Below are 71,490 nucleotides of genomic sequence, written 5' to 3' on the forward strand. Positions count from 1 at the left end.
TATCAGATCTTCATGAAATATATTTTTATAAATATTCCCATTGTAACTGTAGTTGCAAGGAAGAAGAGGACTCCAGCCTACCCTGCTGGCTGAAGTCTCAGTGTAAAACCTTGAAGTTCAGATAATTATCCAGGTTCCTTTCTTCAAATGGTTTTTCTCTTTGAAACCAAAGTACAGAACAGTAGCCTTCCTACAGGCATAAACTTTGGAAGCTCTCCCTTTCCCCAGACAAAATAAAGCAAGGCTAATGGCAAGCAAATACAGCTTTTTCCCCCTCAGAACAGTATAAAGTACAACCTAAGTACCCACACTAAAACAAATAGTCTCAATCCAGAGTAGGCTTGCTTGCAGGCAGGTCAGCAGTGTTACTTTGGTCAGACACAAACCTCTTGGGGATGAGGGGTTTGAGGTGCAGGAGGGGGCTCTGGGCTGAGGCCGAGGGGTTCGGAGTGTGGAAAGGGGTTCTGGGCTGAGGCAGGGGGTTGGGGTGTGGGAGGGGCTCTGGGCTGGGGGTGAGGGGTCTAGGCTGGGGCCAGAAATGAGGGATTCAGGGTGCTGGAGGGGGCTCCAAGCTGGGGCAGGAGGCTGGGGTGTGAGAGAGAGTAAGGATTTCAGCTGGGGGCGTGGGCTCTGGTGTGGGGCTGGGGCTGAGGGGTTCGGAGTGCAGGCTGGGGCTCTGGGCTGGGGAAGAGGGTTGGGGTGTGCAGAGGGGGTTCTGAGCTGGGGCAGGGGGTTGGGGTGTGGAGGGCTTTCAGGGTGTGGGTTCTGGGTGGTGCTGACCTCAGGCATGTTCCTCTGGCTCCTAGGCAGAGGAGCGGCCAGGAGGCTCCATGCATTGCCTCTGACCACAGGTGCCACCTCCACAGCTCCCATTGGCCATGGTTCCCAGCCAATGAGAGCTGCGGAGCTGGCACTTGGGGCAGGGGCAGCATGCGGAGCCCCTGTGGCTGCCTCTCCACCTAGGAGCTGGAGTGACATGTCGCCGCTTCCGAGGAGCCATGCAGAACCAGGCAGGGAGTTGGCCAGCTCTGCTGTGCCATCAACCAGACTTTTAACAGAGCCACCAGGGTCCCTTTTCGATCAGATGTTCTGATCGAAAACAGGACACGTGGCAACCCTACCGCCTTTCTCTTTAGACATCATCTAGTCCTAGTGCATCATGGCTGCTATCAGAAATAAACAATAATAATGTTGTTGCCGGCACCCAGTGCCAAGAGGCTAAACAACAGCTGAAGTTGGTTCGTTATCCGGTGTGCTACACCCAATAATCACAACGGGGTGGAGAAGCAGAAAAGTTTATTTGAAGCGTCAAAAAGGTACAGGGAGATTTGAATCTCAAATCCTGTACACAGAGCAGGAAGTTACACAGGCTATTATACATCCTTTTTCCCAGCATACTTATCCAATAGCAAGCTGCCCCAAGTATCCATATAGCCAGCCAATCCAGTTCCCAGCTAGTTCCCTGATTCTCTGTATCATTTGTTAAACTATACATAAAGCTGCTTTATTCAGCATTGTTCTTCCATATCTGCCCTGTTTGGCCTTGCTTAGTTTCAGGCAGTCTGACTCCGCAGCATATTGTTGCAGATCCTCAGCAAAACTGCTGTGTGTGCCTCCAGGCGGGGGGGCCAAGGACACTTGGGCCTAGTACGCAGAGCTGCTGCGAGTGCCTCCAGGTGGGAGGGGGGCCAAGGACACCTGGGCCTAGTGCGAGGGGGCTTCATCGCCACTCGTGGTCTTCCATCCCCTTGAGTTACCTAGTGGCCATGCCCCAGTGTCCCAACAACTCCCCCCTTTGAGAACACTCAACAACCTTGACTCTGAGTTTTCTCACTTGGGCTACTTATTTCTTTACAATAGGGCTTTGCATAAGCACTTTGTGATAGCCCTGAAAAGAATGACTTACTAACTTTTGCAAAAGGGCCCTAACACATGATACTGCACAGCACAATACCAGTAATACAAGCAATACAGGAAAGAGAAGTTTCAATAGCAGGCTAAATAAACCACCAAGCCAAGACGACAAACCCCAGCTTGAAAACAAGGTTTGCAACCAATCGTTCTCTGGGGCAGTATAGGCAACCTGTGCTCCGGCTCGGGCATGGGCCTCAGCCTGTACCACCTTTTCATAGATCTCATAACTGCTATCATTTACATATACACAACATCGGGGCCCAACGAGGGCACAAACCCCTCCTTGGGATGCCAAGAGATAGTCCAAAGCCAGCCTGTTTTGGAGGGAAAACGTCCTGAGCTGCTGTACCTCTTTATTTAATGTTTTTACTGCTAACCCTAAATCACTAACCGCGTCCTCTAACTCTAAGGCCACCTTCTTAAGTACCATCTGTAGCCTTATAGTATAGCGGCCTATGCATGCCATGGCTGGCCCGGTAAACAGTGGCGCTATTCCCAGTACAGAGCACCCTACAAGCTTCTCGGTTGTGAGGGGATTCTTCATATTGCCCTCCAATGTTGTAGTCAGTCGCCGCAGGGTCTTTTCTCGTGACTCAACAGAGGTGTTTTGGGCATTTCTAATCTTTCCTTTGGGCAGTGTGGCAGTTATTGACAGATGAGGAACTCCATGAGCTATATAACAGCTACCTGTCCAGTTGGCTGGCAGCACCTTGTAAGCCTTTCGGCCACATACAAAATAGTGACCCTGTAGGGCCCAGTAAGGACTGTTTCTTAAAGGGGATTCCTGGGATATTTACGGCTGCTTTGGCTGCTTTTTTAAACAATTTATATGCCCCTAAGGGGGCATCTTATTTTTTTGATTGGGTACAAGTGGGGGCATTTCTAATTGTGCCGTTCAAATTACCACTACCACTACCACAAATTACCATTACCATTATCGCCATAGGGACCACTACAAACCCACCATTGGCTTGCTACATTGGAGATATTAACTGGACGGCAAGTTATATTTCCAAACCTTTCTTTTGTGGTACGATTATTTGTAAGAGTTTCCCTAAAAGGGGAGGAACCATTACACCCACACTGCTGGCTTCCCCTTTTGGTCTTTATCCAATACCCATCAGCCCACTGTGTAATAACACAGGAGCTTTTTCCCACAGGACGCCCATAGTGATCAGATTGGTTTCAGGTAAAACATAACACTCCCTCAGTGAGTACTGCAACTGAATACTCCTGGTCCTGATAGGTGGCTTGCTGTAAAGAAGTCTTATTCCAGAATGGCGAGTCCGTTCTTTCCTGCTCTTTGGTGGTGGCTAATTCTGCTAGGGTCAAGGGCAGCATGTCAAGGGACATTCCCGTTTTGGGGGACAGTGGAGTTGGAGCACATACCCAGCAACCAGTCTGGTTTGTTAAATTAGCAACATGGTGCGCAAGCGAAACAAAGGAGTTATGCTCCCGATATGCACAGTTTGGAAATACCAATACAGAAAATAACAATGTTACCCAATTAATTATCACCAGAGTTTTCCCAACCCAGGGTCTCCAGTACCTGGGTGGGCCCATTTTAGCATTAAGGTGCCCGCTATTTGTGTCTTTTAAACAGTAGCTTTAGCCCGAGATCGTCACTAGATGAGGAGTCAGCAGGTTGGACGGTCCACTGTTCTGCTGACGAGGGGGCAGGTACTGCCTTCACACGAGAGTGATGGATCCAGTTCTTGTGTCCCTCGATCTTTGCCGCTGTATGGGAGATCAGCAGGACGGTATAGGGTCCTTTCCACTTTTCCTGGAGAGGCTCGTCTTTCCAGGTGCGAACAAGCACAGAGTCACCGGGCTGTAAGGAGTGGATGGGAGAGTCCAAGGGGAGAGGCTGGGAATCCTTGGTATACCTGTGAAAGAGACAAGAGAACAGCAGACAGGGAACACATATACTGTGACAAAAAACCATTACCCAACTCCCATTCCCCTGACAGAACCGGGGTGCCATTCATAGGCCATGGCCTTCCAAACATAATTTCAAAGGGACTGAGCCCTAATCTACCCTTTGGGAGAACACGGATACGGAGTAGGACGAGGGGCAAAGCATCAGGCCATCACAGTGAGGCTTCTTGGCACACTTTTGAGAGATGCTGTTTAAGGGTCTGATTGGTATGCTCCACTACACCACTGGCTTGCGGTCTCCAGGGCATATGGAGTTTCCAGGGGATCTGTAAGGCATGTGAGATGCTTTGAATGATATTTGATGTGAAGTGTGTCCCGTTGTCAGATTCCATCCACAGGGGGAGTCCAAAGCGAGGAATGATCTCCTTAACAAACTTGAGGGCCACTGTTCTGGCAGTGCAGTTATGGCATGGGAAGGCTTCTGGCCATCCACTGAACCGATCCACTATAACAAGGAGATATTTGAACCCTTGGCTCCGGGGAAACTCAGTAAAGTCTATTTGCCACACTTGTCCAGGGCCCAGAGTGGGATCTAGGGCAGCTGGTGGCACAGGATGTCCCGGTCGGGGGTTATTCTTTTGGCAGACTAAGCAGTCCGCTTGTACCTGGGCAGCCAGGGGTCGGAGTCCGGAAGTGATAAAATATTTTCCCATTAGTTGGATAAGTGCTTCCCTGCCAGCATGAGTGGTTTGATGTAGTTTCTGCAGCACTGGCCGGATTAGGTCTTTTGGTAAGAGGATCTTCCCTTCTGGGGAATGGAGCCATCCCTCCTTTTCCCGGAGACCGAGTTTGTCAATTAGCTGTCTCTCCTCCCCAGAGTACTGAGGGGTTGGAAACTCCTCTACTGATGGGATAAGGGCATGCATATGGGCGTTCTCAGTCTGAGGGGATGGCAGGGTGGCAGCATGCTTAGCCTCTCTATCTGCCTGGGCGTTACCTCTGGCCACATCTTGATCCTCCCTTTGATAGGCTTTACAGTGTACCACCGCCACTTCCGAGGGGAGTTGTACAGCTTCTAGGAGCCGGAGGATTTGGGGCCCATACTTGACTGGGGAGCCTTGGGCTGTCAGCATTCCCCTTTGCTTCCATAGGCCAGCATGAGCATGCAGCACACCAAAAGCATACTTTGAATCAGTAAAAATGTTGACCCGCTTTCCTTTTGACAGTTCAAGTGCACGGGTCAGGGCTATTAGTTCGGCAAGCTGGGCAGAGGTCCCAGCAGGCAAACCTTCAGCTTCCACAGTGTCATGGAGCGTCACAACAGCATAACCCGCCCTCCTTTGTCCATCTATTACAGTACTGCTACCATCAGTGTACCACTCATAATCTGCATTTGGGAGGGTACATCCTTTAAATCCAGACGGCCGGAGTACTGGACATCTATGATCTCTGAACAGTCATGTTTCTGTTCCTCTGTTTCTGGCAAGAGAGTGGCTGGGTTAAGGGAGGGGCAAGGCTGTAAGGTGACTTCAGAGTTCTCTAACAGCTTAGCCTGGTACCGAGCAATCCGAGCCTGGGTGAGCCAAAGCCCTCCCTTTGCATCCAATAAGGCTCGGACCATATGGGGAGTATAGATTTGCATAACCCCTCCCAATGTTAGCTTCTCCACTTCCTCAAGCACTAGGGCAGTAGCTGCGACCGCCCGTAAACATGCCGGCCAACCCTTTGCAACCTGATCCAATTGCTTAGAAAAATAAGCCACGGGATGTCTCCATGCTCCTAACAGCTGTGTGAGCACTCCTAGGGCCACCCCCCTTCGTTCATGTACATACAACTGAAACGGCTTAGAGAGATCCGGCAGGTCCAGAGCTGGGGCTTCCATCAATTTTCTTTTCAGGATTTTAAATGCCCTGTCAGCCTCTGGAGTCCAATAGAAGGGGTCATGGTCTGCTCCTTTTACACAGTCGTACAGGGGTTTAGCCCACAGTCCAAACTCTGGGATCCATATCCTGCAAAAGCCTGCCATACCCAGAAATGCCCTGAGCTGCTTACAATTACTTGGAGAGGAACTTGACAGATAGCTTCCTTTCTTTTTTTTTTTTTTCGCTTGAACGCTGACGCTCCCCTTGCCTTAGCTGTAACCTGATCCCTCTCCACCTCAGACAACAGGGTTCTCAGGAAGATATTACAGTCCTCTCAATCGGCTTTTGACTACTGAGGCACCCCTCAAAGACTGAAATAAACCTGCTTGGGTTCGTTGAGAATTCCCCAGCCTGTGTTTTAAAAGCTGCTAAGTCTATTGGATTGAATGGCACATGGGTGTAAACTTGCATAGTGGTAGCCTGACGTCCGTCTGCCCCTGGGCAAGCCACAACCGTCTCGGTAAGCAAAGGATAGAGTACCACCGAGTGGGCAATCTCTGTAACCCGAGACATCCTACCCTGATAAGGTGGGGATGTGGGGGCCGAAGGGGACACCGGCTCTGCCATTACAGTGGGGTGGGGGTCAGGGGACTAACATTAGCTACTACCGAACCAGTCGGAGTCAAATTACAACTTTGCAGAATTACAGCTCTGTTTTATTTCTTAAAGCCATAAATGCTTGTGCATACAAATATTCATTCCATTTACCCATTCACTGACAAAACAAAGCTAATTGGAGGATTGTGTTGTAATTAATTGACCCTCCTGGTGGCCACCACTCCTGGTCCTCTAGTTGATATTGAGGCCAGTCAACTGTACAGAATCGTTTTAATTGGCTCTTAGTCATTGGATCCGCACCAAATACCTTCCAGTTTGCTAGAATGCACTCTAGGGGCGTACACCGTGCCCTAACCCCTGAGCTCTGTCCCTGTCCCATACCTACAGGGTAACTCTGGGCGTCCCCAGGTTCCAACAGAGCATATAATTCGGATTTTAAAAGGTTCCTACCTTATCCAAGGGACCGGTTCTTCACCGTGGCCTGCAGCTGCTCCTCCCCCATGTCTAAGGGACCGGTTCTTCACCGCCGTCCACAACTGCTTCTCCACTATATGAGTGCGTTGCACCGTTGTGCCCTCCGGGGTCGATCAAATCGTATCTCCTCCGAGGCCCCCGATGAACTCACCGGTGCGCGCTGGGCGTCGGTTCTCGCCGCAATCCTCGACCTCCAGGAAGGGTCCGGGCAAGGCTAAATTGCAGCCTCGTTGCCCACCCAGGGACGCCAAAAGCTGTTGCTGGCACCCGGTGCCAAGAGGCTAACCAACAGCTGAAGTTGGTTCGTTACCCGGTGTGCTACACCCAATAATCACAACGGGGTGGAGAAGCAGAAAAGTTTATTTGAAGCTTCAAAAAGGTACAGGGAGATTTGAATCTCAATCCTGTACACAGAGCAGGAAGTTACATAGGCTTTTATACATCCTTTTCCCCAGCATACTTATCCAATAGCAAGCTGCCCCAAGTATCCATATAGCCAGCCAATCCAGTTCCCAGCTAGTTCCCTGATTCTCTGTATCATTTGTTAAACTATACATAAAGCTGCTTTATTCAGCATTGTTCTTCCATATCTGCCCTGTTTGGCCTTGCTTAGTTTCAGGCAGTCTGACTCCACAGCATATTGTTGCAGATCCTCAGCAAAACTGCTGTGTGTGCCTCCAGGCGGGGGGGCCAAGGACACTTGGGCCTAGTACGCAGAGCTGCTGCGAGTGCCTCCAGGTGGGAGGGGGGCCAAGGACACCTGGGCCTAGTGCAAGGGGGCTTCATCGCCACTCATGGTCTTCCATCCCCTTGAGTTACCTAGTGGCCATGCCCCAGTGTCCCCAACAATGTTATGGCAGGGAGTCAGTCATTAGATGGTGCTATTACATATTCTTTCAAGTTCCTTTTCCTAGCTTGCGAGTAAATATTTAGTCTTGGCAGAAATGCTGTGTTGTCAGTTTTGGGAGGAGCTGTGGCAAACCCCAAGGGAGTGTGGTCTCTGCTTTAGGCCTCTCTAAGTGGAGTTAATGCTTGAGGTAGTGTTGCTGGGAATTAGACACTGATATTTGGGCTGAGATCCTTGAAAATGGAGATTGCATGCATGCTGTTTTTGACTAACTCTGTTCAAAGACTGGTGTTTATAGTGCAAAATAAACAAGTTGCACAAAGAATATACCCAGACTCTGTGTCAGTAATTTTCCTCTAATTGGCAGCTGCCTTGGAAGGCTCTCACCTCTACTACCACTTTGCACCGGGGTGCCAGTAATAATAACAGGAGATGAAGAATTGGACCTTTGGAAGTAGTTTTTGTGAGATAATGGTATGGCTGTGCTTTCTGATCATCTTTAATTGTACCTACTCATGTGTATACTGGGAAAGGGCTTTGATAGTTGTATAATACCATAGGGCTCTGGCTAGAACATTTATTTCCTGAGTCGCTGCTTTCCTCACAACCGGAGACACCATTAGCGGACTACGCTCAGTGTATCTCAACCTAGCAAGGACATTTTTTGACACTACTGTTTTAATATTTGCATTATAGTCTGCAGCCGGGCTTTCCAATCCCAACCTCCCTCCCTCCCGCCCTGCTCTTATTTTAGCAGAGAACATGAGTATGTGTGTGTGGGGCCCTTGAGGAATTCCACCATGATTTCAACAACTTCCATCCCACCATCAACCTCAGCCTGGTCCAGTCCACACAAGAGATCCACTTCCTGGACACTACAGTGCTAATAAACAATGGTCACATAAACACCACCCTATACCGGAAACCTACTGACCGCTATTCCTACCTACATGCCTCCAGCTTTCACCCTGACCACACCACACGATCCATCGTCTACAGCCAAGCTCTGCAATACAACCGCATTTGCTCCAACCCCTCAGACAGAGACAAACACCTACAAGATCTCTGTCAAGGTTTCTTACAACTACAATACCCACCTGCGGAAGTAAAGAAACAGATTGATAGAGCCAGAAGAGTTCCCAGAAGTTACCTACTACAGGACAGGCCAAACAAAGAAAATAACAGAACGCCACTAGCCGTCACCTTCAGCCCCCAACTAAAACCCCTCCAACGCATTATTAAGGATCTACAACCTATCCTAAAGGATGACCCAACACTCTCACAAATCTTGGGAGACAGGCCAGTCCTTGCCTACAGACAGCCCCGCAACCTGAAGCAAATACTCACCAACAACCACATACCACACAACAGAACCACTAACCCAGGAACTTATCCTTGCAACAAAGCCCATTGCCAACTGTGCCCACATATCTATTCAGGGGCACCATCACAGGGCCTAATAACATCAGCCACATTATCAGAGGCTCATTCACCTGCACATCCACCAATGTGATATATGCCATCATGTGCCAGCAATGCCCCTCTGCCATTTACATTGGTCAAACTGGACAGTCTCTACGTAAAAGAATAAATGGACACAAATCAGATGTCAAGAATTATAACATTCATAAACCAGTCGGAGAACACTTCAATCTCTCTGGTCATGCAATCACAGACATGAAGGTCGCTATCTTAAAACAAAAAAACTTCAAATCCAGACTCCAGCGAGAAACTGCTGAATTGGAATTCATTTGCAAATTGGATACTATTAATTTAGGCTTAAATAGAGACTGGGAGTGGCTAAGTCATTATGCAAGGTAGCCTATTTCCCCTTGTTTTTTCCTACTCCCCCCCCCCCCCCGCAGATGTTCTGGTTTAACTTGGATTTAAACTTGGAGAGTGGTCAGTTTGGATGAGCTATTGCCAGCAGGAGAGTGAGTTTGTGTGTGTGTGTGTGTGTGTGTGTCCCTGGGGGAAAAAAAAAGGGGGGGGGGTGAGAAAGCCTGGATTTGTGCTGGACATGGCCCACCTTGATTACCATGCACATTGTAGGGAGAGTGGTCACTTTGGATGAGCTATTACCAGCAGGATAGTGAGTTTGTGTGTGTGTTTTTTGGAGGGGGGTGAGGGGGTGAGAGAACCTGGATTTGTGCAGGAAATGGCCCAACTTGATTATCATGCACATTGAGTAGAGAGGTGTCACTTTGGATGGGCTATTACCAGCAGGAGAGTGAATTTGTGTGGGGGGGGGGGGTGGAGGGTGAGAAAACCTGGATTTGTGCTGGAAATGGCCCAACTTGATGATCACTTTAGATAAGCTATTACCAGCAGGACAGTGGGGTGGGAGGAGGTATTGTTTCATATTCTCTGTGTGTATATAAAGTCTGCTGCAGTTTCCACGGTATGCATCTGATGCAGTGAGCTGTAGCTCACGAAAGCTCATGCTCAAATAAATTGGTTAGTCTCTAAGGTGCCACAAGTCCTCCTTTTCTTTTTGTGTGTGTGGGGGGGTGTCTCTCTTCTTTCTGGAGAACGTTCTTTGTGAACAGATGTACAGGGCTCCCCCGCCCGCCTCACAGGGAGGCAAAAGAAATGGCTGGCGGCAGGTTGCGGAGTTAAACATAAATCTAGGGTCGACGATGACCCACCATGTGTACAGGGGAGCGGGGCAGAGCGCTGCGCCCCTCTCCGCTTGGTGGTGAGAGTAGGGCAGAGCAGCGAAGGGCGGCGGCAGGGGGAGCCCCATGATGAAACCTCGCTCTGTGTTTCAGCAGCAGGAAGACGGGAAGGAGGAGCCAGGTTTCACGGGCGCCGCTCGGCAGGTGAGGAGGGGTCGGGGAGACGGTTGCCTCCGCCTGTCTGGTTCGCAGCAGTCTCTGGAGCGGGGCCTCCCTCAGCATCTCTGGCCGGCTGCTGAGCAAGCCTGGCCCGGCGCTGGAGGCGGAGCAGGGGTAACGGGGCAGGGAGGGCGGCGGCGGCGGTAGTTTGCTGTGCCCGGCAGCCGCTGGCTCTCCCCGGGCGGGGCCCGCACCGCGTGGCTGGCCGGCCGGCCGGGCGCGACGGGAGCGCTATCGCCGCGCCGCTGCTGTGGCTGGCGAGCTGCTGCCGCCCGCCGCCGTGCTGCTTCCGCCGGACCGAGCTCCTTCCCGGCTTGTGCCCGGCCGGGGTGTGCTCCGCTCCCCAGCTACCGGCTGGGGCCCTCCAGCTGGGGGGAATGGCGCGCGCGCCCAGGGGCAGCTGGTCACTCGCGGGAAGGATGTTGATGTTTTTCTTTTGCCAGCTTCTCCTGTAGGCTCCGATCCTCCAAACTCTTACCCGCCTGCTTAGGGACTGCTCGTGGCACAGGGCTGGAGGAACGGGGCCTTACTTTGTGTGTTGCATTAGTGCCTAGAAGACCCAAAGATTGAGGGCCCCATTCTGCTCGGTGATGACTACACAGAGGCAGATACTGGCCCCGCTGGGCTTCATGTGGGCTATGCAATCCTTAAGAGGAGAAAGAAAAGGAGTACTTGTGGCACCTTAGAGACTAACCAATTTATTTGAGCATGAGCTTTCGTGAGCCACAGCTCAAAGTGAGCTGTGGCTCACGAAAGCTCATGCTCAAATAAATTGGTTAGTCTCTAAGGTGCCACAAGTACTCCTTTTCTTTTTGCGAATACAGACTAACACGGCTGTTCCTCTGAAACCTGTCATTACTTAAGAGGAGAGGCTTACTGACTCATTGCTGTGCAAAGCTGTACGCCTAAGAATTGCATCAGACAGAGGATGTGAAGAAAGCAATACGTGTTACTTGGGCTATCAGCGTTGAGACTACTGGGGAAAGGAGGGTTTTTAGACGAAATTTTGCTGAATGAAATGGGCTTACCTCCCGTCCCCCCAGAAATTCACTCCATGGTCAAACCATTTGAAAAAGGTTGTCCTGCGGTGTTAAAGAGACACTGCCAATTTGAAATCGAGTCAATTACAAATACATTGAAAGTCCTTTTGAAGTACCTACACCTACCTCTGAGTCTGTGTGCCAATTTTTATAGCTTGGCAACTCCATTTCCCTGTTTTTTGTTTAAAATTTTTCCCCCCTACTCTGTTGCTGTGTGGAAGACCCATGCAAACAATAGAGGAAATACAAAATAGTGAAACAGCTACATTGACTATGCAGAAAGTACCATCAAGTACACAAAGTAAATAAGAGGAAAAACACGTTCCTCTGTTTTTCAGTTTCTCCCTTTTAAAATGGGCTATGTCTTCACTAGCAACCTTAAAGCGCTGCTGTGGCTCTATCCCAGCGCTGTAAAAAAAAAAAAAAACCCACTCCCACCGGGGGAGCATGGCTAGCAGCGCTGGGAGCACAGTCTACACTGCTGCTTTACAGCGCTGAAACTTGCAGCGCTTGGGGTGTTTTTTAACACCCCTGAGCGAGAAAGTTGCAGCACTGTAAAGTGGCAGTGTAGACGAGACCTATAGTCTTGGTAATTCTTTAAAAAACAAAGAAACCCCAAACACTCTCCCACCCAACTCAATGGACAGAAGAATGGTTTTTAAGTTAACAGGGTTGCTTGAACTGTTAGCACATTATGTACATGTGATTTAATAATTACCATTAACAAGGAAAACAGGAATAAAAATATTGCATATGTGGAAAATGTCTGTTTGCCAGATACAACTTGACATTTGGAATGTTTTGACTTGAGTGGTTCATTTCGTAAGTTAGATTCACTAGATATTTGCATTTGTCAGCAAGATCTTTCAAGAGCCTTTAGTCAAATTGTCTAAACTTAGGGTAACTAAAGCTCTTGCTTATCAGACTCAGAAAGTCAGGTCTGTCTGCTAAGTTAGGACCAAAACTAATTTTTACCCACTTCCTGACCACATCTGATCAACCTATGATTCTGTACTTGGAATATGAGTTTGCATTCTGTAAGCAAGAAACAACTAAAATAACCCACAAACATATTTACTGTATCTAAAACTGAACTTAAACCTAGTTTATTGGTCTGTGCAAGGTATGCTGAAGTTCTGAAGTTGTTTGTTTTAAATCAACCTTCTGTCAACAGGGCCTAAACAAGTTACTTTCTTCATAAGACAGTGTTTAATTATTCATATTCAAGAAATTAAAATATGCTTCATAGGTATCTGTTATAGCTAAAACACATTGGATGATGACATATCTTTCTGTTAACAGGTTCTTCATTTTAAGTAGCTGTGACACAGCCTGCAAGAGATTTCAAAATGTGTGGTATCTGGGCCCTTTTTGGAAGCGATGAATGCCTTTCTGTCCAGTGTCTAAGTGCCATGAAAATAGCTCACCGAGGTCCTGACGCATTTCGTTTTGAAAACGTCAATGGCTTCACCAACTGTTGTTTTGGTTTCCATCGTCTTGCGATTGTTGATCAATTATATGGCATGCAGCCTATTCGGGTGAAGAAGTTTCCGTATTTATGGCTGTGTTACAATGGAGAAATCTACAACTTCAGACAGGTAAACAAACAAACAAACAAAAAAATAAAAAAAAGACTGATCTGTAGTACCTCAGTGCCGGTGAAGATTTGGAACATCTCTAAAACACTGTGGACTAAAATGTCAGAGCAAATAATCAAATGATGCAACTTCAAAAACAAACTGGGTCAAAATCTGGAGCCAATTCATAAGTATATGAGAGAGACTCAGAATACAGTAGTCCTTCAAATAGTTACAGTAAATAGTGACTATGTATAAACAGAGGAAAAATAACTTAGTAAAGAAGTCTACCCCAATTTTAAGCTTCCAAGGGGTAAGTGCATAGTCAGTGCTTACTAATAAAGAATTTGGGAGTCAGAGGGGAAAATGTAAAATTACCCCCTCCACCCCCAAAAAAAAGTCCTCTTAAATTTGGTATTCTTCAGATTATTTTGGGGGAGCTCTTCTTCTGTCCTCCTCGTATATTATTTATGTTTCTGCTTAATCTCATCATATCAGATGAGATAGGACATGTCTTAAATATTCTCAGTATAGATCAATACAGTGTTCACTGTGGGCCAGATTTTCAAAAGTATTTAGGCACCTAAAGATACAGATGGGGTCTAGCGGAATTTTCAAAACCACCTAAGCAGTTTAGGGGTCTAAGGGTATACCTACACTTAAAGTGCTACAGTAACACAGCTGTACTGCTTCAGTGTAGACACGCACTGCTGCGACGGGAGGGGTTCTCCTATCGCTGTAATTAATCCATCTCCCTTAGAAGTGGTAACTAGGTTGATGGAAGAATTCTTCCTTTGAAATAACCCAGGCTGATCACCATACTTGGGGTTGGGAAGGAATTTTCCTCCAGGGCAGATTGGAAGAGGCCCTGGAGGTTTTTTGCCTTCCTCTGTAGCATGGGGACGGGTCACTTGCTGGAGGATTCTCTGCTCCTTGAAGTCTTTAAACTACGATTTGAGGACTTCAATAGCACAGATATAGGTGTGAGGTTTTTTGCAGGAGTGGTGGGTGAAATTCTGTGGCCTGCGTTGTGCAGGAGGTCAGACTAGATGATCATAATGGTCCCTTCTGACCTAAATATCTATGAATCTATGGTTAGGTCTGCAAAGTCGTGTCTCTCAGCGGTGAGGATGTAGCTATGCTGAGGGTAAGTTCCCAGTGTAGATGAGTCCTGAATCTCATTGAAATGATTGGGAGTTAGGTACTCAAGTTGGGCACTCTTGAGAATCCCATTAGATGCCTATCTGCATCTTTAGGTGCCTAAATACCTTTTGAAAACCTGGCACTGTAGTCCTAATTTATTGTCTGGTTCTACCTGTATCCTTAAAGTTATGCACGTTCATAGGTACCTTCCTGAATCCAGGCCTATATATAGTCAGTCACACCAGCATGTTAAATATGGAATGTATGGGTAAGTAGCAGCTGTGATTGATAGCAAAGGCCTGACTCTGTAATGCTTACTCAGTCACGCTCCCACTGATGTCACTGGCAGTTTGACGAACTACGTGCTGCAGAGTGTGGCTTTTTCAGTGTCTGATTGTTGCGGTAAGCTACTGAGAATCATCCTAACATACTGCAGAGCAAAGCAAATGCTGAGTCCCTTGTATCAGCAGTCTTCTATACTTGCTGTGTTCTGCAGGATGTAATGGTCATTTTCAGTAGCAATGCCCCTCTGCCATGTACATTGGTCAAACTGGACGGTCTCTACGTAAAAGAGTAAATGGACACAAATCAGACGTCAAGAATTATAACATTCATAAACCAGTCGGAGAACACTTCAATCTCTCTGGTCACGCGATTACAGACATGAAAGTCGCTATTTTACAACAAAAAAACTTCAAATCCAGACTCCAGCGAGAAACTGCTGAATTGGAATTCATTTGCAAATTGGATACAATTAATTTAGGCTTGAATAGAGACTGGGAGTGGCTTAGTCATTATGCAAGGTAGCCTATTTCCCCTTGTTTTTTTCCTACCCCTCCCACTCCCCCAGGCGTTCTTGTTAAACCCTGGATTTGTGCTGGAAATGGTCCACTTTGATTATCATACACATTGTAAGGAGAGTGATCACTTTAGATAAGCTATTACCAGCAGGAGAGTGGGGTGGGAGGAGGTATTTTTTTCATGCTTTGTGTGTATATAATAAGATCTTCTAAACTTTCCACAGTATGCATCCGATGAAGTGAGCTGTAGCTCACGAAAGCTTATGCTCAAATAAATTGGTTAGTCTCTAAGGTGCCACAAGTACTCCTTTTCTTTTTGCTTTCTAAAAGCAGACTCTGAACATGAGTCCAACCCTGCAGTTCTTAATCCGGCAAAACTTGCATTGCCATTAGTGGGAGTTATAAAATCATGTGTGCACTGATGTAGTTAAAAACAATTTGAGTAAAGAGAGTGATTTCCAGTTGGCAAGTATGTTTTTGGAGCTTATTTGTTAAAGAACCATAGGTGAGCACAATGGTGGCCAATGACAAAACTCCCTTTGACTTCAGTGAGGCCACGATTTCACCCCATGATTTAAAACATATTATCAAAAATATAGTGATAATATCCTTTTTACAGTTGCTGTCTTACAAGTTATTTTTGGCTGATTTTCTACCATCGGTCAGTAAGTACCATCAGTAGATGGTTGTGCTACTTTTTAAAATGATTACAACACGAGCATGAAGCATACTCATGGCTGCCAAAACTTCTGGCATCTGAAACTGCTTATTTTTGCTTATGGAAGAATCTTAAATTTCACTGAACAAACTTTTGTTTGTTTTGTTTTTTAATTCCTCCAGTTAAACTGGCAAAATGAAATTCTCAGGTCAAAGTATTATTACTGTATTATGCTGGTATTGTATAATTGAAGCAAATACAGTTCATTTCCAAAGTGCTTTAGAAATATTAATGAATTAAGCAATGCCACACCCCTGTAAGGTAGATAAGTAGTATTGTCCCCATTAAGAGATTTAATTTTAGATTAAGTGAGCTCAGTGTCTCTAAAAATCTGACAAGGGTGTCTCAAATTTTACACCCAGCAACTGAAGCCCACACCTTTTGAAAATTTGTCCCTGAAGTGAGTTGCAGAGGAAGTCAGTGGCAGAGCTGCAAATAGAACCTAAATCAGATCTGAAACACAGTGTATCCTTTCCTTTGCTTGTATGAAAACGTCTATAAAGTTTTCAGACTCTTATCCACCAAGTAATCAATATTCTTTTTTTTTATTAAAAGCAAGTAAATGTCCCCCTCCTCCCCTTTTTTTTTAAAGTAAAAATGAATGCAGTCAGTGTCTGTGAATGCTAATCTTTTTTTTCTTTCTAATAATTTTCCTTAGCTGCAAAAGCAGTTTGGATTTGAATATCAAACTTTAGTAGATGGCGAGGTAATCCTTCATCTTTACAACAGAGGAGGAATAGAGCAAACAGCCTCCATGCTAGATGGTGTGTTTGCATTCATCCTGCTGGACACGGCAAACAGGAAAGTGTTTCTGGGAAGAGATACATATGGAGTCAGACCATTGTTTAAGGTGCTGACTGAAGATGGATTCTTGGGTGTCTGCTCTGAGGCAAAAGGTAAAATCAATAAAGTTAATAAATTTAGTAATCAACTTCATCGTCACCGCTGTTGAGTCAAAATATAAAAAGTCTTGAAGGAACACAAATTTTATTCTCTTGGTGATCGTTAAGGAGATACAACAAAATTATTGGTAATTTAGTATAAAATCATGTGTGTTCCCATTTGTTTTTAAAAAAATATGTAAATAGAACTTGATAGACATTTTATAAAATAGGAAGACATTAGACTTGAATAAATGGCCTTTTAATATAGCTAAAAATCAGTTATCTACTTTTACATAGTTATGGCTGCCAAGTATCTTTATTATCTGATTTCAGATAATATTTGAAGTCTTGATTCTGATAGTTATACAGAAGTCAGGTGAAGTCAATGGATTTATGCCAGTGTAAGTGAGACCAGAGTTTGATCCTCGGAATTCTGACTGAATTCTGAAGTAACTGGTGGGAACCTGTCGAATCAGATCAAGAAGTTTACAGTCCTGCTAAAATTTTGTAGAGGAAGAGAAAATACAAATGCTTTTAGAATAATTGCTGTCTCTTATTTGAAAGTTCAGTATCCTTTTTTTTCCTCAGTTAGACCTCATACTTCCACCTAGGGTAACCAGTTAGCAAGTGTGAAAAATTGGGGACTCTTTCTCTCCCCACCCCTCCCCCCACTGGGCTAAAACCCATAGACACTCCCGCATCCCTTGCAGGGCAGAAGCCCCTAGTTCCACCACTCTGCCACAGGACAAAAGTGCCAAGCTCCCCCATGCCCAATCTTATAGGTGGAGAATGAGAGAGGGGTACGTGGGGTGCCCTGTGAGCCACACTTTAACTGTAAAGACCCGCATGTGACTCACAACCTACAGTTTGGCCACACCTTCTATATAAGACACCAGTCCTAATATCAGGATGGTCCTGATAACATTGGGATGTCTGGTCACCGTACTTCCACTGGTTCTTTATTTTTAGGAAAAACGATGAAATACTGGAACCATAGACACTAAGGTGTATAAACACTACCAAACTGGGATAGGAAGGGAGTTTATTTGAATAAGATCTAAATAAATCTCTTGTTTCCTCACATTTACCCTTGAACTGCTGTATATGTGTTTCGTTATTGGCATCCAGATTAGCTCGACCATTGTAATGATGCAATCTCAGAGACTCAATCCTACAGTCTTTTTTTTATTTGTGCTTAACTCCCTATGGTGGGTTTTTTTTTGTTTGTTTCGTTTTGTTTTTTCCCCTTTTCCCCAATAAGGACTGCTCACAGTTCCCTTCTGTATCACTACTAAAATAACTTAACTTTTTTTGAAATCCATCTGACTGCATCCAAATAACCATGTGGGCACATTCCCCTTTCAGTTTTTGCAAAATACTCCCTGTGACTTCACCAGAAGTTTGTGTAGAATGAAAGTAAAATATGGCCCTTGACCATTTTATTGCCAGTCTGATCCTGAGTCCTTTATTAGAAACAACACATTTAGGTTCTGAGTCTATAATTTAGTAATTATGGAATTGCTAAATTGATATAAATAATTACTTATTTTAATATCAACTCTGCAGTGACTTTGGCCGCTTAGTGATTTTTGTTAACCTCTTTTTGGTTTTATATGTAAACTTTTTTTTCAAAGTGGGTAATCTAAAGTCCAGAAGAAAGTTCAGTGTCTTAGTTTGACCAGTGCTGCTAATTCCTTTCATTGTTACTTTCTGTCTTTCAAGCTCGCACAGGCGCTTGACCCTGTCACTGTATTCAATAATGCCATATTTTCCCTAAAACATCTCAGTAGTAAAATACTACTTAGCAGTTAGAAGCTGAGTTATAGTAAAGTTTGCCCTGTGCTGCGCTGAGACCTGACCCTGTGCCATGCAAGTCAATGGGAGTTTTGACACTGACTTCAGTAAGTGCAGGACGAGACCCTTTGGTGCATTAGGGGATGGAGTGAGTGTCGAGAGCCTCTTTCCCCACACAGACAGCAAGATAGGTAGAGTTTCTCCATAGGGTTAAAAGATAATATGGTAGCCTATGAACCATGACCCCAATGAGGTTGTCTGTTGTTTTGGTGGCTTGATCATAGCTAGATGGGCGTATCATGAGCTGCATGCTGCTGTTAGTAGCAAGTGCTAGTTACAAGGAACACCCTGTCTATGTTTGCAGTTTACTTTGCTGCTGCTCTAAAACAATCTGTTGTTGGGAGGACTCCTGAATCAGAGGAGGTCTCAAGTAGCATATCCTACCCCCCACACCTCCCACCCCCGTCATTGTACCAGCCAGGGCAGAATTAGATTATAATAGATAATCTGGAGAAAAATATTTTGTATCTAATTTTAGGCAGCTCAGGGACCATGGTGAAAGGCATAGTAAATACTCCTCCACATTTTTTCATGTTTGCAGGTCTTATCAACTTAAAGCACTCCATGTCCTCTTGTCCTAAAGTGGAGCCATTTCTTCCGGGACACTATGAAGTGTTGGATTTAAAACCATCTGGCAAAGTTGCATCAGTGGAACTGGTAAAATTTCATAGTTGTAAAGATGAACCTCTGCATGCTGCTTATGATACAATGGAACATCTGCCTGCAGGTAACACAGCAAAGAAATAGATTTTTATAGCCTTGTTTTAAATTAATCAGAATAATTCATTACTTAATTTTTCATGAACATTTAACCTGTATTGTGTGGTATAAGTGGTAGAATCATTTGGCAAAGAGCTGAAAAGAAACCTTAGGCTGTAGGGGCGTGATATTTGGGGGCTCTCTTTTTATGTGCTTGTGAATATATTGGAGCTCCTTCCTCCTTTTCTGAAATTCATTTGATAGCAAACAATGTTGTATCCTTATTTAGTTTAGTCCAGCAAAGCCTTAATGAAACCCCCGAAACAAGGATATTTGCTTGTTTCCTTTCGTGGCAGGTTTGGATCTTGAAACGGTGAAAAGCAACATTCGGCTTCTGTTTGAAAATGCTGTTAGAAAACGTTTAATGAGTCACAGAAGAATTGGCTGTCTTTTGTCAGGTAAATATCGAAACCTAGAATGATTATTCTTTCCCTCCCTGCTCTCTTCTTCTTCTTCTTCCCCCCACCACCCCGTGCCAATAAATAAAGTGCTTACTTACTCTGGTATGTCTGTGATGCAACTAAAATAACACGACTTTTAATACACTTTTTCTACCTACCAAAAATTTTAACAGAAACTTGAAGGAATTTTTGAAGATTGTTGTGAGCCTCTTACTATAGTTTACTATAGTTTATTGAGCCTCTTACTATATTATTATTATTATTTATTATTATTATACCTAATGGAACCTGAGCTGGGACGTTGGATTGCAGAGTGCCTGGCCATCTTTCACTAAGAAGATACAAAAACAACACTTTAATCAGTGCTAATCCAATGTACTCATAACATTATAGGGCTTTTTAGTGAGGGTAAATATCTTATAAAAATGAGACATCACCTCACTATTGCAAGGTAAATCTGTAGAGAGGCCTCTGCGTATTCCAGAAAAGAGGGGGAGTTGGCTTCTTTTCTGCATTTCACCTCCCCTTGTGTGTGTTTGTGGGGGCAGGGAGAAGGCATATCTTGTGTGTACTGACTTAGGGGCATCTGGGCCAAAACTAATCACTAACTTTTTTTCAAAGGGGGTAATCTAAAGTCCAGAAGAAAGTTCAGTGTCTTGGCTGGGAGGCAGTGTGTTCTAGTGTTAAGGCATTTACTGTAGAATCCAGATATCTGCTGTCTAGTATTGGGTCTGACATTTGTTTCACTACAATTTTTTTTTTTAGGAGCTCTTATTGACAGAGTTAAGGTAGGTTGTGCATGTGTGTATGCATGGCATAATGACATACGTTCACTATGCATCTTATCAGGTATGTATTGGAATGAGGCAGGACTCAACAGAAGATTTTTAGTTTGACCAGTGCTGCTAACTCCTTTCATTTACCTACATAAAAGCTGGGATGGGTAGTGTGGTGCTGGGGATGGGACGGTCTCTCTCTTTCCCCCCCACCCCACAAAAACAAAACCCCAAGGCAAAACAGTTTCAAAATTTAAAGTTCTCAAGTTACAGCAGCGTAGTCAAATCTCCATAAATACAATCCAGGTACACACTAATTGTATACTATTTATACAACTATTGCCCTGTGCATGCAGTTTCAACAGTGTGCTTTAGCAAGGGATGTGGCAGTAAATGAGAGAGGCAAGAAGAATTGTACATTTTGCTTTTAAAATGGCAAGAAGGATAGTGAAGTTGAAGGAGGGTATGTCAGATGGCTGGAATGGTAGCTGCAAGCAGAAGAGAGAGTTGGGGACTGTGAGCAGGCCAGAATGGGCAAAGCTGATGGAGCAAGTGGAGTCTTAAGGAGAATGTTTGTTAGCGGTAGGTGGAAGCATAGTCATGAAGGAGACAAGTACAGTTTTGTATTGGAAGGAGGGTGGGGCGGGGAAAATCAGTCTAATCTTGGCAGGATGGGCAGAGAGAAGGTATGTTTGTTTAGAATCATTATACCACCATGGAAGATCTATTTGTGTATTTAAAAAAAGATTTCTGTTGTGGTTCTTGGACAGCACATACACTAGTAATTGCTACTACAGCTGTTCCACTGAAATTGTACAGTGCCATCTTTTTCTTCTAGGGCTCTGTTCCACCCTCATTTGTACATCATGTGTCTTGGATTCACACATAATTTAACAAGGAAGACCTATGTAAATCATGTTTCCATTGTACAGATGCTTGTGCCTTAAAAACATAACGAAATAAATTGTTTTGCTGATAGGGGGTTTGGATTCCAGTTTGGTTGCTGCCATGCTTGTGAAACTGATGAAAGAATCAAGCGTCAGTTACCCTTTACAAACATTTGCCATTGGAATGGAAGACAGTCCTGATTTATTGGCTGCCAGAAAGGTATGGTAATATTTTTGTCTTCAGTTACAGTTAGCGTGCTCAAGCTGAATAGAGAATACTGCTTTTACATTACCTGTATAAGGTCACAATGCGTCCTGGATGTAGTCTTAATCCTCTTTTGGGTGGAATCAGAATTTGTAGTAAAACCAAGTTTGCACAGCATTGGGTTTGCGTCTTAATTAAATTACAGAAATAGATTGGTTTCATTTGTTTGTTCTTATGTATTTGAAAAATCTTTTTGTGACCAAAACTGTCACTGCGTTATTACTACAAGGCAGAGCCCTGCAGACGGACTGGGATCCAGGGAGTCCTGCAGGACCCGCTGCCATAATACCAGCAGTGGGTAAAATGTACTTTGTTGCAGGCATGATTGGGTGGGCAAAAAAAAAACCAGACTGCAGAAATTTGTGGGACATCACTAAATGGTTTAAGCATGATTTGTTCTATTTTTTTTTTAATGGTAAAAATTGTTTTTATAATATATAAAAACATTAACTTTTTTTTGGTAGCATGGGGGGATCTGTCTTTCTTGCGGGATCTAAGGTTTTTGCGGGTGGGAGCAGGGAAAAAATATGTGAGCAGGTGGGAGTGGGTATTGCGAGGCGGTATGGGAGCAGGATTAAAAAAAAATAGTCTCACTCATGGCTCTGCCGCAAGGGCCATGCTTTCAAAGGTGCCGCAATTCTGCCTCCATTTGTGGCTGAGTCCAAGGATAAACCACTAAACTTTTAGATCTTGGAAGAACCACTGGAACTGTCTCATCTAGCATCTGTCTATGTGAATGAACTTGTAGTTTAGACAAATCTTTTGTGGGGCACTGTGCTGTCTTTTAGGCTGTGTGGTACTTTAAAAAAACAAATGTCACAACTATTTACAGCCATTACAGATTCCACTGTGGTTTGTGTAAACACTGGGGTTAGAATAAACTGTAATTTGGGAAATATTTTCCACCGCAGTTTATAGTGGATATCCGTTTTATTTTCTTCCTGTCTTAATCAGTTATGTAATTTTTGTTGCAAGATTTTTGTCTGGCATTTTAGTGATATGTTGTGGATGTTTGCAAAGCACTTTGAGTTAAAAGGCAGATTACTAATGTAAGCTGTAATAACAGGTAGCTGCTTATATTGGCAGTGAACATCATGAAGTAATATTTAATTCTGAAGAAGGAATTCAGGCATTAGAAGAAGTTATTTTTAGCTTGGAAACATATGATATTACAACAGTAAGAGCTTCAGTTGGTAAGCTATTTATTTTAAATATACTCTTTACTAAGTACTGATGTATAGTTTTACAGGAAAGGTATTATCCTCGTATACTGTCTAATGATCAGAGAGGACCTGGGAGCCAGGAACCCTGATTTCTATTTCCAACTTTGTCATTGTCTCAGGACTTTTCTGCACAAACACTTATTTCATGGAAGCTGGGGTGTAAATCTACTCAATCCTAGCCTGCCATGAACTAATTGTGTGGATCCTGCTGCCACGCACTAACGGTTCTAGTGCTTTTTGATCTACTCTGCTTTGAAACAGGAGTAAATCAGAGGTCACTAGGGAACTGTTAATGCATGGCAGCAGGGTCCGCGCAGACACTTATTTTGTGGTAGGCTAGCGCAGGCTAGAATTAGACTATAGTTTGTGATGAACTAAATGTTTTTGTAGACAAGCCCTCCATGTGGGACCATGACAAGTTATTGGTAAGACAGGTATAACAGCATTTACATTCCTTTGAGGTTTATTGAGGCTTTAAGATTCTTAAATGAAAGACAGAGATTCAGATTTTAGGGCCAGAAGGAAATATTAGTTCATCAAGTCTGATCTCCCATAAAACACAAGCCATAGAATCTCAACCATTTACTCCTGTTCTGAACCAAAAATTTCATGTTTGGCTAAAGCGTATCTTTCAGAAAGACAGGCAAAGTTTTGTGAATTCAAAATATATATGTACTATTTTGCCATAACAAATATGGAAACATAAATAATTTTTCTTCATATTTTTGTTTCCATTCAAATGTGATTTTACTATGACAGTGTAGTAGAACTCCTTGAAATAAACACCGGTTAATGAACTGAGTCTTTTTTTTAAAAAACAAACAAACAACCCGCAACAAAACCAAAACTATTTTATGACTAAACTAAATCATGTGGAAAGGCTCAATGAGGAGAATGCTGAATTCATTATATGTATATGAAGAGAATAGAGAGAATTTCTTAATACAGTGCTTTGGAAACGAAATGGACTATACAGTATAACTGTTAAGGTAAATTTCCAGCAGTAATAAATATTTGACTGACTGTTTTCATTCTTACAAATATAAGCCTTAATTCAGGAAAACATCCCTATTCATGATAGCCCTCAAGCATGTGCTTAAGTCCAACGGACTTCACTGGGACTTAGCTTATATATATCAAGGCCACTTATACGTATATTTTTCCCTTCAATTGTTTGAGTTTTAAGGACTAGTTCTAGGAAAGCATGCACCATGGGAACAATTAGACACAGAAAATATACCTAAAATGATATGGGTTAGTGATTATTTTAATGGGATTGAAAAGCAGAAAGAGTAGCTACTGTTGTGGCTTTCAATGGTTTCCCCCTCATTTCTAATATGTAAGAGAAGCACTGAAACACTAAATCAAAATAATTACTGTGCTTCTGAAGTTAGAATTTTGTTCAGTTATAACTGAATTTACAATAACTTTGTAAATCTGATTTTATTATTTTAGGTATGTATCTGGTTTCCAAACACATAAGTAAGAAAACAGACAGTGTGGTCATTTTCTCAGGGGAAGGCTCAGATGAGCTTACACAAGGCTATATCTATTTCCATAAGGTAAGAACAACATTTTGCTCTCAAAGGAAAAAGGATTCTTGTTTGTGCATGGCCATATTGGGCCACAATAATCAGGAAAGAGTCCTTGGAATACATTAATTCTTTCTGATGCTGGTACTTTATATCCACTTACAAATAAATACTGTATTAAAGTGGACAAATAAGTAAGTATTCAAAACCCCAATCTCGCAAACACTTCTGCACGCAAGCTGTTGTGCATGTGAGTAGTCCCACTGAAGTCGAATAGTAGAGTTTTAAGAGAACGTCACCAGCTGTGTCCAGGGTCCAGACATTTCCTTTTTCCTCCTGTTATAGGCTCTTCCTTTTAGAGATCATTATACATTTTTGTAATAATTTTTTAATTCAAACATTTTTTTCTCTTCTACATTTTTAAAAGCAAATTTAGAGTTGGTTAAGGTGCCAGCTGGAGATTGAAGGGCAGATCTTCAGCGGTGTAAATTGTCATAGCTAACTGAGTTCAATGAAGTTCTGACACTTTCTACCATTTGAGGATTTTCTCATTAATTCCTCTGTTTATTTATGGAATAAGGACAGTCCTGTCATAATGCAAGTTTTCCCATACTGTCCTGCTAATGTGTGTCAACACTGACCTGCGGAGACCACTTCTAAGGGTGAATAAACAGTTCAGTTGTCTTTCCCTGCAGTTTTTGGCCTCTGTACTGAGGCTGCCAAGTGTGAAGTCAAAGGAGCTATGCTGATTTACATTATTAGATGAGAATCTGGCCTAAACATCATCTTATACTTTTTGTGTAATAAATATCACTTACATCCTCTTGGCTTGTGGTGAGAACTGTCATAGTAACAGATGTACAATCTTAAACAATCATTATTATTATTTAATTCAGCATTTCCATGTAACTGCTTCCAAACAAATTTAATTGAGGAGGTTGATTATTTGAGTCCTTAGGGCCCTGTTCTGAGATCGCTTATGTCCTACTTGGATTCCTGAGAAATTTTTAATAGAAAGAAGACACTGGGGCGGTTTTGTCCAAATCACCTGAATTTGGCATTCTCCCCATAGAATGTGTTGTAGCTTTGGGGAAATACACAGGGCACATGCTATTTGTACAGTATTGGAATAAGCCCATGAGTATGAGCATGCATGTTGCGTGTTTCTATAAAAGTGAGGAAGGTTAGGGAAAGGAGTCCTAATCATCCAATTGTATGTAGTCTCCTCAAATGCTTAGAAATTGTGAAATAAGTTGGCATGCAGTGTAAATTTGTGTACAGATGCTTTAATGTTCATGCCCTAAGCGTGTATAGCGTATTACTGTACTATGGAATACGCTGCAGAGTACAACTTCTCCTTCTGTGCAAAGAAATCACTGGAAATCCATATATGTACAGAAAATTCTCAAAGTAGCAATACAACCATGCATTATGTGTGTGTACTCCGTTTGCATGTATGTTACAGGCCCCGTCTCCTGAAGAAGCTATGGAAGACAGTGAGAGGCTTCTGAGAGAACTCTACATGTTTGATGTACTTCGTGCAGACAGAACTACTGCAGCTCATGGGTAAGACCTGTTTTAGGCTCCAACAGACCACAGTTATAGGTGTAGTTTAAGAACCTAAGTAGACTAGAATCTTAAAGATTTTGCTGTCCTCTGTGAAATTACTAACATCTGAACATTGGCGCATTTGGTAACATGTAGAGGGAAATATTACCCTCAATTGTCTTCATCTATAATTCAGTATATTTTAAGGGACAAATTTGTTATCTGTTTATTGGTGGGACCAGGATCTGGCCCTAAAAGCTTGTGGGAGCAGGAAAGCAATATCCTTTTTTGTGGCTTCATGGGTTTAAAAAAAAAACAAAACAGAAAAAGATACCTGTTAAAAGTATCAGCTAGAAGGCTGGAGAACAGTATAAAATTACATACCAAGATTAAATTGGATTTGTATCCTGAAGGAATCCAGGTGGAGAATTCACAGGATTGTGCAGAGTTGATCATATCAAATGCACTAGGTTGCTATTCTGCTAATTGATGCAGGAAAGGCCTTTGTCTAGGAGGAATGATCTTTGTTATGAGCAGTACACAATATTTACTGTATTTAGAAATGTTAATATTTTGGGGGGGGGGGCGGGAAGTGGCCCTTCCTGACCAAGATAAAATCAGAAAGTTTTAAAAATAACTAAAGAGTTTAGGCAATATGTTTATAGGACCTCTGGCATAAACAACAGGGCTGCATCTGAACATTAAGGAATGGAAACTGGAAGGAAGAAAAAAGGAAATTTGACAAGACAAAGTTACAGAATATTAATAAAGAAGCTGGCTAGATATGAAGGGAAGGAGGGTCTTGTGACTAAAATACAAGACTTGGGCAGGCAGGAGATCCAGGTTCTGTTCTTGGCTCTGCCACAGATTTGTGTGACTATGAGCAAGTAAACCTTCTTGTGCCTCAGTTTCTCAATTTTAATAATGGGGAGAATGCATGTTGCGCAGATGAGACTGGCTGCTTATTCAGGTTTGTTTATTTTCACACTTTGAATTGCCTTGTGCTTGAAGAGCTGCAATTGCCTTTTCCTGTTAGTTATACAAAAGTTTGTGAAATGCTTTATAGAACAATTGGAAAGACAAGGTACCTGCTCTGAAAACTTATCATTAAATGTGATGTGAGAAATAGGGTAACAATCAGTATGAGGGGTTGGGGGCAAAGAAGGACAAAGTCAAAGATGCCGATCACCTGCGGAAAATATATAGCAACAGATTCTCGGTTATGCACATTGAACAATCTTTGGCTGAAACTGAAAAGCCCTAACCTCTTACTCGGTATACAAGGGTAGGAAGTTCAAGCCTCTTCACTGAAATATTACTGAACCGTAGTCGTTCTTCAAGGGCAGTGTGTACTGCACATTACCTGCAGTAGGTGTTTTGTGAGGAGGAAAACTAAGAATAATAAACTCAGTTTTGGAATGCACTAAGATACACTGCACCACTTCCACAGCTGACTTTAAGTGGAGCTACGCTGACTTGCACCGGCTGAGGTCCTGGCCCATTTCATTACACGCTTTAAACTAACGTGCCCTGCTGCAAGTACAGGAGTGCTTGATGCAGCTCCTCGCTACCAAAAGTAAAGTTCTTATCAACTCATTTGTCACCTCAAATATGAAGTCTTAGAAATGATACTAATTATCTGGCTCCACAACATACTGGGCCCAAACATAAGCAGTAAGGGCTCAGTGCTTCTGCACATGGAACTCTTGTTGAAGTTAATGGAAATTCTGCATGAGAGCATTGCAGAATCACTATGAAATGTCTTTGTGGTTCCCGCAGGTGCATCTTTATTGCTAACATGTTTGAAAGCCAAACTCTGGTATGCTTTTGGGTGAAACTTACCAGATTCTGCAACAGCTTAAAACATGCTGATGCGTCTCCTCACAGGCAGCTTGCTGGTTCTTGACAGATCTTTTAGGATTACAGGATTTTTTTCAGTGTTTATATGCAAAGTGCATTGTTTTATCGAGGTCTTTGTGGAACCTACCGGAGGAATTCCTACGTTTTTACATGATATCATAAACTTTCCAATAGATGGCAGCATACACTGTGACAAAATTCTTGGACTTTTTTGGTTGATAAATACTGTGCAGATAGTTTACTGGATTGTCCTAACTGATTAATTAGAAATTACATTTTGAGCATAAGTGAAATGTTCCTATATTAAAGTACTAAACCTTGTATTCCTTCTGCTGTTCAAAATAAATGGATGTTAACAGTTATGGAATTCTAAACTAATGTGTCATGGGGTTGATGTAGTATGTTTTCTATTTTAATTTTTTGTTTTTTGTTGTTGTTTTTTTAGTCTTGAACTGAGAGTCCCATTTTTGGATCACCGATTTACTTATTATTACCTGTCCCTGCCAGCAAAACTCAGAATTCCAAAGGTAAACAAACCTATTCAGCACCCAAAAGACATGTTGGAGATTAAGGTTGTGATCCGGCAGAGCATTAAGCAGGAGTAATCCTATAGAATTTAATGGTACTGTTCACATGCTTGATTGCTTTGCTGGATTGGTGCCAATGGCCTGATCTTTTTATTGAATGGGGACTTCCGAAGGGGAAGATATGTTCTTGTAAAATTTGTTACACTTAGGTTCCTAACATTCACAGCATTGTTATGCTTCTTGTCAATAGAATGGAATTGAAAAGCATCTCTTGAGAGAATCGTTTCAGGATTCCAACTTGCTTCCTAAAGAAATACTTTGGAGACCCAAAGAAGCCTTCAGTGATGGTATAACATCTCTCAAGAAGTCTTGGTTTTCAATTCTTCAAGAGTATGTTGATCTCCAGGTACAGCTATTTATGTTAAAATTTCTGCTTGTTATCTACAGTACCATATGCTTTCATTCTAAGGTTTAAAGGCACTGCAGATATATTAGAAATTGCATCAGCCAATGAAAGGTGGAATTTGCACATAGTCCAGAAAATAAATACTTGAGTTTTGAAGTTCTCATTGTCATTTGTTCAAGAATATTACAGGAGCAAGATTGCTTTTAAGAAATGAAAGTACTTCAGGATATGAAAACTGTTGTAGTGTGAGGTGAAATTTTAGATGGAAAGAAACGATAAAATCTCATGAAAAGGACTATGAAAGGAAGTTGATATGCTTAAGTGAAGGAAATAGCTGGATTACAAATATATGTGTGTGTTTAGTTTATGGATAAACCTGTTTGATTCTGGGTTTCATGTGAGAAATGAATGCTGGAGCTGCGGTACTGTGGGAAATCCTTCATCTTAGGGCAGCTGCTGTAGTTTATACGAGCCATTTATATCACCTCTGCCCGCTGTTACCCAGCTGCAGAGTTAGTGCAGTGTCAGTTTTTGGTAGCCACGCTTGTTTGTAGCATAGTAGGCCCTTTTTGGAGCTGAAATCTCTCCTTATCGAGCCAGGCAGTGTAACTGCAGCTACACTTGCTTTGCGCAGGGGATTGTGTGTAAATGATCACTAGTGGTAGGACATAATGCCCACCTTACCCCAGCCTGTGGGTGAAATTCACCTCTGCTGGTGCCAGTGCAGTTTATGCCCTTGTACAACAGGGAAAGATATGCCAGCAGAGGCATCTACCTCCAAAGGAGTGGCTGATAGGATCCCCGCTCTGTACCCACCCTGGGGGTTGGAAGGAGATTAACTTTATGGTTGTGCTCTGTTGGAGCCCTGCTGGTGGAAGCTGATCAGGAGATTACCTGAATCAACCTTCTTCATCCCTACCCTTAGTGGAATGGAGACTGCAGGAGACTTCACCTCTGCACTCCCACTCCTGAGGTACTTTCTGCCAGTGGAAGCCTGCAGACTGGATTGTGCTGATTGGAGTGAATTAGGATCCATTGTACGCAGGCAGAAGAGAACCTATCAAGAAGCAGATAACTGCATAGCCTGAGCTTGCTCAGAATCATTCAATAAAGAGAGGAAGGAAATGGGGAGATACTTTTGTAAGTTTACTGAAAAAGAGAATTTTAGATTTAAAAAGGTTGACACGTTCTGTGGAGCTGGAAACAATATTGCACTAATAGGGCCATTTATGAGACTAATTCTCAATAAAGTTGCGCAGATTGAGCTCAGTGGGAGCCATGCACACATCCTAGGGCAGAATTTCACCTTTTAGAAAGCTTTTAGTCTCTTCCTGGAATTTAAGAAACGGTGGAGTTAATGGTAAATCCTTCTACCCTGAGATGATGGTATTTTGACTGCAGCTCATGGTCTGGTGAATAATTTATAAAGCAACTTCACAGCTTAATTTTTATTTCACTCTTGTCCATAGGTTGATGACCTTCTGCTGGAAAAGGCAGCAGAGAAATTTCCTTTTAATCCTCCTAAGACTAAAGAAGGTTACTACTACCGCCAGATCTTTGAGAAGCACTACCCCGGGCGAGCTGATTGGCTCTCCCATTACTGGATGCCAAGATGGATTGAAGCTACTGATCCTTCTGCTCGCACATTGAAACATTACAAGTCAGCTACCAAAGAATAAGTATTCCAGTAATTTTGAAACACAAATTACTTGTCGCCAAATGGCTCTACTTGCGCTAAAGCTTATGCAACCCAGTAGTCTAAAAGAATATTCAGAATGGATTTGGACAATGGTATTTAAGATGAAAGAGCCCTTTATAGCTAGTATAATAGTGTGAAATTCACCCCACTGCAGAGGGCTTGCACAAGGACCTCTGCCTCACTTAAACTACAGTTCTGGTCTGAAAAACTACTCTGTGAAAAGGGTACCATCTTGCTTAGCAGCTCTGCCCTTGTTAATACTCAGTCAGATTGGCTGATTTCAGTTACAAACATACATGTATTTTTTAATATAAAACCTCCTTGGAAGACTTGAATGGCTCATATGATGTGTGTTCGCCCGAATTTCATCGTGGGGGGGGTGTATAAAATGAGCATTTTTGGTCTGGTCATTCTGTCTAGGTTCCTGTGTTTAAAAATTGTAGCATTCATACGGTTACTATAGACATTGGGCAAGATCTACAGAGATTTGCAAATTCCTGCAGGTACAGAGAGGCACCTAATAGAATTTACAGAAGTGCCTAAGCAAGTTAGGTGCCTAACTAAAGTCAGTTGGAGGTAGGTATTTAACCTGCTTAGGCACTTCTGAAAATCCCACTACATGCTCCTTAGGCACTGGTGGGTATGTCTACATAGGGATAAACCTGCAGCTGGCCTGCGTCCACTGACTCAGGCTCCAGGACTGAAAAATAGCTGTGTAGACATTCAGGCTGGAGCCCGAGCTCCTGGACCGTGCAAGGGTGGAAGATCCCAGAGCTCAGGCTGGAGCCTGAGCCAGAATGTCCACACATCAATTTTTAGTCCTGTGAGCCTGAGTCAGCGAACCGTGGCCAGCCATGGCCATGCTGTGGGACTTTTATCTTTTGAAATATCTTTGTAGATCTGGCCTGTCTATACATATAGTGGTAACGGTTTTGTTGTAAGAATTTGAATAGCATGGAATAAAATTGGCCAGTTATATCCTTTGTTTCTACCTCAAGGGCTTGATTTTGAAAGCTGTATGGGGTTTTAACTTCATGATTCCTATTGATTCTAATGTGAGTCAAGTGGCTACACACCTGCACAACATTTGGGGAAATTTAGGAGTGAGAATAAAAAGTGTCACAAGGGAACAATATCATCTTCCAAGTGCTCTTCAAGACTCAGCTGAAGCCAGAGGAGGGGGCAATGTCATGTGGAACATTCTCTGGCACAATCTGGTCAGGAGGCCTTGCAGGATCAGGATGATGAAGACCCAATGGTACCATGGATTCCAAGGTCCCAGGAGAAGGTGTGGGTCGCAGTCACAACGATGGCTAAGGTCACTCCTTCCAGTCCACACATTCCACCGCTCCCATTTAAATGTACAAAAAGGAGGTGAAAACCTCATCTTATGATTAATCAATGAGAGCACATTTTGGTGACTTCAACTTACAAACGTTTTCTCAGTTCTAGGTTCATTCAGATAATTGTTTTGCCAACTTGTGATTTTTACCAGGAGCCTTGAAGACCTCTTAGCTCTGCCTTTTAAAAAAAAAAAAAAATTAAGGAATTCAGTTTGTACCAGTCTGTTTTTAACCTTTGGTAATTTCATAAGTTTATGTATCGGGCTTTACCTTTCTGTGGACTTTTGTTACCTTGAACTACTTGAGTATAGGCCTCTGCACAACAAGGGTCTTGAAACTGTTTTGTGTTGTAACAGATTCATAGTATGGTTTAGCATCGCTTCGCTTTTTAATAAAGGTTTTTTAACTGAAATTGACAGTTTGAGCCTCCTGGTGCCTACCATTTTCCTTAAGCCTAGAAGTGAAGTTTCTGTAGGACCCACCCACAACGGCTTTTGAAACAGTTTTACACCAAACTATAGTGATGCTAAGCATCTTGACTTTACTGGGATGCAAAGGAAAGATGCGCTGCTCACTGAATTTTCTGGTAAGTTTTCCCTGTTACTATTGACCCTGAGGGGGCAGCATTCATTTTAGAAGAAGCTCTAGAGTAAAGAGAAGTTATTTGTCTATCATCACTCTAATGTGTTTGTCACTGTAATACCAAGTTGCTGATTTGCTGCTCTGGGGCTTCCTGTCAGAGGTGAGTGCTATATTCTGGGGAAAAAGTAACATAGTGGCAGAGTCAGTTTTAGAGGGAATGTAAGAGTAACTTAGGGGTGCCAGTCTTCAATTCTCCCTCCTACCTTTTAATGAGGGTCCTACCACTTCATCAGTTGTTTTTATTCTCATAGCCCCAGGAGCCAAGTCTTTCGGGACAAAGGGCACCATCTCTGTCTGCACAGTTCAAGCATCCCTAGGACTGGCTCTCTAGGGATGCTGCAGGATGCCAACAAACAAGCAGTGAGTATGGGGAACCCAACAGAGAGGCTGACAGACCTTCTGGCCCCCCATGTGTCGAGAATTGATGTGATATAAATTTAAAATTCTATGAAAATATAAATTATTTGAAGTAGGATCTTTTTAAAATTCACAGCAAAGGGAGAAACTGACTTGTCTTCCTTAAGTAAGGGCACACACAGACCACCTTCTGGGAGAGAGGACCATTTCTATGGGAAAGAACTTTAACCTGACTGGGCTATGTAAGGATATGTATGCTTAACTGACACTTCCACATTAAAAAAAACAAACAAAAAAACCCACCTCCTCTGAAAAGCCAGCTTACAGGAATCAAAATTGGATGCCGTATTGTAGCAGTGTCAGTCCCAAGATATTATAGTGACAAGGTGGATGAGGCGCGCACTCTCTCTCTCTCTATTTTTATTGGACCAACTTCTGTCGGTGAGAGGCGAAGCTTACACAGAGTTCTTCAGAATGTGCTGAATGGGAAATGTGCTCAGAGTGTCACAGTTCTGGACAGACGAGTTAAACTCTCCACAAATTTCCACCACAACTTCCACAACCATTGCCTGTCCATTAAACTCTCTCTGGAACACATCCACACTAGCATCAACTTCCTGGACACCATGAGCAGCTTCAAGAATGGAACTCAACACACAAGAAACCCACGGATCAGCACCCCTACCTTCATAGCTGAGCTGTAACTAAGCATTTTAGTACCCTGGGGCAAGCAAGCACATTTGTGTCCCCTAGAAGTGGTGTGTGTGTGTGTGGGGGGGGGGGTCATATCCTCCAGCTTTCTGCCTTCTATTTAGCAAGGGGGGGGGGCGACATGCCTCTGTTGGGGGATGTGCCCCACAGTTTGAAAACAGTCGCCACCTGCCAGGACCGAGTAGCTTGGGAGCTGCTTGGCCCATTTGGACTTCTGACTCTCTGTTCTGTGGGAGCCAGGGCATTGGCTGGCTGCCCGGCAGCCCTCCCTCTCTTGCTCCCTGAGCCAGGCCATCTCTGTGTGGCCAGGCATTCTCCAGGCAGGGTGAGCAACACAGCTCCGAGTTGCCCCCCTGACATGCTCTTCCCTCTGCTGTGAAGGAGCCCAGCACTGGCTTGCAACACCCCCTGCAGTCAGAGATGCTCCCTGCAGTATTCTTTGCCCTAGGGCACCTGCCTCTCAGCAGCCTGCTCATACCCCACTCGCTGTCTGGGGACCTGCTATTGCAGCAGGGTGACTCTCCCCACACTCCTTGGGCGCAGGGTGGAACTGCCCTGCCCCAGCTCCATGGCTGCTAGGCTTGCGGTTGCACAGCCTGAGCCTGGTATGCAGCCTGGGTGCTGGGGGCAGGCGGCGGGTGCTGGGGGCAGGGCAGACTCGCTCACATCAGCTCTGGAAACTGACGCTGGGAGAACGGAGCAACCCAGCTAGGGTTACCATATTCAAACAGAGGACACTGCTGGCGGGAGGGAGAGTTGGGGGGAGGGTCTGGTTGTGGGATACTGAAGGGTATATTTGGGGGAGTGTGGGAGGATGTGTGTGTGTGTATTGGTAGGGGGTGTTTGGGGGTGCTGGAGGGGGTACCTGTGACAGGGGTACCAACAGGAGGTGGGGGACGATGTCACACTCCCTGTCACGGTGGCAGGGCGGCTGGTATGAGCCTGGGACGCAGCACCAGCCTGTCAGTCAGCACCTCCCTCTGGGTCTTTTCCCTCCCCCCACCCGGTCCCGGGTGGAGAGCTGGCTGTACTCTGTGCTCTGCCTACCTACTGCCACATTACTAGCACTGTGGGGAGAGCCTGCTTCTGCCAGGGTCACTGGGCCCATGATCCTGTGGGGAGGGGGGGGGGGCAATGAGCACCCCAGGCTCCAGTTTATACTGATGAGCCTGTTACCGGGGGGAGCTGAGCACCCTCTGCTCCAGCTGACACCGCTAGGCCCGATACAATGTGTGTGGGGGTGACCACTGGGCTTGATCCTACGCCACTCCATTTTTCTGCACCCAATGGTTTTGCACCCTGGTCAGCTGCCCTGTTCACCCTGCACTAGTTATGGCCCTGCTTCATAGATCCAGTAACCACCCCAAACACACCAAGGAATCTGCTATCTTCAACTGGTCACTCAGGGCTTGTCTACACTGCAACGTTGTTGACAAAACTTTTGTCTTTCACGGGTGCTTAAAAAGCCCGCCAGCGAAAGACAAAAGTTTTGCCAACACAAGTGGCAGTGTGAACGCAGCTTTGTCGGCAGGAGCACTCTCCTGCTGACAAAGCTACCGCTGCTCACAGGGCTAGAAGTATTTTGTCAGCAAAAGTGCCGACAAAGTACTGACAGTGAGCATTCACACACGCTGACTTTTAGCAACAAGGCTTTGTCAACAGCCCTCATCAGATACCACAGAATATGCTCCAAGAAGAAAATCCGGGATATACACCTTAATACACTCAAAGCCACCTTCACCATACAAGGACACTGCACCAAAGAAGTAGATCACATCATGGAACAGGCTACCCAAATAGTCCGAGACAGCCAGCTCCAATACAGAACTAAAATCCCCTCTGACTGCACACTCCAAGCTGTCATCTACCACTGCACATTGGAACCCATATGGGCTATCATCAAACAATTAAAACTCATACTCAGTGGGCACCTCATCCTGAAAGAAACCTTTCGTGAATCCCCTCTTCTGGCCTTCAGACAACCCTCCAACCTCTCCAGGCTCATCAGCAGAAGCAAGCTCCACACAGACCAGGACATACGAACTCAAAGCGGCACCAGACCCTGCCAAAACAACAGATGCAAAACCAACAGACATATCTCCAATGCTACAGTGATCAGCACCCCCCACACCTTTCAAGATGCCATGAGTCCTACAACACATGGTGTACCTCATCCAGTGCACTAAATGTCCTAATAACAACCATGTGGGTGAAACCAATTGTGATGGGCTGCACCCCTTAGGATGCCACCTGATGTACTGGGATACCACTGAGCCCACCTGTTATGCCAGCCTGGGCATCCTTTTGACCTGTCTTGCAGAGCTAGGCTATTAAGCCTCCTCCAGCAAACACACAGGCAGGGCCTCACCCAACTTCAGAATGAAACAGACTCTCAAATCACTTCTGGGACGGCTCAACTTAAAGGACTCGCCCCAGCGCTCAGGTATCCACCTCCCTTGAAGTGCAGACTCAAAGGTGTATTATGAAATCCGCCTCCTCCCTCAATGTGGAGGAAGGTATGCACAGCCTCTTATTCACTCCCCCCCATTATGAATAGCATAAACTGGTTATATTATAAACAAGAAATAAGTTTATTAACTACAAAAGGTGGATTTTAAGTGGTTCAAGGGATAGTAAACAGAACAAAGCAGATTATCTTAGTAAATAAACAAAAGCTGCAGACTGATCTTAACACATTAGATAGGAAGGATGCAAATTAACAAATTCTCACCCTGAGTGATAAACAGGCTGGCAGAGTCTTAAGGCACAAGTTGCCTTGGCTTTCCCAGGTTTTCTTACACAGGCTGAAGATCTTAGCCTGGGACCATCACTTCTCACAGTTCAGTCTTTGTTCTTCAGGTGTTCTTCAGGTGTGGTGTTGTAGGGAGAGTGAGGACCCTTCACGTTGTCATTGTCCCTCTTTTATATCTTCTCCCCACTTGCTGGAAAGCTTTTTTTGCTGTGACCTGGGTCAAACAGTTCCCATTGTGTAGAGCTATCTCTGAGAGGTTTCTATTGTACACAGTTCCTGGGATAATCCTTATGCTTGTGTGCATTTCTTCAATAAGACACTGACCTCATCCAAGGTAGCACATTTGAAATACAGAGACATTGTCAATATTCCCAGCTTCAGATACAAAAATGATACATGCGTACAAATTGGATAAACACATTCAGTAAATCATAACCTTTCCAATGATATCTTACAAGACACATCTTGCATAAAGTATATCTTAGTTATACCATATTCATATCATACCTGAATTTTCATGAAGAATATGGGGTATAACGTAACACCAATCACTACGCTCTTGAATGAACTCACATAGGAAATGATAAAAGGCAAAAACACCCTGTCACCTGTGAATGGACACTTTTTACAAAGTGATCACTCTCTATCTGCTTTGTCAGTCCTCATCCTCAAAGGAAATCTGCACAACACTTTCAGAAGATGAGCCATGATGCATACATTCATAACTTTGCTAGACACTAAAAATCATGGACTGAATAGTGACACTGGATTTATGTATTATTACAACTGTCTATAATCCACTAACAATCTGCACGGCTGCCTTCCCTGCCTCCACTTTTTTTCCCTTCCTGTGACTGGAGAGGTGTTAACGGGCAAGTTCACCTTGAATGGACCTTGAAATATGTGTTAACTAGTTATGCTCAACAATCTGTTCCAACATGTATTTAGCTGTGACACTCTGATTATGTTTCCCAGCCCTGAAGAAGAGTTCAGTGTAAACTCAAAAGCTCATCCTTCTCACCAACAGAAGTTGGTCCAATAAAAGATATTCCCTCACCCACCCAGGAATCAGAATTATTTGCCCAGAAAAACAGCTACTAGTATGTTATAATTTCACTCCAGACTGGGTTGGGCCATACCAAATAGCCTGAAATCTTATGTACAACTATGAATATTTTATTGTGGCAATGCTAGTGTTGCAGATGCTTTCCTGGCTAGTGAGATAGTGATCAAAATTGCACCTTTGACTTTGGAGATCTGGAAAGGACACAGAGAGAGGAGGATCTATAGGGATGGGTCTCCAACATGCTGGATGGATTTACATTTGATAGAAAGACTATGGGAGATGCATGATCGTCTGGGCTACTGAAACAGATGCCGAGAGACTGCAGCATTTTCATTTCCTGTTTTCTTGTTATGCAATTGTAAGGTTATGGTTCATGTTGATTAGTTATTGCACAGTTATGGCTCTCCAGAAGTCTAGAGTTTTTATTTTTGATTTAATCTTCTAGAAAATATTTAGTTTCATTTAACATCCTTGTAATTTTACACTGTTTAGAGGATATGCATAAAGAGCCACACCATGGAGAGAAAAAACAAACCTTCCTCTTTTACGGGGAGGTAACAAAGGGTTTGTAGCTTAAGCATCACTCAAATTTCTAGTCAATTCTCAGAGCAGAGTCCTCTCCTATAATTGAGAGGAAGGATGTCTTATGGACAAGAAACTGGACTGGGACTTGGAGATCTGAATTCAGTTTCTGGTTTGGACACAGACTTCCAGACTAACACTCTCTGTTCCTCAGCTCAATCTCTTTAAAATGGAGATAAATACACCCTTTCTCCCAGCTCTGAACTGTCTTGTCTGGTTAGACTGCATGATCTACAGGAATGATTATTCCTTAGCACATATTATTTCAATGCCTGCACAGGAGGGGCTCTGATCTTGTTAGGACTTGGAGACACTCATGAAATCCAAATAATAGTAATTAATAAATTGTGATTCCCATCGGGGCTGTCATTGGGAAAAGTCTAGAGATTAGAATGAGCTAAATTTGAGGGGGATAGGTAATGGGGAGGCAACAGAAGTGAGAATGAAGAGTGCAATCATGACTGACACCATCTTGATATCTTACAACTGAGGGGAGATTTTATATAAACACATTTTTCCTGTTTATTTTTAAGATCCATTCACTCCATAATTTCTTTCTCTTTCTCCTTCACACACCCAGGGCCAGCCCTAGGCGTTTTTCCACCAAGGCCCCCGCCCTCCCCAAGCTGCCGAGGGTTGTGGTGCCTTCTTTCCACACAGAATTTAATTTGGGCACGCCCCATTGGGTTTTTAAGTGGTACCCAGTGCAACTTCCCTGATTATCTGCCCCTAAGGCTGGACCTGCACATTCTGTGCCCCCTTTCATTTACTAGCCTCAAGACTTTTCCATCAGGAGAATTTATAAACCACTGTAACTCATTTTTATTCCACTCGTGTCCTTAGGTTCATATATTTTTTGTTGCTGCTGGCAGGTGGCTTAGAAACATCAATTGCTTAATGCACCCTTATTTATTACGTATTAAGGGGCCTAGTGGGAACAGTTTCGGAGCTACCAAGGTTGGAACTGTGCTAAGAAATCAGAGCTGGTGAGTCCTGTATTTTTGTACATTGCTGCTCTGTGTACTGTACCATGTGCTAATAACATGATGATTTAAATTAATAAAATGTAACTAAGGGAAACTGAGTGTCATCAAATGTTTTCACTAGGTGTTTAGTGCACTGCTTCTGCGATATGTTAATATTTGAGTTCATATTTTGTGGATTTCTTTTGAAAAATATAGGTATGCCATCAATTGATTTTTGTGAGTGGCCTGCAGATGGCAGTAGCTAATAATTTGTCTGTTTAAAAGGAACATGGTTGGCATGGAAGGCATGTGATTTTTTTTTCTGAGTTTTTTTTTTTTCATGTTCTCTCAAGTACAGTCGTTATTAAGATTATTGCACTGGCTTTGGTGAAAGGAACATGATAGGTATTAGACTACTGTCATTTGCAAGATTAGATTAAAACAATAAAAGAGAAAAGGCTTGTTAAATTAATGTTGCTGGCAAGATTAGGAAATTAGGAAAATAATCTAAATAGGGTTATACTGAATGTCAGAAAATTTACATTTATATATGGTACTCTGTCCTGGCTCTAAACTGTTGACGAAGATAATACACAGTGGGATAAGATAAATGTTATTTTTAACTTTGAATTCCCTGGCTTCTTCCAGTTTGTTACAAATTAATATTTTTTCAGCAAAGGTTTTGGGCTATTGTTCTCCCCTTATGACTACAGTTGCTAGAAGTGGGTGTTACAGACATGAATCAAAGAGGCAATTAGAAACCGTTATCTATTAAAATGCCCTGAGGGTTTTCAAAAGAAAAGATATTTTTTTCTTGTATGTTTTAAAACACAATATTAGTTCACAATACTGAAATGGTTTCCTCTTTTTGTTAAGGGTACAATTCTGCAGTTATGCATGCAGAAGTCCATTGACAACTGCAGTATGGGTCTGAATATATTTTTGTAATTAGTTGATATTTTGTCAGGAATCTATGAACCCCAGAGCCATTCTGATGTATCAGTTCTATAAAAATCTTCAACCATTTTGAATAGGGTGTATTTTATGTACTCATTTTGACAGCCATAACAATCTAGGGTTCAGATTCTTACCTATTGTAAGTTGGCCTTGGAAACATATTTTTATATCCATGCTATTTATCTACGGTTGGATCCACTGAATAGCATGGCAAATCCATTTGCAAGTCCCAAAATTCACTTCACACTTGGCTCCAAAATGGTACTGAGGAAAACATAGCTGTAGTTCTTTAAAAATCACTGCAGTCCACCTCATGCTTCCCCTCCAAAAATGTTTTGAAAGATCCTCCAGGCCACATCATGGGAAGACAACACTTTCCTGCTGACATCACAGTGCAGTCTGGAATAAGGCCATTCTGCACCATTTTGGGAATATGTACTTATTGGTATTAATAGAATATGCACTGTATCATTTATATAGCACACCTAGGTATTTGTCTTTAGAGCCATTCTTGAGTCTTTGGAAATAACATATTAATGCAAGATACATTTTATTAAAATGAGCATTATTTTTGGGAAAAATAGAAAGGAGTTTTAAAAAATCAATTAAATATTTAAAGTCATATACCAAAGAGATGCAAATTACCAGATGAATGACAGTTGACTGATGAAAAAAAAAGCCCATAGAGTGGTCATCACAATTGACACTATTTGGAGATCTTTCTAGCAATCTCTGAGGACAGGCCTAGGAAAGAATGGGCATGAAAATGCAACTACTCTCTCCTGTTAGGAAAGGGTTGGAGAAGCTTGTATTGTGGCTGTGGGGAAACAGAGGACATCCATCTCCTGGGCTGACAATGGGGCACCTTCCAGGAGCACTACATTTCATTATAATATTTTAAACAGGCAAATTATATCCCCAGGGCTGTCTATGCAGAATCCAATTAAAATGCTTGGGGCATCCTACTGGCACAAGGGTGTGTGATGTGGTCCAGACTGCAACAGTGGGACCTAAACTTTAACCACTCAGAACTTTGCTTATTTACAAAATAACTGCATAGATTTTTAGTGACTATTTTAATAACGAGATAGTCTTTGATTGCCTGAAGAAAACAGAATTTCTGCTCTCACAGGATCTGATTCTGCAAGACACAAGATGCCAAACAGTTCAGAACCTCAAATGGCTCTAAACTAGTAAGGATCCAATAATGATAAAATTGAGCAAAAGCACCGCATAAGCATTTTCTGGACAAAACAATCACTGACCACCCACAGCAATTACACTGTATAAGAAACATCATTTCATTGTTTTCACAGGATCAGTGTCTCACACTTTGAGAATAATCTCATGGATTCACAGAGTTTAGGAGCAGAAGGAACCAGTAGATCATCTAGTCTGACCTCCTGTATAACACTGGCCATTAAATTTTACCCAGTTACCCCTTTTCATAAATATAAAGGGAAGGGTAACCACCTTTCTGTATACAGTGCTATAAAATCCCTCCTGGGCAGAGGCAAAATCCTTTCACCTGTAAAGGGTTAAGGAGCTAAGGTAACCCTGCTGGCACCTGACCTAAAATGGCCAATGAGGAGACAAGATTCTTTCAAATCTGGAGGGCAGGGAACAAAGGGTTTGCTCTGTCTGTGTGATGCTTTTGCTGGGAACAGATCAGGAATGCAGCCTTACAACTCCTGTAAAGTTAGTAAGTAATCTAGCTAGAAAATGCGTTAGATTTCCTTTTGTTTAATAGCTTGTAAAATAAGCTGTGCTGGAGGGAATTATATTCCTGTTTTTGAGTCTTTTTGTAACTTAAGGTTTTGCCTAGAGAGATTCTCTATATTTTGAATCTGATTACCTTGTAAGGTATTTACCATCCTGATTTTACAAAGGTGATTCTTTTACCTTTTCTTTAATTAAAATTCTTCTTTTAAGAACCTGATTGATTTTTCATTGTTCTTAAGATCCCAGGGTTTGGGTCCGTGTTCACCTGTACCAATTGGTGAGGATTATTATCAAGCCTTCCCCAGGAAAGGGGGTGTAGGGCTTGGGGGGATATTTTGGGGGAAGACGTCTCCAAGTGGTCTCTTTCCCTGTTCTTTGTTTAAAACGCTTGGTGGTGGCAGCATACTGTTCAAGGACAAGGCAAAGTTTGTACCTTGGAGAAGTTTTTAACCTAAGCTGGTAAGAATAAGCTTAGGGGGTCTTTCATGCGGGTCCCCACGTCTGTGCCCTAGAGTTCAGAGTGGGGAAGGAACCCTGACACCCCTGTATTGAGTTTGATAGTCTCATAGCATATACAGTCAGCTCCAACCAGGAGAGAGTATTATCCATAACTCTAATCTATTTACATTGGGTCCAGTCCTACTCCTACTGAAATCCATAGCAAAACTCCTATTTACTTCAGTGGGAACAGGCTTGATCTCATTAATTCTATTATTAAGTAGATTAGTTGATCTAAGGCGTAACAACTCAATACTGTAGTCAGTGCAGCCTCAAAATTCTGTATATTACCATAGTGCTCAGCCACGTGGATCATCATTATATATTTGTACACACACACACAAATATGTTGTACACAAATTTGCTGTGCAGCAGCCAACATTCTACAGTTGATATATTGCACATGGTATATTTACTATTTTTCTTAATGACTTTAAGGTTGGTGTAAACATTGTGAACTATTTAAGTACATAAAATAATTTTACAAAATATATTTTATTCCCTATTTTGTGAAGCAGTGAAAGCACCAACACTGGCATGTTGCTATTAACTTATATTCTTAAAAAAATAAAAATAAAAATAGTTTCAGCAAATTTGTCTTTCTGGAAATTTGTAAAAATAATATCATTGATTAACCAAATTAATGGACCCAGTTGTGTCTCCACCCATGGGCAGCACATGACTTCTGCATTTGGGGAGGCTGGGCCTGAGTGCCGGAAGCTCCACAGAAGTGAGGGGGGACCACCAATGCCTGGACCATGGCCCCTGCCCTCTGTTCCACCCTGAGGCTCATCCCCCCTCAGACTCCTCCCCGCAAGGCCCCATCCAGGCTCCATCCCCACTCTGCCCCAGGCTCCAGTCCCACTCAGCCCACCGAGAGGTCCCCCCACCATGTATCTCTTCCCCCTCCCCCGGGGGGCCCCCTTGCCACTTGTGCCTCTCTGCCGCTCAGGGGGTGAAGAGGCACAAGCAGCAGATGCGGGGGGAGAGTTGTGGGTGGTGGTGGGGGAGCTCAGGGGAAGAGGCAGACTGGGGGCAGGAAGAGAAGCAGCATGGGTGGGGTCACAGGGAAGAGCGAGATGCAAGAGCGGGACCTTGGGATGGAAAATAGTTGGGGGGCCACAGCTCGGATGCCCTTTCAGCAGTGGTGCTTCACAGGTGGCTGGCCGACAGCATGCCTTCAAAGGGAGGTGTGCCACATCTTATTCGGGGAGCTTAGCCTCCCCTGGCCTATTATACCCACCACCCATGTCTCCATAGTCCTGGTGCAGATAAGGGCATCCATGTATGCTCCTGCTGTGTAGAACAGGAGAGTCAGATGCAACTATGGCAGTGGCTCTCTCCCATATCCAGCTTGCGGCCCTCAGGGAGTATGGGGCTGGAGTCTGGGACTAGGAAGGGGAAAGGAATAGGTAAAAGTCAACGATAGGGTTTGGGGGAGATACATCCTTCCTCCCTGCCTCCAGCTGAATTCCCCACACAAAGTTAATACAACTTAAGAATGTAGAAAAGCCTGTAATTAGGGAGGGGAGGATGGTCTAGTGGATTGGGAACTGGCTTGTGGCTTGGGAAATCTGAGTTCAATTCCTGCCTCAAGCACAGGCTTCATATGTGACTATGGGGAAATCAGTTAATCTATTCCATGTCCCTCCACAAAACAGGGACAATGCTTCCCTTGCTCACAGGGATGTTGTGAGCATAAACTCAGGTGTTCAAATGTTACAGGGATGAAGACTATATAAGTACCTAGACAGCATTTTCAACTGTCCACTCCCCAGTAGTGTGGATTCTGCCTCTGGTCAGAGAGGAAGAATTCTAACAGTTAAGATCCACGCACAAAACTCAATTGCTTAATCTTTGTCTAGGCAGGTGAATGTCACCCCAAATGCATTTATATTTAAATAAAACTATTAAATCGAATCAGTCCTTAAATACCAGGGTGATAAGTGCTATAAAAGTGCATTGAAGAGACAGATGGAAATTTTTATTTCTTAATTATTCTCCATCATCATTGTTCAATGGAATGGGTTTAAATTCTAAATGCTCATCAAATCCAGCATTTGTTTTAAAAGTCTGGATGATAATGACTAGGGAAATATTAATAAATTCAGTTTCTATTTAAATACATAGTATTTTATCCCAAAATGGAGAATTATATAATTGAAAACGAAGTGCAATTTCAAATAAGCAAACTTCCCTGTTGCTTTTTATCTACATACGTACAAACAATGACATCATGTTTAACAAACGATGAATAATGGAAAAGATTTTGCAAAGTTCATATGTTGTAGAGATATGTGCTTAAAGTGTAGCATCTGTTACAAATAGATGGCAAGGCACAGGATTAGGAGATGCTGATATGTTTTTTTTTCAGGGATCAAAAGTCTCGACACTGGAGACAAATTGAAGAGAAGAAAGCCTCTGAGGATGCTAGACACTCTGTGCTTTGAGTGGCTTAGTTACATGTCACAGCACTTGTTAAGTCTGGCAAAGCCAATAATAACTATTTTGTTTGGGGGATTTGAAAGTACCATGGCCTGAACATGTGCCTTGAGTAAGCTTGCAGCATTGCTTGTTTTCTAAGCTCAGGGCTCAATCATTCCATAGAAATATACCGAGAGAATGAATCCTGTCAAATACAGACCCAAAGTGCCTAAGAAGCACAGAAAACTCCCACTACCCTGAAATTCATGGAGGCTGATCTAGGGCTCTCCATTTCCCACAGGACATGCCCAGTGAAAATCCACTTTCTGTTGTATCATCTCTCATCACTGCCAGCAGTAGTTTGCCTGGAGTCCCCTCCATGATGTGAAGCCCTCCTGAGGGTGGGGTTTGAGCTAACAAAGGAGAGGTTCTCATGACAGCATGGGTCATTAGTGATGATCAGCAGGGATGGCGGGAGGGCTAGGCCCTGAACTTGCAAACACACACCATGAACAGTCCTGTTTCAATAAGCCTACTCATAATAGTAAAGTTAAGCATGCACACAAGTGTTTACAAGATTGGGACACTAAGGAGTCTCATTGCTTTTTTCCCTCCTCGCCAGATGCTCAGCTTTCAGAGAAGCTGAGAGTTAAGTAGCTAAGCAAACCCTCACTTCAAACTCCAGCTATCTCTACAATTAATTTTTGATGCCCACTGCTTACGCTGCAGGGGAGGATGAGTAGGAAATGCTCTGTGTTGACTCTTCCAGCATTTACTGTCCCCATTGTGCTCTCTAGGCATGATTTAGGCCAAAGCCTTCAAGAGCTGTAGAGCTGTGTGAAACTTTCAGCAGAGGAGGGAGGGGGATATTTCTATTCTCCTTCTTGATAAACAGGGAAGCCATTACCAACTCTCTCTTCCCTTGCTGGAAGTAGACCAAAGTACGAAGGCAGGAGGTAACCATCAGTTTCATGTTGGCCATAGAGGAAAAGACAAAACAAAAAGAAGAGAATGTGAGCAGGCATGGGAGAAATAAGAATTGCAGAGAGGAAGGCTTAGATCCTCAATGTAATTAGAAGCTTAACTTGTTGGTTTCTTGGGCATTAGGCAACTAAATATCTTTGAGGATCTGGGCTGAAGAGTCTTCTCTTCAGTTTGCCACCCATTCTCTCTCTTTTCATTTGTGCTTCTCTCTCCAGCATCAGGTTTTAAAGCAATTCAGAGCTCTGCCTTCTTTTTCACTTTGTTCTTTCTATGTCATCTTTATAACCTACCATAGTGCACATCCTCACCTCATGGGTGCCTCCTCACCTCTGGGCACAGCTGTGATGCCAGTAGACCAGGTGCCAGCTCATTCCAAATGCCCCAGGCCTCACTGAACATTGACAAATGCATAGCTGGAAACCAGTCTGACTCACCTGTGTGGCAGTATTGTTAAAGTAGGTGTTAGAGTTACAAGAATGTGTTTAGTGTTCAGACTTTATGGCATGCTAGTAGGATGCTGCATTATTAATTGTATAGTATCTGTATCCCATATTATAAGGTATTCCTTAAGTGTTTGCTCTGTAACTATAAAAATGTTTGCTAAGGGCAGATCTACATTTAACACTGCAGCAGCACCAGAGCAGCTACGCCGCTTGGCGCTTCCGGGAAGATGCTGCCTACGCTGATGGGAGGGGTTCTCCCATTGGGATAGGTACTCCACTTCCCCAAGAGGCAGTAGCTATGTTGATGGGAGAAGCTGCAGTGTGTCTGGTGAAGACGCTCTATGTTGACGGGAGAGAGCTCTTCCATTGGCATAAAAAAACCACCTCCATGAGTGGCATAAGCTATGTTGGCGGGAGATGCTCTCCCGGTGACATAGTGCTGTGCACACAAATGCTTATGTTGTTGTAACTAATTCAAACCCCTGCGAGACGTAAGTTTTGCTGACTTAGGCTGCAGTGTAGACATAGTCTGAGACTGGAAATCCCCAAAGTCAAAGGAGAAGCATTGGCCCTCTGGCCATGTCACATCAAAGTTGAAACCCCTTCCAGGGTAGCACAAACAAGGCCAATACAAGTCCAAACAAATCTGAAAACTAACAGCCATTCCACCCCCAACCCTCCAGGCTTCAAAGCAGTTCCCTTGTTAGCTCCACTTCAGGAGCTAGTCTACTCCTGTAGTGTTCTTCCTCCACTGTTTCCTGTCTGGATAAAACCTAGCCCAAGGCATCTCTCCATCAGAGAGCACTGTCTCCTTTTCAGTCAGTCCCCCCACCATCTAGTTATAAGGCCTAGCTCCGCCTCCTCTGGCTATGTGGCAATTACCCTGAAGGTGAAGAACATGACCAAGTGGGTTCTTTCCCTTGCCTTGCAGGTGATGGCGGTTAAGTCCCAACACACCCTCTCATTTACTAAAAAATAAAATCAGCCTCCCTCCTGACACTTTTCTCTTTCCCCCTTCTCTTCTGTTGATTTCAGTGGGCATTAGGGGCCTAAGTACCTTTTTGAATCCCACGTATACATCCTGCAAATATATATAGGAATGTTACTCATTGAACTCACTGAGATTATCCACATGACTAATGTTATTCATGTGCATACGTGTTTGCAGAATCAGGGTCTAGGGACTCAATCGTGTTAGGTGCTAAACTCCTCCTTCAAGCTGGAGAGCACTCTCAAATCTCATTGAGCTCAATTAGATCTGAAGGTGCTCAACAACTTCCAGAATTTAGTACCTTGAATGGCTAATATATACATGCAGGAGGGTGGGAGGAAACGGATGTGGCATAAAAGCAAAGTGATTAAGCAATTAAGTTTGACCCACATCTTGGAAGGTCTAAGGTCTTCTTTAGTTTAATTTTTAATGATCATTCTGTAGCGTGACCAAGATGCAAGGGTTATCTCAGAGACTGGGGTGAGTGGTTATTGTGCGAAGGACAGCTAAAAGGAGCAAAGCAGGTTTAGAAGGAGGAGAACAAGACTTCCTGTTGTATAGTAAGAGGCAGGTTGTTCACATGCCTATATGTATTTGACCAAACTTGTATGTCTGCATGTAAGCCGTGATCCAAAGTTCACCTAAATTTACTAAAGGACTGCCATTGACTTCACTGTGCTTTGGATTACGCCCATACTACATGATTAACTCTTCTTGAGTTTAGTGTGTTGTTTTAAGCAATGTATTTTGTCAGCCACCACGTTCTGTTTAAACGGAAGTCATAATGAGCATTGAACAGTAAAGTCATTCTGAGTGTTTTACACTCTTCATTCATTGTGTTGAGTTTCTATACAAGGTAAATCACACTCAAAATAAAGTAATGCTGATATGTACATGTAAGCAGAGTCTGGATGAGCTGTCCGCTGACATGTAATGGTGAGCTGTGGAAAAAGACTTCAGAAGCTGATCTCATTTGCATGGACATACCCACCCTGCCTGGGTGCTCAGCATGATGGGATTGCTGGCCCAAATGATCACTTGTGGCTGGTGTTGGATCCCTAGTCTCCTTGTTATTGAGGCAAGAGTAATAAAGGGTTGTTATCCTTGTTGTGTGAAATGAGGGCAGCAGAACTGTACCTGGCATACCCCAATGGAGGGACTCATCCTCAACTGAACAGCACTCGCTAGGCAGTGGACATGGGTTCCAAAGCACAATGAGTTGAGAGAGAGAGAGAGGGATAGGGTGGGTCCATCCGAGGCATCATTTGACGTTTCCTATCTCCATGGTATACTAAAAGAGCTAATTTAGGCTCAATTGAGAGTCTTGTTACATGCTGTAGAGCTGAAATCCCTGGTACTTGGGGGTGGGTCTTTTGCTCATGGTTTGTATTTGTGAATCCTGGTTGCGGTGTTTTCCCAAATTAATGCTGAGTTACTTCCCTCCTTTTAATAAAAGTTTTTGCTACACTCAAACTCTGTGCTTGCGAGAGGGGAAGTACTGACTCTCAGAGGTGCGCAGGGGTGGTGTGTAATTGTCCCCGGTCACTGAGTGGGAGCTCGAGCCAGTTTTGTGTTGTATTGTTGAAAAGGAATCCCTAGATTCTGAACCCGGCCCTTGTTGCTGCTGGCTCCACCTGGCAGAAGGGTTACATACATATAAAAGCAATGTAAATGCTCATGATGATCTATACATTTTTTTGGCCTTGTTCTCAGTTTGTCTACCCTTATGCCCTAAGTAACACTTGGGAGGAGTGGCTGGTTAGATTATAGGAATCTTGCTCAAACTTTTACAGAATGATATGTGATATCACAGCTCCTTTTCATGGTTAAGGAATTAAATTATTTCAATAACTTGGCATGATTTTTGCATCTTGAATTTGATAGGCTCAACACTGAGCAGCTGGTCATTCAGAAAATTATCCTGTCATATAAAAAAAATTAATAATGGTTTACTGCTTCTTCTTGAAAGAGATCAGAAGACAAATACTAGTTCCCTGTAGAAAATCACCTCGGTGTTAATGTTTTATTCACATAGCCTATTACTGAAATTTACCCCGATGTAATTTTTACCATTACAGCTAAAACAGGGCTTGTGTGTGTTTGATTTTTCAAATTCCCTTTCAGAAATACTAAATAGTTTAAAAAACAACAACACACATTTCACTTGTGAGGTACAAAAGATATTTCCAGTGAATCCTTATGACTCAATTTGCCCCCTCTAGGATAATTCTTCTTGATCCTTGTTTGGATGCTCCTTCTTCCAGAGACATTTTAGCATCTAAAATGAGTTATTAGAGACATTCCTGCAGCACTGGAGGTCAATCTAGATGATCAGAGTGGTCCCTTCTGACCTTGGAATCTATAAATGTAAACACTTTTATGAAATCTAACTTCTTTCTGTCAAGAGTTGGATGTGACTAAAGTTCCATGGTAGGAATGGAAAATGCACATGTGACTTTTGTAAGTTAAAAATACTCTTGAACAGCAATATATGTAGCACCATTGACTCTCCCCTCCCATTTTTAACGGTGAAGAACACGTCGCATAGACATGTCGTATCTATACTTGCCCTTGATTGGAAAAATGTCATGCATATTTATTTCCATGCATTCCAGCTGTTGTGTACACTTGCACACACCATGTCTCTGTTTTCTACACATACAGGTCGTGTGCAGTGCTTTGAAAAACTTGTCATTTAAGTTTTCTGCCGCCCCGCCATCAGGTTGCAGGTGCCTAGCTGTGTGCGTCAGCACAGTTGGAGACGCTGCTTTCTGTCAGTAGCTAATGGAGGCGCTGCTGCTTCTTTAGAGGACAATTTGCACAGCAGAAGGTCTAGTGTCAGCATGGTACACAACTTTTAAAATGCAGCTGTTGGCAAACCTGTTTCTTTATATATATAAAAAATGAAATCACGGAATTGACGTTAACAGGAGGACGGAGCTCTGAACGAAGAGAGCGACAACATATGGAAGATGAGAAATCAAGAGCTTGAAAAACAATCCAGAGTGACGAACAATCCAGAGCAGCTGTATAGTACACTCCAAAATGAACGAGAACTATTTTTTGTGAAAGTTAAATATTTTAAAGACAGAGCATCATTGAAGAAATTGTTTAAATAATGATTTATTTCTCTGAGGCTCTGAGAGTCACAAGCTCATTTTCCAAGAGCAAAAAGGTTCTCCGCAGCTATCAAGGTTCAATAAAAGACTCACCAGGTGTGATGTAAGATTTTGCAGTAGGCAATTCCCAAACCTACAGGATAGAAATATTGCAGTGTACAGTGATCACTATTTCCAGTCATACTATATATTAACCAAGGTAGGTGGCCATATATACAATACAAAACTTAGGAAAATATGGTGGGCTATAAGCTTTTATGCTTCAAACTCCAGAAGAGGGAATAAAGGGATCAACAATAACTAACCATGCTCAGAGTAATTCTCTGTTGTGATCAATTATTTTAACAGACAGAAATGGAGGGCTTATAGCACTCAGAAAATTCAGGAGACGTGCTATACAAAGGGTGCTCTTTTATTAAAGTCCTACTGCTACTCATAAGGTATGTCTACCCTTATGGTTGTGTGTAGAGGACAGACACTGCATGCTCCCTAGCATAGGTATTAATAGCACTGAGGCATGGCTTAGGCGAGTAGAATGTCGTACACACCTGGACCCCCAAGGCATATACCCTACACGGATTCTGTACGTGCCCAGGCAGTGCTTCCCATGTCTACACTTGCTATTTTTAGCAGTGTAATGTCCTGCTGGAGGAGCCTTTCCCCGCTGCCTCCCTAAGGCTGGAGCCTTTCATTGCCCCATATAGCTTACAGACCACAATGACCGGTGTGGATGCAGCCTGCCTTTCACTGCGATGAGTAGCTACACAAAGTGCCTGTACTCTGGCCTAAGTGAAGACATAGCCATAGTCTCAGAAATGCTTTTATATTTGATTTCTCCAGGCCTAGATAGAATGAAACCAAAATTAAAAAACACAAAGTGCAGGAGGCTCCAGAGAGTGAGTATAAAACCACATGGATCAGAAACAAAGGGGTTTTAATTCAAACGTTTGGGTTTCTGTGCCATATAAAGAAAAGGAGTACTTGTGGCACCTTAGAGACTAACCAATTTATTTGAGCATGAGCTTTCGTGAGCTACAGCTCACTTCATCAGTATAAATTAACAAGAACAATGTTACAGACCTTTCCAGCGGCCTCCTTTGTTTTGTCTCTTTCCTTTTCCTTCTGTGGAGTCCTGCTGGGACAATATAAAAAGCATCTATATGACCACCAGCATGGTTGGGCTTTGATAACATATTAAGCCTTAGAAAAGTGCAGGAAATTTCCTTAAATTCTACAATGGTTGGAAGCTGCTTCAACTGGATTAAAGGTATGTGTTTATAGTGCTGACATGAATGATCCTCTGAGATGTCTTTACAGGATACGATGTTATAAAATACAGTGCTGTAAAATACATTGCTATTTTGATCTCTGAATTATGACATGCTTTGAATGCTTTGTGCTCTTCTTGGCTGGTGAAGTCCAGTTGACAAGAGCTGGGGCCTATTACTAGTGGGTATTGTCAATTGCCCCCCTTGCAGAGGGCAGGCTGCTGCTTCCCTTAAGACAGTGCTCACGCAGCCTCTGTTCAAGAAAACATCTCAATACTGAAGTTCTGGCCAACTAGTGTTCTTTAAATATTCTTCCATTTTTGGTTAAGATTCTTCAGCAGCTTATGGCAAGGCAGTTCTGAATATCTAGATGCTTCAGATCTCTGAAAGTTCAAATTTCAGTGGAAAGAAGAGTCCGTTCCCCCCCACCCCCCAAAACTATCCCATTTTTTCTGCCGGTTCTACTACTTATTGTACTAACCCAAATAGATAAAGAAATGACATATATCAAATCATAACATTTACAGTGTGCTATATCATGTTACATGTACTAGCACATATCTACATGATGGAAAAATCATACTCCTTTTGAGGCACAATTTAGATAAGGTAAAGCAGTACAAGAGTGATTTATACAGACAAAACCCTCCTTCTGAACATACAATGAAATCCAATTATTTCTTGCATGTACCTGGGTCTACAACCAATAGCAAGTGTCTGGACTTGTCCTGAACTGTTACAACTACTGAAGAAGCAGCATAGACAATGGGAAAATGTGGAATGACAATGTACAATAAAATTGTACTGGTCCATTCTTTTTGAGAAGACACAACTAGAAGACCTTCTCATAAACGAACTAGGGAAATACAACCTAGATGGAGCTACTATAAGATGGGTGCATAACTGGTTGGAAAATCATTCCCAGAGAGTAGTTATCAGTGGTTCACAGTCATGCTGGAAGGGCATAATGAGTGGTGTCCCGCAGAGATCGGTTCTGGGTCTGGTTCTGTTCAATATCTTCATCAATGATTTAGATAATGGCATAGAGAGTACACTTATGAAGTTTGTGGACAAGCTGGGAGGGGTTGCAAGTGCTTTGGAGAATAGGATTAAAATTCAAAATGATCTGGACAAACTGGAGAAATGGTCTTAAGTAAATAGGATGAAATTCAATAAGGAAAAATGCAAAGTACTCCACTTAGGAAGGAACAATCAACTGCACACATACAAAATGGGAAATGACTGCCTAGGAAGGAGTACTGGGGAAAGGGATCTGGGGGTCATAGTGGATCACAAGCTAAATATGGGTCAACAGTATAACACTGTTGCAAAAAAAAGCAAACATCATTCTGGGATGTATTAGCAGGAGTATTGTAAGCAAGACAGTAGAAGTAATTCTTCTGCTCTACTCCACGCTGATTAGGCCTCAACTTGAGTATTGTGTCCAGTTCTAGGCACCACATTTCAGGAAAGATGTGGACAAATTGAAGAAAGTCCATAGGAGAGGAACAAAAATGATTAAAGAACTAGAAAACATGACCTATGAGGGACGATTGAAAAAAATGGGTTTATTTAGTCTGGAGAAGAGAAGACTGAGAGGGAACCTAACAGTTTTCAAGTACATAAAAGGTTGTTACAAGGAGGAGGGAGAAAAATTATTTGTCTTAACCTCTGAGGCTAGGACAAGAAGCAATGGGCTTAAATTGCAGCAAGGGCAGTTTAGATTGGACATTAAGAAAAACTTCCTAGCTGTCAGAGTGGTTAAGCACTGGAATAAATTGCCTAGGGAGGTGGTGGAATCTCCATCATTGGGGATTTTTAAGAGTAGGTTAGACAAATACCTGTCAGGGATGGTCTAGATCAGTGGTTCTCAAAGCCGGTCCACTGCTTGTTCAGGGAAAGCCCCTGGCGGGCCGGACTGGTTTGTTTACCTGCCGCGTCCGCGGGTTCGGCCGATTGTGGCTCCCACTGGCCGCGGTTCGCCGATCGAAGCTAATGGGGGTTGCGGGAAGGGCGGCCAGCACGTCCCTTGGCCCGCGCCGCTTCCTGCAGCCCCCATTGGCCTGGAGCGGCGAACCGTGGCCAGTGGGAGCCGCAATTGGCCAAGCCTGTGGACGCAGCAGGTAAACAAACTGGTCCCGCCCACCAGGGGCTTTCCCTGAAAAAACAGCGGACCGGCTTTGAGAACCACTGGTCTTGATAATACTTAGTCCTGCCTTGAGTGCAGGGGACTGTACTAGATGACCTCTCGAGGTCCCCTCCAGTTCTATGATTCTATGAACTGATCATCTAGAGAAAAAGAAACCTTGCTGCTCTATGCTACATTCTAACACACAGGGAATTTTACTTCCTTGGAGAAAAAAAAAGCAGCTGAAATACAAGTTAAGAAAGTCTACAGCAGCAAGTATAATTATTGAGGGTTCAGAAATAAGTTATACTTCTGTACTGGCTGGATAGGAATACTCTTTCTTTAAATTTGTAGCAGAGGGCCCGGCATGAGGAAAGGCTGTGGAAAGTTCAAGGCATGAATGCTGCAGTGAAGCAGAGGGGTAGAACTTTTAGGGATTCTAATAAAGTTCATTGTTAAAAGAAAGTGATTCTTTCTGTGGGTCTTTAACATTGTCACAGGACTTATTTATGCCCTGAATTTCTGTGATGGATCTCTAATGAGAACAGACATTTAACAGTGATGCCAATCCCAAGCATGAGTCAGGTGTCAAAAATCATGAGACTGATTTAAATATGTGATTTTAAAAATACTCTATTTTGAGGGAAGTGTCTCCTGGTTTTTGAGCCTTTAGGGTTCACATTTTCAACCTTTTCTTCATAATCATTTAGATTAGAAGTGTACTTTAAAAAAAATAAAAGCAGAGAATCTTACATAATCACATGACTCTGGGAGCTGGGGCTTTAAGAAAAAACATCCGATATAGTGGAAATTGGCAATATTGCATCAATGCTGATTGTCATTGTCCAAGTAATTCCTTAGGTAAGTACTTTGAACCCTTAGGAATATAAAAACAATATAACAAATTGGTTTTGCTTGGCAGGGGACTGGAAGGAGGTAAAGAATAAGAGGCATTTCTTTATTACATATTGTAGCTATTATATCCTCTTTCTAAAGAAGGCAAACACCAAACAAAGCTTTTCTACCTATATTGTAATTTGAAATGACCAGATGTGGTTGGCAGAGATCCAGTACAGAGGCTTCCACAATGTTAGCCAAAGGGTAGTTTAATGTCTTTTGTGAGAATTCCAGAAATCCAGTATTTTTATGTTTTAAGAAAACTCCATTTACCAAATAAAGTTCTCTTTCCAGCTGCTCTGCCAATAATTGAGAGTTTGAGATAAAAGGTGCTTCAGCCCACACTCATCCTGCTATCACAAATGAAGAACCATTTGTGTAAAGCTTAAAAGTCTTCCCTCTCCATTTTCATCAGAGTAATTTGCCTCCTCTCTAGCTGAAGCAGTTTTGTGCCTTGGGTATAGATACACAAATTAATAATGAACTTTTCTACTGAAAACATTTGAAATGACAGGTAAATGAGACACTGCTTGCATCTTCCCCAGTTTCTCAAGTTCAAGTGGAGACACTAAGAATAGACACTTTAAATCAAACGTATGGTACTTAATGAGTAGCAAACATGAAATACAGCCTAGATTGAGCTACTATAAGGTGGGTGCATAATTGGTTGGAAAAGTGTTCCCAGAGAGTAGTTAGTGGTTCACAGTCAAGCTGGAAGGGCATACGGAGTGGGGTCCTTCAGGGATCAGTCCTGAGTCTGGTTTTCTTCAAAAAGAAAAGGAGGACTCGTGGCTCCTTAGAGACTAACAAATTTATTTGAGCATAAGCTTTCGTGAGCTACAGCTCACTTCATCGGATGCATGCAGTGGAAAATACAGTGGGGAGATTTATATACACAGAGAACATGAAACAATGGGTGTTACCATACAGACTGTAACGAGAGTGATCAGGAAAGGTGAGCTATTACCAGCAGGAGAGAAAAAAAAACAGGCTTTGTTGCAAGGATAGGTTCCTGGGTTAGTGCTTTTGTTGTGTGGTGTGTGGTTGCTGGTTAGTATTTGCTTCAGGTTGGGGGGCTGTCTGTAAGCAAGGCTTACACCATCATAGGGCCTTTTTGAGGATACAGACTAACAAGAATTATAACATTCAAAAAAAGAGCAAGGCTTACAGACAGCCCCCCAACCTGAAGCAAATATTCACCAGCAACCACACAACAAAACCACTAACCCAGGAACCTATCCTTGCAATAAAGCCTGTTGCCAACGGTGTCCACATATCTATTCAGGGGACACCATCATAGGGCCTAATCACATCAGCCACACTATCAGAGGCTCGTTCACCTGCACATCCACCAATGTGATATATGCCATCATGTGCCAGCAATGCCCCTCTGCCATGCACATTGCCCAAACCGGACAGTCTCTACATAAAAGAATAAATGGACACAAATCAGACGTCAAGAATTATAACATTCAAAAACCAGTTGGAGAACACTTCAATCTCTTTGGTCACTCGATTACAGACCTAAAAGTGGCAATTCTTCTACAAAAAAACTTAAAAAACAGATTCCAACAAGAGACTGCTGAATTGGAATTAATTTGCAAACTGGACACCATTAACTTAGGCTTGAATAAAGACTGGGAGTGGATGTGTCATTACACAAAGTAGAACTATTTCCCCATGTTTATTTCCCCCCCCCACCGTTCCTCCCACTTTCTTGTCAACTGCTGGAAATGGCCCACCTTGATTATCACTACAAAAGGTTTTTTTTCTCTCCTGCTGGTAATAGCTCACCTTACCTGATCACTCTCGTTACAGTGTGTATGGTAACACCCATTGTTTCTTGTGTATATAAAATCTCCCCACTGTATTTTCCACTGCATGCATCCGATGAAGTGAGCTGTAGCTCACGAAAGCTTGTGCTCAAATAAATTTGTTAGTCTCTAAGGTGCCACAAGTACTCCTTTTCTTTTTGCGGATACAGACTCACGCGGCTGCTACTCTGAAACCTGGTTCTCTTCAATATCTTAATAAATGATTTAGATAATGGCATAGCGAGTACACCTATAACGTTTGCGGATGATGCCAAACTGGGAGGAGTTGCAAATGCTTTGGAGGATAGGATTAAAATTCAAAATGATCTGGACACACTGGAGAAATGGTCTGAAGTAAATAGGATGAATTCAATAAGGACAAAATGCAAAGTACTGCACTTGGAAAGGAACAATCAGTTGCACATGTGCGAAGTGGAAAATGACTGCCTAGGAAGAAGTACTGCAGAAAGGGATCTGGGGGTTATAGTGGATCACAGGCTAAATATGAGTCAACAGTGTAACACTTGCAAAAAAAAAAAAAGCAAATATTCTGGGATGTATTAGCAGGAGTATTGTAAGCAAGACACAAAAAGTAATTCTTATGCTCTACTCCACACTGATAAGGCCTCAGCTGAAGTATTGTGCCCAGTTCTAGGCCCCACATTTCAGGAAGGATGCGGACAAATTGGCGAAAGTCCATAGATTAAAGGTCTAGAAAACATGACCTATGAGGAAAGATTGGAAAAAAATGGGTTTTAATCTGAAGAAGAGAAGACTGAGGGGGGACATGATAACAGTTTTCAGGTACATAAAAGGTTCTTACAAGGAAGAGGGTGAAAAATTATTCTCCTTAACTTCAGAAGCTAGGACAAGAAGCAATGGGCTTAAATTGCAGCAAGGGAGGCTTACGTTGGACAATGGGAAAAACTTCCTAACTGTTAGGGTAGTTAAGCACTGGAACAAATTGCTCGGGAATTTTTGTCTTTGGAAGTTTTTAAGAACATGTTAGACAAACGCCTGTCAGGGATGGTCTAATTATTACATGGTCCTGCCTTGAGTGCAGGAGACTGGTCTAGATGACCTCTTGAAGTCCTTTCCAGTCCTACAATTCTATGAAGTGGTCAAAATATTAAAGGTGGCCAAAAAGGAAATACATGGGGCTTGTAACCTTTTCTAGTTTCTCTGTGGTGTACAACGAGGGAATGGATGGAGTATTTTTTAAAGTTTTTATTCTGCTTGTTTTTAATTTTAGAAGTTCAGGTCTTGTCTAAGCTGGAAGACTAAATAGTGACTTGCAAACAAGTGAAACTGTTCTATCACCAGAGTATGAAAGTTGAGCACTTGAGCGGGGAAGGGCTTTTTAGTCAGACTTTTTCCAGGTGCCAGATTTTCAGAAACGCTCTGCACCTCTGGTTGGAGATGATTTTTGATAGAAGAGCTTAGCTCCCATTAAGGCACCTAAATGAAGCTACCAGCTTTTCAAAAGTGATAAGTACCCACCAGCTCCCATTGTTCCCAATGGTCACTTATTCAGTAGTCTAAAGGGGAATCACTGGTCACCAAAGTAAAATCTGGTCCCCTTAAATCTTATTTAATTGTGTGACCATGTTATACTTTAGGGTTCAGGAAAGAAATCAGTGCCTGGACTTTAGTAGGGAGCAAACCAATAAAGGTTTACTGAGGGCAGTTGTTTCTTTTCAGGACCCAGCACAATTGACTGCTGTAGTTCCATTCAGATAACGCGTAAGTCTCAAGTAGAACAGTAAACACAATACCTCAGGTCAAAAAGGGAACACACTTGCAGGCAACAAAGCGAATGCAACAGGCCCACACCAGGCCTACATTCCTTCTGGGAGGCTCTAGCATCTAACAGTCTCTAGTTGGGGTTTGGTCTGGGTCTGGGTTTGGGTCTGTCCATCCCACCTTCCTTCCCTCCCTCCCTCTAACCCAGCCTGCCTGCCCTTCAGGGAAGCCGCACAAGAAATCAGCTCACCTTTCCAGCCTCCCCTCAATTGAACTGGCTCTCTCCTTTTGAATACCCCCTTGAAAAATGACTGCTTTTGCAGGGCAAGGGCAGGAGGACAGCTTGAGCCCACAAGAGCTCATTAACCCTTCACTGAGTTTGTGCACCTTATTTTAATTAAGATTATGCCCTTTTTTCAGAGCTTTATGATTTATAAAGAATGTCTGATAGTTATGTTTATTTTTTATTTTTTCTGCTTTTTTTTTTAACTTGGAGGATTGTGCTTTTGTCGCCTTCACAGGGCCCTGGGCTGGAGCCTGGTGGAGTGGTTGGGCCCAGGCTTCCCTACCAAAACCCCCTCTGCAGGTCGAATGGCATAAGCCCTGACCACTAGGTAACAAAGGCAGGAACTATCTTGTTGTATGTAGATGTACGGTACAGTGACCCAAAGACCTTTGGAGGGCATAGGGTTAGACGGAGGTACAGGGATCCCCTGGGTTCACCCCACGAATGTCATGTAAGGTCTCTAATGAATGCCCATGTCACACTGATCAACATAATCACTGCAAAATGTATGGTCAGATATTGTGTAAGAAGTTATGTATATACAATGAAAATTATGTTCCTAAGGTCTTGTGAGGCAAACCCGCAGCCAAACCAGGGCTACTCACTCAGCTGCCTCTCTAACAGAATGGGGCTGTGAGCATGGGCATGTACCTGGAGTAGTTCAACACCTCTCCTGACACCTGCTTCTTCTGCTGGGAGAGGGAGACCTTGGCACACATTTAATATTGAGTGCACGAGGTTGCAGCCCCTCTTCCAGCTCCTCCAAAACTCCTCCTCCAGTTCTGACTACATTTTTCCCCTCACCTCTTGATTTATGCACACCTCATCTGTGGCCCTACAAAGTCATGAAGCCTCCTCATAAACTTCTTCCTGGCAATGGCCCAAGGGGTCTTCTAGCATACCAGGAGGAGGAAGCTGGACGGGGAGTGCTCTTGTGATTGCAGGGCCTATTTCCAATCCCTTCTGCAGTCACGTCTCTGGGCACAGTTCCTCTGGGCCATGTCCACTGGCTCCCTGGATGCCTTTGAGGAGCAGTGGGCACTGTCCAGCGTTCCCTGCTAGGTGTCCCGCTCTAGATTCCTGATTTTGAACCTGTAACCTAATATCTGGTTAAAAAAAGTTTCTGAGCCTGTACTCCTTTAATCTTATCAAATAGAAATACATTAGCCACATTTGTTATGCATAAATGATATTTATTGTCATAATGGCCATGTCTACATTACCCGCTGGATCTGCGGGTAGTGATCGATCTATCAGGGATTGATTTATCGCGTCTAGTGTAGACGTGATAAATTGATCCCCGATCGCTCTGCCGTCGACTCCAGAACTCCACCATGGTGAGAGGCAGAACTGGAGTTGATGGGGGAGCGGCCACCATCGATCCCGCGCCGCGAGGACGCACAGTAAGTGATTCTAAGTCGATCTAAGATGTCGACTTCTTGTAGCTGAAGTTGCGTGTCTTAGATCGATCCCCCCCCCCACACACAGTGTAGACCAGGCCAATGAATAGTTTTGTAAGACTCTCTGGCCAAACATGTCAGTTCACTCTTTTCAAAAACATCCTGGAAACAGTTTGAAGCGATTTTCTCAATATTGTTAGAAGTAGACTAGCTCAAGGACATCAATGCTGCTGCTGACAGGAGCAAGATCCTACCCTAGCAATCTCTACTCCAGTAGCACCTATTTTGAATAAGATTCATTGATAACCAAATGTATAGTTTTATCCAAACAATGCATTTCTAATATCTGCACGTACATAACAGAGAAATACAATTATGAAGGAGCTGCTATGACCTATTGTCAGTAATGCTCAGCTTAAAATGTTTGCTAGTGCTCGTTAACTCAATGGCCAAAATTGCTGCTAAGGGAACTATTAAAGCCCATCAAGACAAAATTCTGTCTTTAAAGATGTTTTGTACAGGGATTTACACAATATTTCTTTATGCTACACCAAGTGTATAAACAAATGTTTTTTAAAAGGATTCAAATAGAGCATGAAAATGTACAATAGCCCTCAACAGCTCAGAGGGAGCCATTCAATGTGTATTCTGAATAACAAGTGTTTGTTTTTTTTAAATCACTCTCGCAATTAAAAATTTTAAAATTGCCTCAGCACTCAGGCATTTCTGTGTTGTTTTCCTCCTTTTATTAGACCGGATATTAAACACAAACTCAGCAGGTAAGCAGGAAAGGCTCAAGTGTGGCAGTTAGCCACAGTCTTGGGTAGAGAACTTTGCAGAGCCACACCTGCCCAAGAAAGCGACTCCCACTCTCAATTCCCCAGTGTGCAGGGAGAATGTGCAAAGTGTATCATTCTGTGGCTATGACCCCTTAGAATGATTTTTGCCTGAGGAGTGCAAAGAAGGACCAGTCCCTGGAGTTCCCTAATTACAGGGACTGATTGTTCCTGATCCTTGTGTAAGGTGCTCAAGATGAGAAGAAAGACTCCTGCATTCCCCACATCTATCCATGCTAGGGCAGGAACACTCTAATCCTAAGCGTTTGACTTCAATACTCTGAATATTTAGAAATTGTGAGTTGTACGTGCTGTGACAAGGCCTCAATTTCTGTTCTTTTTCCAATCTCAACTTGTCTTTTTACAAGGGTGAACTTCCTAATTCTTCTTCTTTTACTGCACAAAGTTGAATGAGAAGATAAAATGGGGATGACTTTGACTCTCACTGACTTCTTTCAGTGCTGCCTTCATATACGGTTCTTTCTTAAGTTTCCTTAGCTTGTTTGCATTTTATTGGGTAATGCCTTTGTTGACTATCCAATTCTGCCTGGGCAATGGCAGCCTGTCACCACCAGAACAGTTGTGTAGCTTTGTGTATATTGGAATGAGTCTTGCAGAAAGCAGGAAATTAATTATAAAGCAAGGCATGCTGCAATACAGGCATAGCTCTCTAATTGCTCTCACTAGCTGACATCATACAGAATGACAGCAGCAATAAATAGTTCTGTCCAAAGTCAAATTATGTTTAAAATTTAAGCTGCCCAGTAAAGGTGAATGAAAACAACAGGCAGTTTAGCCTAGCAGGTAGTATGTGGTTTAAATTTAAAACTTCCTTCTCCTTTAGATTAAGCTTCAGATAATGTACAGTCCCATTGTTTCACTTACTACTACTAATGAATAAGTTAGAGGATGGTGGTGATAGAGAAGCAAAATGATCATTGTATATACCTGCTTCAGTAAACAAAAATCCAGGAGACAGTGTTTGTTACAACAGTGCTATGTTTGAATGGAACATCAAGATACCAGGTTCCAGGCTATGTGATAGAAGCACGTTTGGCTAGAGGAATATGCACAGGTTTGGGAATCAGGATCTCCTTCTGCCACTGACTTACTATGGAGTCTGGGGCAAATTGCTATGTGTAAAATGGGGCAAATATTTCTTACCCACCTTTCCAGTAACGGGGTCATCGGGAAATGGCATTTCCATCTATCCAAAATTCCAATATTTCAAAATTTGTCTTCATTCAGCATCAGAACAAAATGTCATTTTTTAAAAATTTCCTAATAAATGAAGCTTTTAAAAAGTTTGTTTCAGATCAATAGAAACATTATATAAACAGAATTGAAATGCTTCATTCTGGTTTTGACTTTTAACATTTTTCTTCCATTTTCCATTTTAATATTGTATTTTAATACAAAAGAAAAGAACAGTAATTTCAGAAGGTAAAGTTTCTTTTCAAAGTAAAAAATCAAAAATGCTTCATTTCAATTTTTTTCAAACTCAAATTTTGTCAAAATTGACACATTCCTGGCAATGTTTCAATTTCAATAATGTTCCAACACAGAAACATTTAGTTAGAAAATTATTGACCAGCTCTATAAGGTGGCATTAGTTATTGGTTGTACAATACTTTGAACAGGTAGAACGCTAACTAAATGCTGTGTATTGTTTTCCCTGATGTGAGTGGCTTTTCAGCATTTGCTTTTGTGGAGAGGACGGTGAGTGCTATGTAGAAGAGGAACACTTGAGAGAGCCAAATAGCCATTTTTCTTCTGTATAATTCACAGTTTTACAGTTCCTGATTTGATTAGGCCCTCAAGACAGAACAATTCTGTGGCCCCACAGTTGCAGAATCCAGGGGAGTTTGGCCATAGGACCCAATTCTACACAGTACTGAGCTTTATTTCAATAGAAATTGAAGGGTCTCAGCACCTTGTATGACTGAGCCCATAATATATCAACTCAGGGGCAGCTGGCTGGAATCCCTCCCGCTAAAAACAGAACTAGAAAGAATCCTCAAAGTTTTAACCCCTCCCCCCCATGTAGAAAGCTTATATTTTGCCCAGCAAAATGAAGTCCTGTAATTATAACCGGCTTTCTTCTGCTCCTAGAGTCCAATATCTTTTCTTAGTTTGCATCTTATTTCAGATGATTCTGGGTTTGAAATAATTCCACCAGTCTACCCAAGGTATGTTGCAAAATCCCAAAAGTATTTTTTATTTAAAATGTTACTATCATAAAATTTCAGACTATGAACTGAAGACTTTGGATTCACATTCAAACCTCTTTTGTTTAAATAGATATATATATATACGCAGTCACAAAACATAAAACATGCTGCAATGATACAAATATATTTTTGATATGAAAATTACAGTACATTTTAAACCATGGAAAGAAATTGAGGCACTAGACTGTACAGCAGTTCTGTTCTGCACTGGTAGTGAAGCGGATAAGATTGCTTTAAATTAACAAAATAATTTTATTTCCTTTTTTTGTTATTTGGTGAACATATCTTTACAGGTCATTTCAAATAATGTGCTTTGTTGTGAAATGTCACTGATTTCAGTTCCATGGGGAGTCTTCGTTTTAGACCTAAAACACACTTATACAACACGTATCGCTGCCACACTATGAAAAATAATCATTTTATTGAATTTACAACTCAAAAAACCAACAACTATTAAATAATTAGTCCTTACAGTGGATAGTTTATATTACACTGCATTGGCCATTTAAACAAATGACGTTTAATAAATACATAGGAATGTCTTATTTACGCCTTCGTTCGTAATTCTGTGCTGTGTTCTTTTCAGAGAACCCTAGGGGAAAAAAGTGTAAGTGTTGTATAAATAGAATAAGCACCAGGAGTCATATAAAACATAGCAAGTTTTATGTATCACCACATTTCACTGTGTTGCACCATTTAGTTCTGAGCAATACATTAAGGGCCTGAGCCTAATGAGATTATCAGTACTCTCAACTCCCAATTACGTCAGTAAAAGTTGAGGGCTTTCAGCTCCTTTCAAGATTGGGCCTATATGCTTTATTTCCTCAATGCAGTTTGCTCCTGGAAGCTGTGTGTGTATGCTAGCTCCCCAGTAGTCTCAATCCCAGCCATTCTGAGGAGTGGGACCTTAAGTCACTTCCAGATTAGGGGTGAGCTATGGGGCTCACCCACAATCCACTGCAGATCTCCTAGGGTCTGTAATAGGTCATATCCATCTGCATGGAGGCTTTGAACCTCTGTGCTAGCTCTGTATGCTGGATGACCACCGTGGCTTTCTTGACAGATGGTTCGAATGGTGCCTTGCTACTAGGAATTCCACTGACCACTGCTGTCCCCAGGATCCCTCTGAAAGGAGGACCTTCTCACTGAGGCAGGTGGAAAACTTAAGATACCCTCAGGCACACCTCTCCTTGATACTCTCCAGAAGGCCAGCTGAAGGAACTATGTTCTTTCTCCTCAGAGAGACCTCCCACCCACTGCCTGCCCCAACTCACTCCTGCCTCACATTTATCAACAAACTGTTTGCAGAGGGAAGGGTGGATGCTGCTGTGAAGACAGCTGATCTCCCCTTCCACCGTAAGGGGAGAGATGTGTGTGGAGAGTCCTGGTCTAGCCTTTTGCATCTCCCATACTAGTTTTGCTTTTTTAAACAAAAGCACAAACCCACAGGGTCTTTAGGATTGCTTTCCTGTCTTGCCACTGGCACTAATTTCTTCACATAGTGCCCCACAGAAGGTGGGAGGTCTCAGCTGTGCCGTCTGCCTCTGTTCTAGAGCAGGTTTCCGAGTGGTAGCTGTGCTAGTCTGCATCAGCAAAAAGAATGAGGAGTACTGAGGTGCCTTGTTCTTTCATAGAATATCAGGGTTGGAAGGGACCTCAGGAGGTCATCTAGTCCAACCCCCTGCTCAAAGCAGGACCAATTCCCAATTTTTGCCCCAGATCCCAAATGGCCCCCTGAAGGATTGAACTCAGAACCCTGGGTTTAGCAGGCCAATGCTCAAACCACTGAGCTATCCCTCCCCCCTTTGTTCTAGAGCAGCAGTTCTCAACTATGGAGTGGGCCTCCCAAAGGGTGTGTGTGTGGGGGGGGGGGTGTGCGCGTGCGCACACCTGCAGACACAAAGAAGCAGGGTCCGATCAAATAAGTTTGAGAAGCCCTGTTCTAGAGGAATTCTTCAAGCAGCCATAAACCAAAACCTCTGCATCTTCCAAAAGTCTGTTTTAGGGGATTCATTGCTTTTCCTTTTTAATCATAATTATATCTGCCTCTAAGCCAGAAGGCTGTGTCATGGATCATGAGGGAGACCTTTCCCCCATTCTGACATCAAGAATATTCCTAGCCATGCTCAGTAAAGCATGCAGATGCATAACTATTACATGCAAATGCCTTGCTAATTTTGAGGGATCCAGTGCTGCACATCTTGAGTTATGACTCTGCTCCATAGGAGTTAAGGAAAAACCAAGTGAAGGCCCAAATTAAAGAAACAGCTTTCAGGGTGTGTCTAATTAAACACTAAAACATTACTCTCTGGTTAAGTTTTGATAATATCTTACTTTCTGCTAAAGAAAGTAAGGTATTACTATTGAATTCACTGAAAAAGTATTCTGGACTATACACAAATCATGATCTGCAATGGTATTGGAACAATTTTTATAGTGGGCTGCTGAAAACCACTGAACAAACTAAACCCTATATATGATGGAAACCACTTCAAGCCAGTGGGTGCTGCCATGCCCCCAGTACCTGCAATTTCTGTACCCCTTATCAGTATAAATTCCCCTGGCATTTATGGTTATTTAGTTATCATGGCTATCTGCAGGCCATTGATTTTAATAGGTTTCATGAGGCTCTGAGTGGGTGCATGGATCTGCCTGCATTAACTTTTTGCAGATCAAGGCATTACATATTGGAACCTGCTTTACTGAGACAGGAAATGTTGGGCAAATCACCAGGATTATGGTACCACGGGACCTCTAATTTAAATTTCCACCCACCAGAAGGGACATTAGCATAGCTTCCATACAAAGCCTCTCCTAATGCCAGGACTTAGTAATTTTCTGAAGAAATTGTATTAGCCAGCGAGGGGAGAAACCCAGCACATTTCCAACATATAACTTTACTCTTAAATGAAGAAAATCTTCCTCAGGAACCTTTTCCTGATCTGTATAGGGGCAAACAATGTTGCAGTTGTGGTTGAACTGCATACTTTTTAACAGAAGCAGAATCAAACCTTTACTATTCCATCCTCATTTCCCAACTAGGCAGAGGAGTATGAATGCTAAATTCTAAGAAACTGGTTTACCTATCAGGCTGGTATGTTACTATTAAAAAGCCTGTCTACAACTTCATTATTCATCCAGGTTATAGTTAACTAACCACATAGTTGTATTCTAACTATACCAGCAAATTTGAAAGTAATCAAAGAAGAGCATTTTACACTCACTGCATCTCTGATTTTCATACTTAAAATAATAAGGTAAATTTAATCCTAAAGTAAACTGAAGCAGATTTATCACTTGATGCCATTTGCTATTATAGCAGCAAATATGTATTACAAGTATATGTACATTTAATCACTATTACCCTCACAGTAAGAGCAACTATACTGAATTGCTCCTGATTCAGGGAAATTTGCAAAACTAGTTAGGATATAGAGACCTATATTACATCTTTGACTACAGTCTAGTTAAAAATAAAATCACTGACAACTGTAATTACAGAAAATAGTTTACAATGTGCACCTGTGTAATATCAAAATGTTTGTGGCCATTTAACTTTTATAATCCATTTAACAAAACAGTAAAGCTACTGAAATAATTCTCAAACAGGCATTAGATCACTTTAAAAAAAATCTTTTTCTGGATAGCTAACTAATGCTTTGTGGATAAAGCAAGTTACAGCCAACGGAAGACTGGAGTTATCCATATGCAATATTCACAATAAAAACAGGCAAGATTAAGGGAAATGTATATAATATGGGGAAAGGGGAGGGAAAGTCATGGTGAGCACTTGTCTGCAATACTTTAGTAGTTTAAAGTGCTGCTTCACTTTGTTTATTGAGTCATTATTTGAATGTAAAATTAAAAGTTCACAAAAGTTGTGGATGTTTAACAAATAAAACCTTTACACCTTGTGGCAAAAGGTGGGGCCACTTTTGATGGGAGGACTTTAAGCTCACAGTCAGTAGTGTACAAGATAAAAACAGTTTCCCATTAAACCTCCAAAAGTCAGTTGGTGCAGGAGGTAGTGCACCTTCTACCTGAGGTGATCTAGGTTCAAATCCTCTGAGAACTGGAACAACATGGATGCTACAGGTCAGGATTGAGGGGCTTAAGCAGAATTCTTTAGGGAAATTTAGATGGCACCTGTGAACTGTGCCTGGCTCAAGCTATTGCCCATCCTCCCTCATTTTCATAAGCACTGAAATGACCTTCAGATTAAAATATTTTTATTAAGCAACTTTTCCCCCTCTTATAAGAGCTCATCTGTCATTTATGAATTGCCTCACGTCAAGACTGCTTCTTCAGTTTATTGGGAGAGAATGAAACGGTAATAGTAGAATTAAGAGGTAGTTTTAGTCTTAGCCATTGTTTATACATACCAGAATTTAAAGATCTTTTGCCCATAAGTCCAACAAAGGAGTCTGTTTTATACCCTGAAAAAATATATTTGGGGGTGTTTTAATACATTTTCAATATGCAGTTTTTCTGAGGCAATTTGTTTTCATGAGACATACAAGGAAGATGTAGACTCCACAAATATTCTTCCTACTTACTAAAGTTGATACCACTTGAAATGTAGTATAAATGGAGAATGCACATCATCCTCACCTATCTCATCGGGTCTGATCCAGAGCTAGTAAGTGCCTTTCCATTGTGGCTAAAAACAGACTGTGACCAGATAACTGATGCCAATTTTGACCTCATTGTAGTCCAATGGTAGAACTTCCCGTGACTTCAATAGAAGACTGATCAGGCCCTATAGCTTGACAGACTTCTGCTTCCTGTATCTTGGGTCTGTTGGATTATCTGTTCCATGAATTATTTCACATAAAATAATATGGACCAAAGGACTCTATGGGCCAAATTATGGAGTCCTTAGTCATGCTGGTTAGTCAAAGGACTACACAGAAGTAAATGCTAAGTACCTACCAATATGTGTTAGGACTCCACAGCCTGGCCTATACAGGATTTTTAACTTCTCGTGAGGCCACATTTTGCAGTCCTTATTCCATTTGTGACCCTGGAAGCACTCACTGAGGCTTGTTAAGAGTTGCAGGATTTAGCCCATAATGTATGCGGCACCTGTAGCAGTAGCTAGCCTGATTTCAAACAACGAGAGAAACACTTTGAAAAGGATCTACTTCTATTTTACTATTCTGATGTGAACAAAGTGTGCAAATTCCTCTTTGGAAAGAGTTTTATCCTGTATTATGAACACATAATCAAGGAAATTACCATAAAACCTCTCAGAGGTCAATCTCTCTGATCTTCATAAAGACGACATTTGAAGGCTATAATTTTGGCTTCAACCAGTAGCTACATCTGGTTATCTGGCATGAGCTTTAGGATGAGACTTTTTAAAGTTGTCATTCAGACAAGTAATCCCAGTGATAAAGTCTAGCCATTAGCACAGAACTCTGGCATGTTTTTAACCTCCTTGGATAGCTAAGGTCTCACAAAATCTAAAATCATCAATCTTTACTTATTAAAAGCCATGCTTTTGAATTTCATCCAAGCATCTTCGACAGTTCCAGAGGGGGAAAAAATACATCTCAGTGTGAATGATATGATTTCTCCTGGGTGACATACAAGAATGAGGATGTCCACGCTGATTCATGTTGCCACTGATTCATCTTGGCAGGTGCACTTGCTTATGTGACAACTCATTCATCAGTTAGATATAATATAACTTAATTTAGAACATTGATATATCTCAAGTGTAAACTTTGGATCAGGAATCAAACCAGGGATCTGAAGTTATAGTTTGCTTGCTTCTGCCATCTAAATCCATGTATCTTGATTTTGGGAGTAATCCCATACTGACTGTGAGACAGCCCCAAAGAGGGGCTGTTCAGAGTAGGTAACCATGATCAAGCCTATCTCTAGTTAGATTATTTGGTAAACCCAGAGCTAGAAATATTTCTCTTCCACTCTTGGTTTCAGTGTTTTTAGTAAGAAACACTAGCATTCCAAGCTATGGTGACACAATAGAAACCTCAAAATTAGAACAATTCAGTTTCTCACTTTGTACTTGTTTAGATAATTGTTTAGGAAAAAAAATCTTTTCCAACTTACTTTTATGAGAGATTTGGCCATATCCTAGAGGAAGGGGGAAAAAAAAGTAGCTTTAATAGTGATAAATATAAAAAAGTGATCTCTATGTGATGTCTATGAAGAAATAGAAACAACCTTGTAATCTGTATATTCCCAGTCTTGGAGAATTAGTGCAATAATTCACTGCCAGATCAATCATTGAGCTATACAGTATATTAATGACTAAAATATAATATCTTCTATAAATCAAGACACAATTAGTTAACTTTCATTAAGACTCAAAATAGTTATTTCCCCCGTTCTTAGTAAACCTTTTGAACTAGAAATCAGGACAATAATAATTTAAAGGCATACATTCCAGCCCACAAATCTCATTTGATTATTTTCTTAATTGTGTTTACAAAATGTGTGTGCACTTAAGAATTGTTTACTATAAAGACCAAATCATATGTCTGCTGTTTTTCCAAGTGATGGATTAATTTTATCCAAAATAAAAAACACTTACAGTAGCTGGAGTACATTTAATTTATATTTAAAACAAATTATTATAAAAGGCACAGATAGTTATGCTGAAAAGAGGTCTACAATGATGTATCTTTGAGATGGTCCTGAAAATAATCCGGACATAAAATGGTACTCAAAATAATTTATGCTGATTGTACCCTGGGAAGCAAAATGAAATTGGTTTCCACATCTGTGTGTTTGCTTTCTCTTAAAGCATTTAAGGTCAGATTTACATTTGCCAGGGGTGATTGTAAGTCTCACTCATGACAGAAAAAAAAAATTGAAACAAATTCCCATTTTATCCTCATTACCTCTTCTTCAAAATGAGTTGTCATAAACTGGGCGCAGTCCAGTTCAAAGACACTACATGAACCGAAATGCCTATAGTGCCTCCTCAATAGCAGAGAGAATTGTGAACTGTGAAGTGGTTTAAAAGGCAGGAGGCTAAAGGACCCCTAGATTCGGATGTGTGTAAATCAGTCCTCTAGCACAGAAAGGGAATGCAATCTCACCAGCATCTCGTTTGCCCATTAACCCGTAGAACTGCTGGGGTCTGGGTCTCCTGGCAATTCTCTGCAGAAAGTGTTCCAAGGGTAAGGGCAGCTCCTCCTGAAATGTAGAGGGGAGTGTCAGCATTTTACGCACCACAGCCTGGAGATCCGGGAGGGGGGAAAAAAAACCCGGGGAGTCCCCGGAATAGCATCCAGCAAATTAAGACTAGGCCCCAGCAGCCCCATTACAAACTTCTGGCTGCCGGTCCGTGCTGCACCGGGCACGCCTGCTGCCTGCCTGTGGACTCTGCACCGCGAGTGCTTGAGAAGAAGCGGCTGTAGGGTAAGGGCAATCTGAACCGGGATCGAGCCGGAGCGGCGCCTTGCTTTCCAAAAGGGGGATTTCGATCCGTTTGGATTCTGGTGGCTCGCCTGGAGGAAAACTATTTTGTGCGTGCAGGTCCGATCAGGGTTGGTCACCTTCCCCCGCCTGCCTCAGCTAGGCTGGCCAGTGCCAGGGGAACCGCCACGTGCCCGGGCTGCAGGCCACACGCTTTGCGGTAGGCGCCTGAATACGCGGCAGCAGCCGTCTGGCAACAGGTGTCCGCCGGGGAACGGGGACGGGCCAAGAGACACGCGGCGAGCGGGGGGCCCAGCGGCCCCAGGGGCGCGGCCACGCCTCAGAGGAAGGAGGCCCGGCGCGGGGGGATGGGCATTTTCTCTCTCGCTGGGCCGGGGCGCCCCCGCTGGGGGTGGCCGGCGGCGGAGCCGGCCGCTCGCACGGAGCGGGAAGGAGGCACGTGTCGCCAGAGTTGCGTCCTGGGGCCGGGTTATTTTTCAAACGAGTCCACTCGTACGTCCCGGGGAAAGCGGGTCGGTTGGGCTATGGCACGCGGAGGCAAAAGTTACCTTGCCGCGGCACTGCCAAGTGTTGTCCCCCGGCTCGCCGCCAAGCCCACCCCACAGAGGGCCACCCGACTCGGACAGACCTGGGAGTAATGTCCCCCCAGCGCACACGCCCTCGTCCCCGTCTCACTGCGGCTGCAGCGCCCCGCTCGGAGCTCCCCATCTACCCGTTACGGCTTCACAGCCGCAAGCGAACTGCGTCGGGAGCGAGGTGTTTCACTGCGTAACAGCTTTCCCCGATGTCACTCGGCTCCCTGCCCTTCGTGAGAACAACGACTCGCGAGTTGCTCTCGCAGAGGGGGGAACCTTGTTAAACCTGGTGTGAAAGCGGCACGCATCAGTTACCTGGACCAGAAGCGGGTTTGGGAGCCACCCAAAGACAGTAACCGTTTAACGCGCTGGACCCGCATATTAAAGGGCTAAGTGCTGGCAGTCACCCAGCAATTCATTGGCAGTCGTCACCTCTCGGTCTTAAACGGAAATGGGTTGTAGCGTTTATAAATTAGGAAATGTAACGGTAAGACACACTGCAAGACAAAGATCAGAATCCTCTCGCCTGACGGGCGCCCAAAGCTCATGCATTTACTTATAAAAGCTGCCCCTCGACTTACTTGCATGAGCTGAGCATTTCCAGGCTCTCTAGCTCACCTTGAGTTGGTCAGTGTCGGACCAGTCAGACCAGTAATTCAGATCATCATTGGCTCCGATTTCTTCTGCAAATACTTGCGCTGAAATTAGGAAAAGCACTGCAAAAGCGACGAGGATTTTCATCTTCGCCTCTCCTCCTGCTAGGCAGTACCCCTAGTGCGGTGGGTGGGTGGCGGACGAGTGTCCCGAGCCCTCCGGCCAGTTGCTCGAAGTTGCTGTCTGCTGTAACAAAGAAAAGAAAGGCGTGAGTACGGCATATAACTCCTCTCCCCCTCCGCATCCGTCCCAAGAGGAACCGCGCATCTCAGCATAGACAAGATCTAACGAGCAAAGCAATGGGCAGGAGGAATCGCCACCTAGGTCCTAACAACAGAGTCTCCGCACAGAGGAATGTGC

General features: G+C 42.9%; 2 protein-coding genes and 1 long non-coding RNA gene across 8 annotated transcripts in view; 1 reads left to right on the plus strand and 2 right to left on the minus strand.

The window, feature by feature from the left end:
- Positions 1 to 1,279: 1,279 nt before the first annotated feature.
- LOC142071189 (uncharacterized) lies at positions 1,280 to 7,641 on the minus strand. The gene is made up of 2 exons (XR_012667234.1): positions 6,723 to 7,641; positions 1,280 to 3,800 (listed from the first exon to the last, which is right to left on the minus strand). It is a non-coding gene; the product is annotated as an uncharacterized LOC142071189 (long non-coding RNA).
- A 2,567-nt stretch (positions 7,642 to 10,208) lies between these two features.
- ASNS (asparagine synthetase (glutamine-hydrolyzing)) lies at positions 10,209 to 32,084 on the plus strand. 2 transcript variants are annotated; one of them, XM_048838216.2, is made up of 12 exons: positions 10,209 to 10,415; positions 12,773 to 13,068; positions 16,367 to 16,604; positions 18,988 to 19,173; positions 19,502 to 19,603; positions 21,362 to 21,489; positions 22,601 to 22,727; positions 24,213 to 24,319; positions 25,755 to 25,855; positions 28,143 to 28,224; positions 28,475 to 28,630; positions 30,100 to 32,084. In XM_048838216.2, the coding sequence occupies exons 2-12, from the start codon at positions 12,820 to 12,822 to the stop codon at positions 30,307 to 30,309; spliced, it is 1,686 nt and encodes a 561-aa protein (XP_048694173.1). In that variant the 5' UTR covers positions 10,209 to 10,415; positions 12,773 to 12,819; the 3' UTR covers positions 30,310 to 32,084. The 2 variants fall into 2 exon arrangements, with proteins under 2 accessions (XP_048694173.1, XP_048694174.1); XM_048838217.2 differs by lacking the exon at positions 10,209 to 10,415 and adding an exon at positions 10,429 to 10,544.
- Positions 32,085 to 62,447: 30,363 nt separating this feature from the next.
- Positions 62,448 to 71,490, minus strand: part of TAC1 (tachykinin precursor 1) — a 9,305-nt gene continuing 262 nt past the window's right edge. For 2 of the 5 annotated variants that reach the window (XM_048838213.2, XM_048838211.2), the window contains exons 2-6: positions 71,095 to 71,316; positions 69,562 to 69,658; positions 68,567 to 68,590; positions 66,871 to 66,924; positions 62,448 to 63,080 (exon numbers count right to left, since the gene is read on the minus strand). In XM_048838213.2, the coding sequence (XP_048694170.1) occupies positions 63,031 to 63,080; positions 66,871 to 66,924; positions 68,567 to 68,590; positions 69,562 to 69,658; positions 71,095 to 71,217 (348 nt within the window). In that variant the 5' untranslated portion in view covers positions 71,218 to 71,316 and the 3' untranslated portion in view covers positions 62,448 to 63,030. Of the gene's footprint in view, positions 63,081 to 66,870; positions 66,925 to 68,566; positions 68,591 to 69,561; positions 69,659 to 71,094; positions 71,317 to 71,450; positions 71,470 to 71,490 lie in introns of those variants that run through there. The other 3 variants (XM_048838214.2, XM_048838212.2, XM_048838215.2) reach the window with 3 other exon arrangements.

Source organism: Caretta caretta, chromosome 2 (assembly GCF_965140235.1).
Source record: "Caretta caretta isolate rCarCar2 chromosome 2, rCarCar1.hap1, whole genome shotgun sequence".
Lineage (NCBI taxonomy): Eukaryota > Metazoa > Chordata > Testudines > Cheloniidae > Caretta > Caretta caretta.

Bases quoted from the DNA above. Each gene is read 5' to 3' on its own strand.
- ASNS (XM_048838216.2), top strand. From the start codon at position 12,820: ATGTGTGGTATCTGGGCCCTTTTTGGAAGCGATGAATGCCTTTCTGTC. The intron at 21,490-22,600 runs GTATGGTAATAT...CTGTAATAACAG, and splicing joins ATTTATTGGCTGCCAGAAAG to GTAGCTGCTTATATTGGCAG. The intron at 25,856-28,142 runs GTAAGACCTGTT...TTGTTTTTTTAG, and splicing joins AGAACTACTGCAGCTCATGG to TCTTGAACTGAGAGTCCCAT.